This window comes from Helianthus annuus, chromosome 13 (genome assembly GCF_002127325.2).
Source record: "Helianthus annuus cultivar XRQ/B chromosome 13, HanXRQr2.0-SUNRISE, whole genome shotgun sequence".
Taxonomy (NCBI): domain Eukaryota; kingdom Viridiplantae; phylum Streptophyta; class Magnoliopsida; order Asterales; family Asteraceae; genus Helianthus; species Helianthus annuus.
Window position 1 is genome coordinate 58,867,101 of NC_035445.2, and position 72,089 is coordinate 58,939,189.

Below are 72,089 nucleotides of genomic sequence, written 5' to 3' on the forward strand. Positions count from 1 at the left end.
CATTCATCAAGCCTAACCTCCCGGTGACCATCTTGACTCGACCCGGTCCACACCATTTTGACCCGCACCGTTTTGACACGTACCTTTTCTGTAACACCCCCAAAATTTCACCTGCGGAAACCGCGCGAGGCGTCTTACGCATCAGAGTTCGAGCCACCAATCACATTGAACCAATGGTAAATATTTAAATAAGTCATGACATTATTTTACCAACATAAGTTGTCAACATAATATTAATTCTCAAAAGTTGTGGAGCGGAAGCATGTAATAAGTTGTTTTGCAATTGTTTCATAATAACGCTTAAAACCAATGTATCAAATGTAATTTAATCCAAGAGCCTCGATCCATGACCACTCCAGCACTCCCAGATAGCAAGCTTCCCAATTCCAAGATACCTAACGACCTGCGAGCATGTAACACGTGTATCAGACAAAGCTGGCGAGTTCACAGTTTTGGAAAACGTTTATTACCCGTTGTGTGTAAAACCGTTCAATAACCAATGCAAGTAATATTGTTAATATCTCATTTCCAAACACGGACGGCTCACGGACTGCCCTTCCCACGTACTCCTATCTAGTACTGGGCCAGACTGGGTCATTAGTTCACCTCCGTCCTCTACAGGCACGGGGTGAGGGTGCCAAACCTAAGTAGCGCTACTAACTAATACCCGATGAGGGACTTACAAAAGATGATAGGTGAGAATATTAACCAATATACCCGTTTTTACCCAAAGACTTATCCCCCCCATGGGATACCCACTGACTGTCCCCAACCACTGGGACGCATGCTCGAATGTAGTGAACTCACCTTGGTTTGCTCGGATTGTTGAGTTACTTTACCCATCCAAGTTGGTCAATCCAAACCCTACCGTGGTTACCAATCATAGTCAGTACCGTATGCACATTACTCACTTGTTTTCCATACATATATCACACATGGCGTACAAATAACACACACATCATCAAGCCGGTAGCGTACCAGATATATACATAACATGTAACAGTTTCCCGCATAGATACAGTCAATATCCTCTCCTAGCATGTATTCCTAGTCATACACAAATTCACATCACCAACTCATATTACACATACACTTTAATTGTTCATCCATTATTCACCAAGTGTGCAATTTAAACAAGTCGTTGGCCCATCCAAGATTGATTCACTTAAGTTTCTAGCATACAAATCAAACTCGGTTCGTGGCCCATCCTTAGTACCCAGCCCAGCTGTGTCTCAATACCTCCCTCCTAAAGTGCGGCCCACTCATGTATAACCCATTCCTTAAATCGTGGCTTTCAGTTACCCCAACCCCATTCATCACAATCACAGCAACTTCTATAATTCACACTCATGGTTATTAGTTCCTTATTCAATAATTCATAAAATACTTGTTATCATATATCATCATTATAATCAAGTGAAACACAGTTGCTCATATCCTTCTTTATTAACTCGTACTAGTCCTATTATGTGCATGAAAGGGTGTCACTATACCGTACCGATTCCGTGTTTCCTAACCATCAAAATCCCACCATTTAATAAGACATGATAACTATTATGAACACAAAACCCATCGCTCGGATGATCTCACAACAGCCTCGGTCCTCAATGGTTTCAATACAGATCAATCAACATAATATCCCTAAGAACAGTTCATGCCTACACATACGTTAATTATTCATCATCATTCTCATTTAAAGACTAACATATTAAAACATTCACAGAAGCATTCTCATTATAATCATCATCATTTACCACTTAGTGTAACGTGTAGATTAAATCATCAAACATATAAACATCAAATGCCGGAACAGATTCATTTTCATCATTATTCTCACTTACAACCTATGTAATATACAAGATAGCTCACATATTGTTCATCGTTAACCACACAACATTTAGCAAACTTGAACATGCCAAAAGCCATAAAGAACACAGATCCTCAAAGACTCATATACGTACACTAACCAAAAGGCTGTGGTGTCGGTTTGTCGCTGCTCTGACCCGAACCTCGAACCGACTACGAACAAGAACCAAGCAGAAAATCCCAACCTGCAATTGAACTACTCGTGCTACGAGCAATGGCGTCGGTATCGGTCGACCTTCATCTTTGCGGGTGTAACAATCGTCGTCGTCTTCATGTAACATCATCAACAGAAAAGATACACCCATCGGCCACTCCGACCAGAATACCGAGAGAGAGAGGAGCGAGAGTAATGCGTGTGTGGTTGGCGGGTTAACCGGCACCGGCAGCCGTTGGTTATATATGCAGAGTGGATCGAGATTTATCGCCGCCTGGAACGTATCTCCGTGATCGATCGTTCGAGAGGAGGAGGGGAGTGGTTGAGAGTGGGTGCTGGTACAAGGTGAAAGAGGGTGGTGTCGTCTGCCGTCTCAAAACAAGTGAGAGGGAGTCGGGTTATTTAGGGTTTTAGGCAAGATATAATACAAATTCAACATGCATATGCATGCGACAGGGGCTTGGGCCGGTTTGGGTTCAAGTTGACGAGAACTGGGCCAAAGGCTCTCAAGGCTTTAAGTGAATTAAAATATGTGTGTGGGCTCCTAAACGTAAAATCAACATTTAAATGAATCTAACCAAGTTAAATTATAATCAAGTAAAATTCACATTCGACAAGTTTATCATAGTAAGGAGTTAGATGAAAAGTTTAACTTAACGAGGGCGTGTAAGGAGAGAATTACGAGAAACTAGAATCACAAGATCAAACGGTACAAACCTTGAAAGTTTGGGTTGTCACATCATCCCCAACTTTAAAGAAATTTCGTCCCGAAATTTAGCACGTAGTCACTGAGGAAGCTAGTTAAGTTGCATGGTTTCCTGGTTTTCTTGGAGTGTCACATTTTCAGCCCAAACCAGTTTCGACCCGCACCGCTTCGCCCCGCACCAGTTTGACCCAAAATGGGGGTGGTGGGGGCCGGGGTGATAGATTCTAATTCATTTGACAACCAACACATTGAACATGGTATTGAGATTCCAATTCCTATTGAATTGTTTAAATTACAAATTCAATTACTCAAATTCTAATTCCAAAACATTCCACGAACCAAATGCACCCTTACTTCTTTAGCTTTTTTTTTTATGTAATTGAAAAGGTTTAAATTAATTTAATGATGAGAAAAGTAAAAATCCTTACTAGAGTTTATATCTACAGTATTGTATGGCCAAGCTATTCTACAAAATCTCTTAAAAGTAGGAATTGTACAAAGATACAACAGATCAAAAAATATAACACAATAGATCGCAAAGTATAACACAATGCCGATAAATATAGCAAAATGCCAAAAGACACAATTAATTACAAAAAAGACACAATATTGAAAATAATAAAAAAAAAAACACAATCCCAGATAAAAAGAACAAAACGATCCAAATGAAAATCCAAAAATTTTCAAGCTAAAAATCAAAAGTAAAAACCTAAAATTTAAAATCTTAGAGTTCAGTAACATAATTCCAATACTGCTAAAATAAGTTTAAACGGATTTCATTTGATATACTTCACACGACTTTTTATTTCTAGGAGAGTATGTATTTAAATATTTTCCAAATATTGTATACACATTTTTTGAAATCATTAGATTTCCCGATTAATAACCATAATTCACAATGACAAAATTTCAATAATATATAGATATATACATATACATATACAATACATATGTATGTAAGTATCTGCATGTACCTCTGTTTCTCTCTCATCTGGTGACAGAAGATGGAGTCTCTTCTCTTGTAATCTTAGTTCCACCAAACAAACAAACTCTACTCCCATGGTGGTTTTCCTAAAATGACACTTTTGCCACTCATCCTCTCTGTATCCATACATATTTATAATACTATAATATCACCCCCCAACCCCTCCTTTTTTACTCATCAATTCTCTCTCTCTCTCCCTCATTCCTCTCCCATCTCCATCCCAATCTCATACACATTACATGTTGTAAAGTAAACTTCCTTCTTTCATTCTTTTTATAACTTCAATTTGCATTCTGATTGATTTTTTTGCTCTATATATATTATGGCAACCTGAGGTTCTGCAATTCATTACTTCATTATTCGGTGTGATTCCCAGAAAGAAAGAATGCGAGTGAAGGAGATGTACCCGCTCTGCTGCATCTCCCTCGAGAGTTCGGCGATCGGGGACAACTCGCCGGAGCCGATGACGGCGTTGTCGAGGTCATGTTCGGTAGCTGACATGAGATCCGACGCCAATGCGGGTCAATGGCCGTCTTCCGGATCTGATTCCGGGTCCGGAACCAGCAGTTTCGCCGGCGTGCTTTACAAATGGACCAACTACGGTAAAGGGTGGAGATCCAGATGGTTTGTTTTACGAAACGGCGTCGTTTCTTACTCGAAGATTCTCCGGCCGGAGAACCTTACGTCACCCGATGACGTCAGGTTCATCGGTGATGTCTCATCCGGCAGACTCAAACGGCTTAACAGCTGCGGTAACCGCCGTAACAATAACAAACAGCAGAAAACGGTTGGAGTTGTTCATCTTAAGGTAAATGATGTTGTTGTATAATATCATTCCGGCATTTAATCAATTGATCCAAGTTGAACTCAATTGCTAAATGTGAAATTATTATGTAAATGAAACAAAATAATGAAAAGGGGTGGATCTTGGGGTCATGTCAAAAGGGCCTAATATCCAATCCAATGGGTTTTTAGGCTCTGTGTAGCCAGGCCTACCCCTTTTATATCTAAACTAAATAGTGTGACAGTAGCACCCCATTTTGTGCTTATTTGTGATCAAAATTTGGACTAATTTTTTGCTTTGTCCTTCTGTTTCATACCCTCATTTCATTTGGATCCTGTCTTTTGGTGTCTCTTTCATTTGACCCATTTCATACTTTGACTAAATTTATCCAAATGTGTAAAGTCTTCAACTATTATTTTACTTTCTTTTTTGGTAATTAATCTTGAATTTAATTTGGGTTTAATGGCTTAAAGTTGGTTTAATTATATGCTGGAATTGGTGGTTGAAAATGATTAAAGATCATAACTTTTTTGTTGAAAAGTTGAGTTGACTACACTAAAGAATCTGTTTTGACTTTTTTTTTGTTATGTTATTAGTTGATACATACTTGATTGAACCTATGTGGAGCATTGTTTTTGGCACCAATTATGTTTTAACTTTGGTTTATTGATGTAGATCTCGTCGTTTCGAGAGAGCAGATCGGATAGTAGACGGTTTTACATATTTACCGCTACGAAAACGCTTCACTTAAGGACTTGTTTGAAGGAAGAAAGAGTTGCTTGGATAGAAGCTTTGGCCGCTGCTAGAAACCTGTTTTCTTTAAGACGAATAAACGATAAGTCACCAATTATACACTCTGATATATCGTTGTCGACTGAAAGATTAAAGCAACGGTTAATCGATGAAGGCACCAGTGAGGTACTAATTAAGGATTGTGAGCAGATTATGCTCTCAGAGTTTTCCGAACTTCAAGGGCAAGTTAGAATTCTTTGTGAAGAACGGTCTAATTTACTCGACACGCTAAGACAGCTAGAGGTAAGTTTAACATTCTTCAAGTTTTGAGGTTAAAATGGTAATTTGGTTTGTATTAAGTTGGTAAATTTTAAGACACTTCAATATTATCAGGCTGCTAATATTGAAAATGAGGCATCTGGAGTACCTGAAGGCGAGTATCAATTGACACGACACGCTTTTTCAGATCTTCAACGTTCAAAATATAGCGGTAAAATGCGACTCACTTTTCGTGTTATTACTTACATTAATGCATTATAAAGTTACGAACACAAGTTGACGAATATTCAGAATGGAGTACGACGGAATCATCTGACGATGTGGAGAAACAAGAGCTTGAAGACGCTTCAGAAGACGAAGAAACATACTTTTTCGACACAAAAGATCACTTCACCGGGGTCATAACCCAATCTGATGTTATGGACGAAACACACGCCGAGAAATTACAATTCGAAAGAAGAAAAAAGCTACCTGATCCCATCGAAAAAGAAAAAGGGGTCAGTTTATGGTCAATGATCAAAGATAACGTCGGGAAGGATCTAACAAGAGTTTGCCTACCCGTTTACTTCAACGAGCCAATTTCATCTCTCCAAAAATGTTTCGAAGATCTCGAGTATTCGTATCTGTTAGATCGTGCATATCAGCATGGAAAAGAGGTATATCCTGTTAATAGCTTGTTGTAATGTATGGAATATTATTGCATGTTTACACTTTTGTAATGTGGTGTTGTCCTAGGGCAACAGTCTCCAAAGATTATTGAATGTTGCAGCATTTGCGGTTTCTGGGTACGCTTCATCTGAAGGACGGCATTGTAAACCGTTCAATCCGTTATTAGGGGAAACTTACGAAGCTGAATATCCTGAAAAAGGAGTTCGGTTCTTTTCTGAAAAGGTTTGTTATTCTAAGTTAATCTTGTAGATTGTACAAAAAGTGTTTGGATGTATTTTTGCTGCTTAAAGTTTTAATAATCAAATAACCAATTGTCTTAGCATTTTACAACATTTGATTATTCTAGAATTTAATAGGTAAAATGACAAAAATAAATATATAAATAAATAAAAAATAGAGTAAATTGCCATCGTCCCTGAGGTTTGGACATATTTGCTTGTGTCATCCAAAACGACTTTTTTGTGCATTGCAGTCCTTCACCTTTGTTTTTTTTTTTTACAGGTTAGTCACCATCCGACGCTGATAGCGTGCCATTGTGAAGGTAAAGGATGGAAATTTTGGGGCGATAGCAACATAAGAACAAAGTTTTGGGGGAGATCAATTCAACTTGACCCAGTTGGAGTTTTGACCCTTGAATTTGATGACGGTGAGGTTTTTCAATGGAGTAAGGTACAAATACATTAAATTTCTTACTTTAAATATTTTTTAAAATTTTTTCACTTAATATAATATATTTGTTTAATTATGTACTGTTATCAGGTCACCACCGGCATTTATAATCTCATTTTAGGAAAGGTATATTGTGATCATCATGGATTGATGCATATTCGTGGTAATCACGAGTTATCTTGCAAGCTCAGGTTTAAAGAACAGTCTATTCTTGAAAGAAATCCTCACCAGGTAATTCATTAAATATAATATTTTTTTTTTTTTTTGTGTTCTTGGCAGAAAATGTGATTAGTTGAATATTTGGATTCTTGTTTTGAATAGGTACATGGATTTGTTGAAGATACAAGTGGCAAAAAACACGCGACGTTATTCGGGAAATGGGATGATAGCATGTATTATATAAACGGGGAGGGAACTAGCAAGACGAAAGATATGGTTAATGCGAATTTGTTGTGGAAAAGGACTTTGCCGCCTGTTAATCTCACGCGATATAATTTAACCTCGTTTGCTATCACTTTAAACGAGCTAACACCCGGATTGAAGGTAGATGTAACACATTTGATGTGTTTCAAATTTTATTACATCAGTGTGTGTGCATGTGCGTGTGCGTTGATTATAGTTGTGACTGATTGTGGGTGTTTGGTAATGGTTAAGGAGAAACTTCCCCCAACTGATTCAAGACTTAGACCGGATCAAAGGCATCTGGAGAATGGCGAATATGACATGGCAAATGCTGAGAAGCTACGGCTCGAAACAAGACAGAGAATGGTATACATCTCATGTTACCTTTTAAAAATCTTAATATAAAATATCTGATCCAGTTATCAGGTCAAATGCTGACTTGGCAGCTAACATGTCGTATTGAATTTTTATTTACGCTCTATAATCTTCTTGTAGTCAAGAAAATTACAAGAAAATGGATGGAAGCCGCGGTGGTTTGAACAAGATGGCGAAAATGGAACGTATAAATATACAGGTGGATATTGGGAAAAAAGAGAAGAACAAAATTGGGAGGATTGCCCGAATATATTTGGCGAATTCAATGAAGACATTGTTAATAAATCTGCAGTCGGAACCTGAATTCGTCAAGGTAACAATCTTTTTGTGTGGTCAACAGTGCTTCGATTAATATTCCGAGCAATTTTGTTAATAATATTATTATTTTGATTTTGCAGAGGGGCCTGTACGACGAAACTTAGGCTAGTTGTTTGAGATTATTATTATTGTGATGATATCAAGATATTCAATCTTCGGGTTTGCAAATGGAGATGAGGAGCCCATGGCGCGCTGTCTTTGTAATTTCATATATAGTGTAGCTGACATATTAGCAAATTAATTTAGATGAGTCTACTTGTATTGATTTGGATGATAGAAATAAGTTTTCAAAAAAGAAAAAAGAGTGAAATGCCTAAAATTGTCTAAAAGAGCTTGTTTAGATTGTAGGTTTTATGAATTTGTTAGACAAGAATGTATTTAGGAAAATTGTCAAAACAGATAGTTGTATTGTTAAGTTTTGTCAATGCAATCAATGCCAACTTCAACTCTACCCATTTCCAGTAATTGTTGCACTTTTTTCTGCTTGCTTTCTTTCTTGAAGAAACTTCCTTTTGTTTTCTTCTTAACATGACACGACACGAATATAATTAGGTTTTGGGTTGTAGTTTTTGAGGCCATGTTTTTAGGTTTGGGTTGTAATTGAACGGGTGGATCCCTCAACTCGTTCAAAATTATATTGAAAAATATATGTTTTATAATTTCTAACCCATTTATTACAACTCGTTGAAAACTTCTTTAAAACCCATTTATAGCCCGTTTGACACATTTAGATAAATATGTTATTCAGGTGACGTTCAAGTTACATGATTTTATATGTGTCCAAGTTAGGTTTGATGTCGTCGACACGAATAAATATGTAATTCATATTTGGATTCATCAATTTAACATGCTAACCTAAAAATCGTCAACCCTATATGATTGACACTTTTTATTTTTTTTAACGGCAAAGATTCTATGATAATAGAAAAAAGGGCCAGCGGAGCTATAAAAAACCCAAGGTACAAATACAGAAAATAAAAATGAGAACGAAACAAACAATTAAATTATGACATCTCTAACATTAAAATCCTTCCATCTCTCCCAAACGAGACATGCTATCTTTGATCTTTCCTTGATCGACAGAAACAAATTCTCCTTTAGTTCTTCCACCGTGTTCCATACAGATAGATTGCAATCATTAAATTCAAGCGAATTCCTCGATTTCCATATTTGTTACATCGTTGTCATTATAATACCCTTAATTACATTCTTCCACGTTGTCGATCCTTTGAATGCTTCCACTCGCCGAAAAATGTCTTCATAGTTGTTAATCTCTTGCTGATCCATTAGTTTTAACCATACCATAATGTTCCACCATGTTTCATGAGCTAGTATGCAGTTAAATAATAAATGTTCTACCGATTTCTCTAAATCAATCTCTCTACGAGCCAACTCTAATTTAGCTGGGATACGATTCTTTGCAGCTCTCCAAAAAAAATAAATTAACTTTTGGCGGCACCCATTTATTCCAGAATGCCCATTCCACATCACCTTCTATCGCTTTTTTTCTGTGTATTTCACTCCTAAGACGAGACCGAAAGTAATTCGTTTTCTTTCAGTTTCCATCTCCATGAATCTTCCTTCTCACTTATGTTGTAGTCGTTTAACACTCCTACTGGACCCATTCTTGAGCATTCTGACACCTTTTATTGTTGGTTCAATCATAGTTTTTATTGCCGTTAAGTTGACTTGGTAGTCGGTTCAAACTTCAAATCATTATGTTGGAATAACCTAAATTACTATCGTATTATCAAATTGATATTTAAATTGATCATGATTTGGCCTCTAATTAATTAGTCTCCGTTTATATTACTTGTTTGGACTAATAATTACTCTCCCATGAGATTGTTATTATTTTTTGAACTCATAATTGATAAGTACGTCCAACTACCACAACGTGGTCACTAAATTCAAACATCAAATGTCATGATAGATATTGACTTTTAATCTTGACCAACTCAACTTGTGATTTGATCTTAAATCCCGTATTGATCTTTTTTCTTTTTAGCTCACAATCTTCCATGCTGTTCTTCTCAATGTTTTAAAACCAGTTTTTAAGTCATACCGGGTTGGGTTTTAAAATGGTTTAACTGGTTGAACCAGATTGTATCAGGCGGTTGAACCGGGTTACTAGTTAACCCTATAAATTCCATAAAATATAAATTCATCTAAAAAACAATTCAATCTCAACTAGAATTTATGTAACTGATCATAGTTTTCTCTAAAAACAACTATTTTTATTGTAAACTATTAAGCATTTTAAGAATATTTTTATTAGTTATAAACAATATTGCATTGTACGATGTGAGTAACAATTTCAACAACGATGAAATTTTGGAATAGATGACACTAGGTTAACTACCGGAAATATGGAATATCAATATTACCTTAATATCGTATTTTATTAAAATTAAGAAATCAAATCTTAAGATAATGCAAATCGGTTCAATGGTTTGAACCTGTAGAACCAGATTTACCGCCGGTACATAAGACATACCGTATTCGGGTTTTACCGACCTTTATCATACCGGACTCGTGTCCGATATCCGATTTAACCGATATAACCGGCCGGTTCATACCGGTATTTAAAACATTGGCTCTTCTATATCCTTCACTTTTGTAGTATATAGGTAACTTTTAACCAAAATTTTTAGATGTCTCGCTAAAGTCCGTAAAATGTTTTTTTTCTTCCTCTAAAGTCACTTATTTTTAGTTAGGTTTTTTTTTTCTAAACAATTTTTTTTTTCTTAATCTTAGATGTTTTAAAGGTTTTGTCTTAGCTAATGTATCACCACTCCATGGTTATTAGCTTTTTAGTTAGGCAATCTAAATCTTGTGAATTTTTTTTAAAGGTTAATATTATTTTTTAAATTAAGTGTGCCAATTGAAACATATATGAATCTTGTTTTTCATTTAATGACAATTTATTCTAATTTGACTTTAGATCGAATAATTATGAACCTTAATTATAATTAAATTTTTGCCATACTACCTCCTACAAGCCCACCAATTAGTATCAAAGATTCATATCTTTCACGTGTCTCAATTTTTAAAGATTTAAACACTTCTACTTTATTCTTTCACAAGATTGAAAAACCTAATGACATTTGAATGACTTTAGAGAAACAACAAAACTTTGAGTTACTTTAATTTTTTTAACGACCAACAGAATCAATTCTGAGCACTCTCGGGCACCTACTGGATCAAACAGAGTACTCCGAGAGTAACCCGAGTCCACCACCAATTACGGGGAAAACCCGATAATCCACCTGCCTGTAGACACGACAGTGAAATTACCGGTAAAACCCGTTTGGCTCAAGGAAATGCAAGTCTTCTACCACTTATCTAGAGATCATTGGCTTGAGTTACTTTAATGACTGACTTGGTTACTATATATCAAGTAAAGTTTTCCCTCACATCAAAAATAGTAATTGACATAATCACTAAGTTGAATGTATGCCAAGGTGGAATGTTCATGGATGCCAAGTTAGATCATAACATCTTTTCCTTTATAGAAAAAAATGTACGTCTTTCTTCTAAGAACCCATAAAAGATGGTCCACAATGTTACTTTAATCCATGTTTCATTAATTGCTGGATCTAAAAGCACTGATATATTGGATCTATTCAGACAGTTAATGGACTATGATAAGTATACCCACTCCTTGGGTCCGGTCCAACGGGCTAAGGCCATCACTGATTAAGCTCATTATGGTTTGGGCGAAGTTCATACTTCATCCTCACACTCTTCACAATATATAGGACACCATTTATATATTCATAATTTCATACGATGCACTTGTTTATATAAATATATTATATATGTTTATCGTTTAAAATCATCAAAACAACGATAGAAAAATTCGGTACACAATCTTTTCCATCTACATTCTCAGGTCCAAAACCTTAACTTTGCTTTAAACAAATAGGTTGTGCAGGACCATCGACCAATGGTATGAGCCCCTTGTATAACATAGCTAGAACCATATCATATAAGACTGGGGAACTTGTAGAGTATACAACTTCTTCGGGCCTGTTCCAACAGGCTCGGGCCTGCACTAGTCCAGTCCGCATCTATCAAGCCCCCTAATCAAGCTGATTATGATATATTTTAACAAAGGGGAATATTATTATGTAAGGGAGGTTATACACACCGTTACAACTATAAGATATTTATACTAGAGGAAGACAACACTTAAAGGCTGAGCCTAGCCAAGACTAGTTTCAGCAAGACTCGATTTTTATACCAAGTTGGATCGAGTCGGCTTAAAATTAAAATCAAGCTGAAATCTTAAACTCAAGCTCGGCTTAATTAAAAATCGAGTTGGCTCACTTGACTAAACAATACAACTTTTTCTTGTCAAAATGTTAAAAGTAAAACTTTACTTAGCCAAATGAGAGAGTATGTAAGTTACACAATTATTTAACTCTTGTAAGGGCTTAACTTGCCTTTATAGAATATGTGATCCCTCCACTTTTATTTCTTCATTATCAATGTGGGACAAAGGAATATAGAACAAATGAATTCTTTAAGATAGGAATGGACTGTTTCATAGTCATTTTTTTCATCCGACCTTTCTTTTTCATCCGATGTGGGATGAGCAAAAGAGAAAAAGTTTCAAGAGTTCCAACTTCAAGTAGAAGAATGGAAAGGTAATTTCACCCGCATTTTAAGACACCAAACTCCCTAAGTGTCTTTAAATTGTGGTAAAATTATTTTTTGGTCTGAAAGAGTTATATTTTAAGATATAGATATAGATATACATACAATACACTTATCTATATAAATATATTCATATGCTTATTATTCGAGACACAACTAACTTGAGTGTTGAAGTTGTCACACCCCCAAAATCCCACCTGCGGAGTACTACCGCTTGGAGGCGTGACTGACCAGGATCCAGCCACCAATCATACTGAACAAGCATATAAGTAGTTATAAAAGTTTAACCATCACGATTGGTGTTCCAAAACAAATAAGTTTAAGTTGCAAGCGGAAGCATAAGTTTAAAGTTATAACATAAGTTCCAAAAGTTTCAAGTTTAACATAGTCTTGTAGCAATCCCTGTCCCACAACGATCCTCCTCCATGCAAGCTCCCACTGAGTACCTATGGTCCTGCAAAGCATGTAGTAACGAGTCAACAACTAGTTGAGTGAGTTCACGGGTGGGCGTTCGTTTTAGTTGTTTCGAAAACAGTTTACATTATCTGGCATCCTGCCGTGGGGGTTACCCCATAGTTTTAAAAAAACGTGACCAGTTCGTTCCCAGTTACTCCGGCACTCCGGCCGTGGGGGCTACCCCATGTAGTTATCAGGCATTTCGGCCGTGGGGGCTACCCCATGTACATCATCTGGCTCTCCAGCCGTGGGGGCTACCCCATGTGTATACTAGACTCGTTACCGTATCGATTGCTGACTGTAGTCATGTTTATGTGCCCTGAAAACATCAATGTCTATCATCATTGACGTGCCCCAGATCCATTAGTTCACGCCCGTCCTCTGCGGCACGGTGTGAGGCTTGTCAGACCTAAATAGCGCTATCTAACTAATGACCCGCTCGCCATTGGCCCGGCGATTAGTCGATACAAAAAGGAGGGACTTCGTGATAGAGTTTTAGTCTAGTACGTTTATCCGTCCATCCGGACGAGGAATCACATTCCTGAACCACTGACGTCCTACCCAAAGGTAGACGAGGAACCCACGTTCCTGAATCCCGTTCCCAACCCAGGGAATCCCATGCTTTGTAAAGGGTGTGAACTCACCTCGGTTTGCTCGGCAGTTAATCACAGAAAGTCAATCAAGTCGCAAGTAGTCAATAACGTCCTAACACGGATATCACGTATAATCAGATTCGAACCAAGTAGTGTACAAATGTTCAACACGCATGGAAATCACGTATAATCAGTAACAGTTCTCAGTTAACAGTCAGACATAATCCAAAGTCCAAGTGTGAGGCCCAAACAGTTGGGCTTGTGATAACAGGCCCAAATAACACGTTAACAGTAGCACAGAAGTTCATATGTCCGGCCCACTAACTTAGGCCCAAAGTGTGGTCTCGAGTCGCAACCGGACTCGCAAGCATGGTCTCGAGTCATGCTGTGTGTTGATCATGGATGGTTGCGAGTCGCAACCGGTGTCGCAACCGTAGTCTCGGTTCATCATGCTGAGGTCTCGAGTCGCAACGGGACTCGTAACCTGTGGTTTCGGCTTGTCCTGTTATGGTTGCGAGTCGCAACCGTGTGGTCTCGAGTCATCACGCTGTGGTTGCGAGTCGCAACGGGTGATTGCGAGTCGGTAAGCTGTCATTTTCACGTTCACGTGTTGATGCAGGTGTAATCAGCCAAATAGTACAATATAATCAGGCCCAAATCCGGAAATGACCAATAGAATTTCACTAACATATTTCCTAATCAGGCTATTAGTCAAATGTGGATCAAAATCACAAGGGTTTTCAATCTTCAACTATCATTCAAAGTGTTCTTCAAATATTCAAACCCATCTTCATCAAGTTCATAACATTTTAACCACTTATTCAATCAACACTATGAACAAGCATCAAAACACTAAGCATAACACATAACCCGGTTTTCATACAAGTCCGATTTCATGACATATGTAACCCGATTTCATGTATCATCAAGATCTAGTAGTTTAACTCTATTTAACACAAGATGTCATGAGTTCTTTAGCAACACATTCCAACACTATAACTTGTTAACATACATAAAACTTCATCTCATTCATGCATCCATTTAAACACAAACATAACATAAACTAATCAATAATCATCAAGAAATACTAACAATAAACATCATCTCATGCATTTTATCATTTAACATGATTAACATAAATCCATAAACATTAAAAGCACTAACCGGTTAATGAAGTGTGTGTGTGTGTCGATCCGAAGTTCCAAGCCCGAGAGTTCTTGTGCTAACCGATTAGATCCGAGAGTCTTGGAGGTGTGTTTGTGTGCTAGAGTTCTAGTGGGAGAGAAGATAGAAGTGTGTGTGTGTTCTAATGTTCAACAAAGTGGTAACAAGTAACTAGGGGTGGTGTATTTATAGTCAAGTTCCAAGTGTGCACCCTTAGTGGGTTTCGAGTGGGGGTTCACGGCCCAATGGCCCAACCGGCCACAAGGTTCTCGGCCCAAAGGCCTATTCGGTCACTATTCACTCGAGACCTCTTGGTCTCGAGTCGGGTCCGTTGTTTCGTGTCGGGTTCTCGGTTCACATATAACACGTACACATATATATATAATACACACGCAACAAAGCACTTATCATATAAAAAGGTTCACGTTATCATTTTAACTAGTCACATAACGTACAAGCAAGTTACAACGAAAGGTTCTAAATTTCGAGTTGTCACATCATCCCCAAGTTGAAAGAAATTTCGTCCCGAAATTTGATAGCACTCACTGAGGAAGCTAGTTAGGTTGCAAGGTTTTCCCGGTTTTCCTGGGGTGTCACATCCACCCCCCGTTGATCTGGAATTTCGTCCCGAAATTCCGTAGCTTCAGCCTCAGTAGCGTTAGTACTGTTCTCAAACAGTTGGGGATACTTTTGTTTCATCCGATCTTCGCGCTCCCAGGTAAACTCTGGGCCGCGACGTGAGTTCCAACGAACTCGAACAAGAGGTATTCTAGTGCTCTTGAGGACCTTAACATCCCGGTCCGTGATCTCGACAGGTTCTTCGACGAATTTCAACTGTTCGTCGATCGTGAGTTCCTTCAGAGGAACTACGTGCGTCTCATCTGACAGACACTTCTTCAGATTTGACACATGGAAAACGTTGTGAACTGCACCGAGTTCTGCTGGTAATTTCAGTCTGTAGGCCACCTTGCCTATTTTCTCGATGATTTCAAAAGGTCCAACGTACCGTGGTTTGAGTTTCCCTCGTTTACCAAAACGAACCACACCCTTCCAGGGTGAAACTTTGAGTAATACCCGCTCCCCAACCTGGAGCTCAAGTGGTTTCCTGCCCTTATCGGCGTATGCCTTCTGACGGTCACGAGCGGCCGCCATGCGTTGTCGTATTTGAGCAATCCGCTCAGTAGTGTCTACCACATGTTCTGGACCAGTGATCTGACTATCCCCCACCTCTGCCCAACAGAGGGGTGACCGGCATTTACGTCCGTACAATGCCTCAAACGGAGCAGCTTTAATGCTGGTGTGGTAGCTGTTATTATACGAAAATTCCACGAGTGGCAGATGCCTTTCCCAGCTGTTGCCAAAGTCGATTACACAAGCGCGAAGCATGTCTTCTAGTGTTTGGATAGTACGCTCGGACTGCCCGTCCGTCTGTGGGTGATATGCTGTGCTCATATCTAAACGTGAGCCAAAAGACTTGTGCATTGCCTGCCACAGTTCCGAAGTAAAACGTGCATCTCGATCAGAGATAATAGAAGTGGGCACCCCGTGCCTCGAAACAACTTCCTTGAGGTATATCTCCGCTAGAGTGGAGAACTTATCCGTCTCCTTGATTGCCAAAAAGTGTGCGGATTTTGTGAGTCGATCCACGATCACCCAGATAGTATCGTTTCCGCGCTGGGATCTAGGTAGGCCAGTAACGAAATCCATGGAAATTTGCTCCCATTTCCATTGTGGTATCTCTGGTTGCTGAAGTAGGCCTGAGGGTTTCTGATATTCCGTCTTGACTCGCGCACAAGTCAAACACTTGCTGACATACGTTGCTATGTGGGCCTTCATGCTAGGCCACCAATACGTGGTTTTAATATCGTGGTACATTTTGTCCGAACCAGGGTGTACCGAGTAGCGAGATTTGTGCGCTTCATCCATCACAAGTTCTCGTAATTTGCCATAGAGTGGGACCCAAATGCGTCCTGTTACATAATAAGCACCGTCTTCCTTCTGTTCTAAGCGTTGCCTTGACCCGCGTAGAGCTTCTGCTCTAACGTTTTCTGGTTTCAGTGCTTCTATCTGAGCAGCTCGTATTTGCGAAGGTAGACTAGAATGTATCGTGAGTTGTAAAGCTCTTACACGCTTAGGCGTAGTGTCCTTTCGACTGAGGGCGTCTGCCACAACATTGGCCTTGCCCGGGTGATACCTGATAGAGCACTCGTAATCATTCAGCAGCTCGACCCATCGTCGCTGCCGCATATTCAGTTCCTTCTGTTTGAATATGTGTTCTAAACTTCTGTGGTCGGTGTAGATGGCGCACTTGGTTCCGTACAGGTAATGCCGCCATAGTTTAAGTGCAAAAACAACAGCTCCCAGCTCTAAATCATGTGTCGTGTAGTTCTTCTCGTGAACTTTAAGTTGTCGTGAGGCGTAAGCTATGACTTTATCTCGTTGCATCAATACACAACCAAGACCTTGAATTGATGCATCACAGTAAACCACAAAATCGTCTGTGCCCTCTGGCAGTGAAAGAATAGGTGCACTGCAAAGTCTATCCTTTAGATGCTGAAAAGCTAACTCTTGTGCATTTCCCCAATGATAAACAACGCCTTTCTGCGTTAGTAAGGTGAGAGGCTGCGCGATCTTAGAAAAATCCTTAATGAATCTCCTGTAATATCCTGCCAATCCCAAAAATTGGCGAATTTCCTTTGGTGTGCGAGGCGCAGGCCAGTTCTTAATAGATTCCACTTTGGATGGATCAACGTGAATCCCATCCTTGTTCACCACATGCCCTAGGAAATGGACTTCACGAAGCCAGAAGTCGCATTTCGAGAATTTTGCGTAAAGCTGTTCCTTCCGAAGGAGTTCCAAAATAAGTCGTAGATGTTGTTCGTGCTCTTCCTTGCTCTTAGAATAGATCAGGATGTCGTCGATGAAGACTATAACAAACTTGTCCAGATACGGTTTGCACACTCGATTCATCAAATCCATAAAAACTGCCGGTGCGTTCGTCAGCCCAAACGGCATGACCAAAAACTCATAGTGCCCATATCGAGTCCTAAAGGCCGTCTTAGAGACATCCTCTTCCCGAACTCTCAGCTGGTGATATCCCGATCTCAGATCGATCTTTGAATAGTAGCTCGACCCCTGCAACTGGTCGAACAAGTCGTCAATGCGCGGTAGAGGATAACGATTCTTCACAGTTACTTTGTTGAGTTCGCGATAGTCGATACACATCCTGAAGGTACCATCCTTCTTTTTCACAAATAACACTGGAGCTCCCCAAGGCGATGAGCTAGGACGAATAAAACCCTTATCCAAGAGTTCTTGTAGTTGCGTGGAGAGTTCTTCCAACTCTGATGGCGCTAAACGATAAGGTGCACGGGCTACAGGCGCGGCTCCAGGAGCTAAATCAATCTGAAACTCGACTTGGCGATGGGGCGGAAGACCAGGTAATTCCTCAGGGAATACCTCAGGATAGTCGCGTACAACGGGAAAATCTTCTAACTTCTTCTCCTTTTCTGTGGTATCAGTAACTAAAGCCAAAATCGCAGTGTGGCCCTTTCGTAAGCATTTCTGGGCTTTAAGAAGAGAGATGATGTTCTCAACAGCACTTCTCTTGTCGCCACGAATCATGAGAGGTTCACCACCTAAACCAGGAACACGAACGATCTTCTCGTTGCAAAGAATCTCTGCTCGGTGTTGGGATAGCCAATCCATCCCAATGACAACGTCGAAACTACCCAAGACAATAGGAATAAGATCGATAGAGAAAGTCTGGTTAGCGAGAATAAGCTGGCAACCCTTGACTACGTGTGAGGCTTCCAAACTCTTACCATTAGCTAGCTCTACGGTGTGCTTGTCGCTCAGGGGTGTAGGAATACGCTTAAGCATCTTACTAACTTCTAGTGACACATAGCTAGTATCGGCACCCGAATCAAATAAGACTGTAACATAAAAGTCGTCGAGAAGGAACTTACCCGTCACCACGTTGGGATCATTCCTCGCTTCACCTTGACCAATCACGAACACACGTCCCCTAGCACCATTGTTGTTGTTGTTCCCATTGTTACCATTCCCCTGATTGTTGTTGTTCTGGTTCAGTTGGGGACAATCCTTCTTGAAGTGGCCTTCAGCTCCGCACTGAAAGCACCCTTTGTTGTTACCCTGCTGCTGTCGCTGGTTCTGCTGAGGTTGCTGACGATTCTGGTTGACGGGGTATGCGCTTCTGCAATCCTTTGCAACATGACCAGGCTTGTTGCATCGATGACAGTTGCCCCTGGTGCATGGCCCACTGTGGTGTAGGCTGCAGCGATTGCACTTGGGGTGATTTCCTTTGTACCCACCATGACTTTGACCACCAGACGATTGCTGACTGGGGCTCTTGTGATCGTCCGTCTTTCTCTGCTGAGACTGAGTTTGCACTGAAGTTGAACCCCTGCTTGAAGTTCCATCCCATTTCCGTTTATCCCCACTAGAAGCACCAGAAGTAGTTGCAGCACCTATGCGCTTCGGTAACTTGTTCTGCTCCACCGCTTGGTCAGTGAGACGGTGAGCCAACTGTACAACCTGCTGGATAGTAGTCAAGTTCGCTGAAGTCACATGACTTTGGATCTCTGGCACCAAGCCCTTGAGATAGAGTTCAATTCGCTTGTAGGGAGGATCCACCATAGTAGGACACAACAAGGCAAGCTCATGCGATCTCTTAGTGTATGCCTCAATCTCCGACCCCGACATCTTGAGATTGTAGAACTCATCTTCCAGTTTGTGAATGTCGTCACGACTGCAGTATTCCTCCCTGATCATTTCCTTGAAAGTTTCCCATGGGGTGGCATTGGCAGCAACCAACCCTAACATCTGCACCTGAGCATTCCACCACGTGAGAGCCAAACCCTCGAGAGTACCAGTAGCATACTTCACCCTGCGCGCTTCAGGGCATTCGCACATTTCGAACACAGACTCCAGTTTCTCAAACCAGTGTAGGAGACCTACTGCTCCTTCAGTGCCGCTAAAAGTCGTGGGTCGACAGTCCATAAAGGTCTTAAAAGTGCACACCGGTGCCTGAGCATACTGACCTAAGGTAGGTGGAAGAAAAGACAGAGTTTAACACAAAGGTTGGTTCACGAGAGTAGGATCCAAACGATCCTAGAACAATTTCGGACTGCAGGATATACCTCCTGCGCGTGCAGCTGCGAGCGCTGCGTCAATTCGCTCGTTGATCAAAGCCGTCAACTGGGCTTGTGTCATGTTAACGCGTCCAGACATGGTTCTTCATAATAAAAGCAATACGTGTGAGAGAGGTTCGCGAAAGCACGATAGTAAGACAGAGTAAGCACGCACGTGTTCAAACAACAGTAGCTATACTAATCAAGCATACCATGAGCAATGTACTACGCAACTAACAAGTAGGCAATATACATACATCATATTACCTAGAACGTCGAGCCTTGCATGAGGAGCGAAGTGTCGTTGTGGACCGTTGAGCACTAAACCGGTTATAGTCTGGTTTTAACAAAATCGTTTCTCCTTTATTAAAACCAAGTTCACTATAACCAATGGCTCTGATACCAATCTGTCACACCCCCAAAATCCCACCTGCGGAGTACTACCGCTTGGAGGCGTGACTGACCAGGATCCAGCCACCAATCATACTGAACAAGCATATAAGTAGTTATAAAAGTTTAACCATCACGATTGGTGTTCCAAAACAAATAAGTTTAAGTTGCAAGCGGAAGCATAAGTTTAAAGTTATAACATAAGTTCCAAAAGTTTCAAGTTTAACATAGTCTTGTAGCAATCCCTGTCCCACAACGATCCTCCTCCATGCAAGCTCCCACTGAGTACCTATGGTCCTGCAAAGCATGTAGTAACGAGTCAACAACTAGTTGAGTGAGTTCACGGGTGGGCGTTCGTTTTAGTTGTTTCGAAAACAGTTTACATTATCTGGCATCCTGCCGTGGGGGTTACCCCATAGTTTTAAAAAAACGTGACCAGTTCGTTCCCAGTTACTCCGGCACTCCGGCCGTGGGGGCTACCCCATGTAGTTATCAGGCATTTCGGCCGTGGGGGCTACCCCATGTACATCATCTGGCTCTCCAGCTGTGGGGGCTACCCCATGTGTATACTAGACTCGTTACCGTATCGATTGCTGACTGTAGTCATGTTTATGTGCCCTGAAAACATCAATGTCTATCATCATTGACGTGCCCCAGATCCATTAGTTCACGCCCGTCCTCTGCGGCACGGTGTGAGGCTTGTCAGACCTAAATAGCGCTATCTAACTAATGACCCGCTCGCCATTGGCCCGGCGATTAGTCGATACAAAAAGGAGGGACTTCGTGATAGAGTTTTAGTCTAGTACGTTTATCCGTCCATCCGGACGAGGAATCACATTCCTGAACCACTGACGTCCTACCCAAAGGTAGACGAGGAACCCACGTTCCTGAATCCCGTTCCCAACCCAGGGAATCCCATGCTTTGTAAAGGGTGTGAACTCACCTCGGTTTGCTCGGCAGTTAATCACAGAAAGTCAATCAAGTCGCAAGTAGTCAATAACGTCCTAACACGGATATCACGTATAATCAGATTCGAACCAAGTAGTGTACAAATGTTCAACACGCATGGAAATCACGTATAATCAGTAACAGTTCTCAGTTAACAGTCAGACATAATCCAAAGTCCAAGTGTGAGGCCCAAACAGTTGGGCTTGTGATAACAGGCCCAAATAACACGTTAACAGTAGCACAGAAGTTCATATGTCCGGCCCACTAACTTAGGCCCAAAGTGTGGTCTCGAGTCGCAACCGGACTCGCAAGCATGGTCTCGAGTCATGCTGTGTGTTGATCATGGATGGTTGCGAGTCGCAACCGGTGTCGCAACCGTAGTCTCGGTTCATCATGCTGAGGTCTCGAGTCGCAACGGGACTCGTAACCTGTGGTTTCGGCTTGTCCTGTTATGGTTGCGAGTCGCAACCGTGTGGTCTCGAGTCATCACGCTGTGGTTGCGAGTCGCAACGGGTGATTGCGAGTCGGTAAGCTGTCATTTTCACGTTCACGTGTTGATGCAGGTGTAATCAGCCAAATAGTACAATATAATCAGGCCCAAATCCGGAAATGACCAATAGAATTTCACTAACATATTTCCTAATCAGGCTATTAGTCAAATGTGGATCAAAATCACAAGGGTTTTCAATCTTCAACTATCATTCAAAGTGTTCTTCAAATATTCAAACCCATCTTCATCAAGTTCATAACATTTTAACCACTTATTCAATCAACACTATGAACAAGCATCAAAACACTAAGCATAACACATAACCCGGTTTTCATACAAGTCCGATTTCATGACATATGTAACCCGATTTCATGTATCATCAAGATCTAGTAGTTTAACTCTATTTAACACAAGATGTCATGAGTTCTTTAGCAACACATTCCAACACTATAACTTGTTAACATACATAAAACTTCATCTCATTCATGCATCCATTTAAACACAAACATAACATAAACTAATCAATAATCATCAAGAAATACTAACAATAAACATCATCTCATGCATTTTATCATTTAACATGATTAACATAAATCCATAAACATTAAAAGCACTAACCGGTTAATGAAGTGTGTGTGTGTGTCGATCCGAAGTTCCAAGCCCGAGAGTTCTTGTGCTAACCGATTAGATCCGAGAGTCTTGGAGGTGTGTTTGTGTGCTAGAGTTCTAGTGGGAGAGAAGATAGAAGTGTGTGTGTGTTCTAATGTTCAACAAAGTGGTAACAAGTAACTAGGGGTGGTGTATTTATAGTCAAGTTCCAAGTGTGCACCCTTAGTGGGTTTCGAGTGGGGGTTCACGGCCCAATGGCCCAACCGGCCACAAGGTTCTCGGCCCAAAGGCCTATTCGGTCACTATTCACTCGAGACCTCTTGGTCTCGAGTCGGGTCCGTTGTTTCGTGTCGGGTTCTCGGTTCACATATAACACGTACACATATATATATAATACACACGCAACAAAGCACTTATCATATAAAAAGGTTCACGTTATCATTTTAACTAGTCACATAACGTACAAGCAAGTTACAACGAAAGGTTCTAAATTTCGAGTTGTCACAGAAGTGCCCATGGGGCTTATGCCCCTAGGCCTTCTACAAGGATTTTTTTATGATTGTAGCTTGATCTTGGCTTGGTAGTGATGAAGAGCAATGACACCACCATCGAGACAGACCCGAAACCAAAACTATGTTGGAGTCTACTACATGGCAAGTCGTCAGAAGTAGCTCTTTTAGAATTTGCTTCAACATGGTATGTATGAAGGGATTGACGAAGTAAAGGATATATATATATATATATACACACACACACACATTAGATAGTTACATCAAGGTTCTAGACTAAATTCCACGAGGCTATGGGAAGTAGATTGCATATCATAACGACCTATCATCCTCAAACTGACTAGTAATCAAAGAGCACTATTCAAATGTTGGAGGATATGCTTCAAGCATGCATTATAAATATTGGTGGAATTTGGGATAGAACCCACCGTTGGCAGAATTCACCTACAACAATAGCTATTTTGCAAGCATAGGTAAGCCACCATACCAGATAATGTATGGGCAGAGATGTAGAACAACATATTGTTGCGACGAGATTGGACATAAAGAGCTTTGGAGTCATGAGGTTGCCCAAGCCACTTTCAAGAAATTTAATCAGATTAAGGCATGTATGACAGCCGTTTAATGTGTCTTTATAGACAACATAGTTTATAATGTGTAAAACCCTGATTTTTGTAGTTGTTTAGTGTATTTTCACCATGAATTGGTTAAATGTTTGTCTAGCGGTGTTTTGCAGGTCCTTAGGCTAAAAAGACGGATTTCCAAGTTAAAAGACGAGCTTAGTTGAAAAAGATCAGATTTTGCTGGACCATGCGTAGTATGATCCGTACGATATGGATTAGGTATGTGAGATGCGCTGAAGAACACCGACTTTGGAAGTCGAAACTCTAGTGGCCCTAGTTGTTGATGTGGATGGATACGGGCAGTACCCGTTTAATGTGGGTATGGGTCATACCTAACCTAAAACTTGTGTGGGGCCTATAATAGAACAATGCGTTAGGAAACCCTAGTTTGTGATGTTGGACGACTGAAAGAGCGAGAAAAAAAAAGTTTGTTTAAAGGTTTCAATTAATGCTGAAGATCAAAGGAAGAGAGGACTTGACGATCTAGCGTACTGGAGATCACCCGAGTGATTCTTACTATGTTAGAATCTTAATATTTACTATTTTCCAAAATCATTATCATGTATTCGATGAAGTCTTGTTTTCTAGTTATGTGAATGGCTAGCTAGCTAACCACCTTTTAGTCGGTTAGGTAGGATGAATCTTAGTATTTTGTTGAGTTGATTGATTTGTTTATGTAAGCATGATTTTAGATAAGTGTTTACCATTGAACTTGTGATGTGTTTATACGTATGCCATGTATTGATCATTCAATGAGTTTATGTGGGCAATCTAGATCTTGTTATATAGGTCAGATATTATTCAAAAGGGTTAAAGTTAATAGATTTTATGTCGTAGGATTGATACTCGATAACTTACCTGAACTATACTATATTCTTATACGTACGCTTTCCTGTTACGTGTGCAATGAGTAGTTATTTGGTTTGTTACCTTAAAAATCGTTTGTGTTTGTTTCAATTTATTTGTTACTATTAAATACATCACTGTTCAAGATATGCAAATGTCTTATGTAAACAAAAGGCGCCGACCTATTGAATTAAATGTTAGGGGTATAGTTATGCTAAATCTATTTCCACGTAAACGGCGAAAGTTATGCCCTAGGTTCATTGGGCCATTTAGGACTTTGGGCAGGGTGGAGAAGTTGTGTATAGACTATATTTTCCAAAAGAGTTGTGTGGGATTCACCCCACGTTTCATGTTTCACATCTAAGGAAATGTTTAGCAAAGGAACAGGCACACATGCCATAAGTTGACATTGAATGGATGATAAATTGAACTACATTGAGGAACCTATGGTGATTCACGATAAAAAAGAAAAGGATGCATGTAACCAAGTGATCCTCAAGTAAAAGTTCAATCGAAATACGAGAAAGGATCAGAAGCTACATGGGAATCAGAAAGGTAGATGAAAGAGCTCTACTAACACATGTGCGACGTATAACACGTTTTGAGGACGAAACCTATTGTAAGGAGGGTAGACTTGTAGCATCTCGTTTTCAATAAAAGTGGTAAATTCAAAAGGGCAAAAAGCTAATTAAAACATAAAAAGAGGTCGTATTGGTTATGGTTTGTGTAAAGGCCCAAGGAGGGACATTTTGGTAATATCCACAAAAACCCTAATATGAAAAGAATGGAGTAGCCACCACAACCTCATTCTCATATTTCTATCTTTCTCTCTCTCTTTAAATATATTTATATATATAGTGAGAGAAAGAGAAAGAAAGGTTTGAGAGAGAGAAAGTTCATTTTGGGTTGTTTCCAAGCCAGATTTCCAAGAAGATCTATGGGATATGGTTTGTGTAAAGGCCCAAGGTGGGACATTTTGGTAATATCCACAACAACCCTAATATGAAAAGAATGGAGTAGCCACCACAACCTCATTCTCATATTTCTATCTTTCTCTCTCTCTTTAAATATATTTATATATATAGTGAGAGAAAGAGAAAGAAAGGTTTGAGAGAGAGAAAGTTCATTTTGGGTTGTTTCCAAGCCAGATTTCCAAGAAGATCTATGGGAAACATCAAAGGATCATTCACCATCCAATTCCAAGCAAGATAGGATTTTTTGGATCGATTTCAGTGGGGTTTTCCTAGTTTCAAGCTTGATTTCGTTCCAAACAAGTTAAAGGTAATGAAAACTAATCCAAATCTCATTTCTCATGAAATCTACGCATGGAAACATGATGTATGTCGATTTCGAAGTATATAATTGAATTTATAGAACTAGTGTCATGATTCGTTTTTAGGTCCGGAATTCATAACCGCCATCATAGTTGAGATCTATGGTTTCTTCATAGATTAGGTACTTTGGACCCCACAATCTGTGTGTCGCGTTGCACACGCGCTGTGTGATGTACCTTATATGATTTACATTTTCATAGAAGATGCGCAAAGTAGATCACGATTGACATGATGCGCGAGGTCATGCCCACATAGCTCAATCACACACATAGTATAGTGTAATGGCTTGGGTAAAACGCAAACTCTACCTGAGCGTAGAAAGGCTCCTTAAGTGGGAAAACTTGGAGCGCAAAGCCTGCTTTGTGCCCTATAGTTGGAATAATAGTTGACCTGTTTCATATGTGAACCTGGAACAGATACACGAAGGTTACTAAGGTTCGGAAAAACTTGTTAATTGATATAGAACAACATAGCATCACATGTGAGTTTCAAGATCCCTTATTTTTAGTATTTTGGGAGAGGTATGCTTACTCAGTATAAGTTTAAATGAAATACAAAATGTATTAACAATACGATAGTTTAGCGAATGAAATAGTTTGGTTAACAAATAATAACCGGTCCGATGTATTAAGAATGAAACAACAAAGTAATGAAAGGGCATTAATTTTGCAAATGGTATAAAGTATGTACGTAAATGGTAAAAATGTAAATATAAGGAAGGTCGGTAAACATTGTACGTGTTTACAATAGTAGAATGGGTCCTACACGACATTTGGAATGCAAATAAAATGACAGTCAATGGTCGACGGGTATGGATGGAATGGTTTTACGTGACGTGTGGAATGGCAAGGAACAAACGTAGGGAAGGTACTAGAACCTTGTACACGTTTACCCATTAACATAGTAAACATAGGGAAGGTTTATGAACCTTTTACGTGTTTGCACTATTGATGATCAATGAATGCATATCATAGATAACTAATGATAGACTACTGGTTTATGTAAAGATTGTAAAGATCTTACGATGTGTTGTGTTACATAAACATGCGTTGATCCTTTAAGTTGGTCCTATGTATAATACGTTATAATATATATGCTACGTTATACAATAATGGTTCTAAAAGTTATTTATTGTTTTAAACTAAAACTTACTCATGGTAGCTAACTTCTAGTACGCTCATCATGTTAGTGTAGGTTAGATGCGGTGGTTTGGATGGCATGGCTCTAAATGCTATCCGGATTCAAGACTTGCACATCCTTTTATAAAGTTTCTGGTGAACACCATGTTTATTTTTTTAGACAATGGGTACCATTTGTAATGATGCTTAGACTTGATTTTCTGTTACGATGTTTTGTATGAATTTATCTTGTTTAAGAAACATTTCTCGATGAGTAAATCCAATGTGTGAGACCCCCCCCCCATTTTGTGGCGTTTCAGTACCTCCTGCCCTTATCATGCTCCTTCAAATTTGTGATTAACAAAAATGGTCACGACATTAGCGACCAAAAGCAAAAGACCCAAAAATTAGTACCATGAACAAAACCAGTTGCAAAATTAGTGGCTATAAACAAATTGGTCTCAAAACTGGCCACTAACTTTAAATATTCTAAGAAAATAAATTAGTATTTATTTTTTTAAAAAAGTAAATGAAAAAGAAGGTGCAAAATTGAAACAAATATCGTGATAAGGAATAAAATAAAAAAAAAGATCGCAAAAGGATAATAATATCTTAAAAGGCTAAGAATATAAAAAGGTCGCATATATTACAATTTAGTCTAAAGAAAACAAAATGGTCACAAATTCTACAATTCAGTCATGAATATACTCCGGTCACAAATTATTTTTTAAAGGCTAAAATCATACCATATCTGTCCTTTGCAAGAATTAAACCTACAACTACTTGGTTGGGGAATACACCACTTTACTACAAGGCTATCCCTTTTACCACTTGATACCCAAATCATAGGTCTCAAATCTTAGGAGTCATAGCTGATTGAATTGCTCATCATATAGACAATAATTAATCAAACTAATAACAGTTATAATGAATTTATTTTAAATTAATACAAATCGTTCCACCTCTTGCAAGAGAATACTCAAGAGATTCCCTCATGCTTTGGAGGTTACTCGAAATCATGTCATTGTTTGGTATTGTAACCTTCAACAACCATTTCATCTTTTGTTTGGAACACAACCATAGAACCTTCACTATTTTTTTCACCATTGAACATCGGTTTTAATTGATATCAACCCGATCGGCAGCCATTGAAGTTCTTCTTTTCATTTGACACCGCCAAACCACCAGTGTCTCCAAGCATCAGAGAACCTTGTGCAACATCAAGGTATTTGAATTGTACACTTGTGTCTTCTATATATTGTTTTGGGAAATTGAATTTTAATAAGCCTACCTTTGAATATTACTACTGGCAATCCCATCTTTTGAGTATTTTTCTCTCACTGCACTTCCGTTAAAAAAAACTTAACGGAGTTAAGTTTTTTTTTAATTACAAACTGATGTTTTAGGGCTTTAGATCAGAACTGTAACGAACTATCATGTTTCATATTTTCATATTTTCTATTTCTAGAAAGCTTGTATTCGTATTCTATTTCAATCCTTGTAATTCGAGACGTTCTATCAATGGAAACTGTATTTTATTCATACTTGTTTATTTATACATGCACGATACATATTCAATCACGAATATGCCCCTTTTATACGAAACCGAGATATACATTATATTTACTTTATGTTCAAAATATTATTCAAACACATTCATACCAAACATATGCTTACACATGCCTTAAAAAGCCATAAAAACATGTTACATATTATAGATATTGCATAATATAACAATTTAAACTAATTAAGGACCAAAAATGGATTTCTTTTATTTATTTTTGGGATGCCTTATAGACATCGGCCCATAAGCATGTCTGACGGTAGAAACATTTTAAAACTCAAAATTTGATGTTTTAACTCATTTCCCTCCTCATTTCTTCCCAACCACCTTCATTTCAGCCAAAACCCTAATCCCCCATTATAAACCAAGCCTCCCACACCTTCTAAAATCTTTACACTCCTCTAAAACACTCCAAAATTCTCTCATCTCGTAAAGAAATCTCCAAGTTGGCAGATTATACCAAGTTCAAAACTTGTGAGTTTTGAACACTTTCCTTCATGTTTTCTTCTCATTTCTTACCTTCCTACTACATGAATAACCTATAGGAATGTTACCAGTTGTTTACCAAGGTAAGCAAAGTTGGAATATCACCATCTTTGAGGTCCAAAGTAGGATTGTCTTCTGAATTTTACAAGAACATTTATATTTGTTCTCTTTACTTTGCTTCTTGGAATACGATGTACTAAACCAAGTTCTCAACTAATTTTCATGTTGAGGGGCTTCAATTAATGTTTATTCTAGAAAGTATAAGGCTCATATACCTCTTTTCTTAATGTTACAAAGACCCCAAGTGGTCTCCATAGTGAGAGAAACCGAACCAAGTCCTCAACTTGCAATGTTGTGAGATTTGTGTTATGGTGCATGGTGTGAACGATGGAACTTTGGTTCTACAACTAGAGTTCCACCAACCTCACTTGAATACTTACTTTGCTTAGCTCACATTCTATACCATTTAAGCCACCAAACAACTTCTAAGTAAACAAAGTGAGCAAGACTATACCAAGTCTCCAAACACTATCTATGTTTGGAATGAACTCGTCTAGTTTAAATCACTTGGTTGTTTGGTGAACTAGAGGGTTTTTACTTTTATGTTTATATTCATGACCATCCAAATCATCATCGAGATGATTTTCGTATTGGTGAATTCCTTAGGTTAAAGGATATATCCTACCTTTTGCATGACAATCTATGACTTGGACTTTAAATAATTATATATAAATAAATATATGTACATGAAATAATCAAACCAAAACGAATTCATGATATCAACCAATCCATGGTTGAAGGTCATGTCTTGAGGTGGAAATCTATCTAAGTCTTGAACTTCTTATATTGGGATTCCAGTGAGTATCTTACTCATGAAAAGCACTAACTAGAATGGTGTCCAAATAAGAATTCAAGCGAGATAGACTTTATGTATTTTCATACTATTAGATTCCTGAACTCCTTCAAATCTAATTTATTTATTTATCCATTTTAGGATAACCTCGGTGCTCCATCCTTCCGACACATCTGTCGCAACCCCCGACCCCTACCCCGGGAGCGGGAGCCGCAAACCAGTCAAGTGGTATCGGTGTTTACTAATTTGGTAGCGGAAATGAGACTTCGGGATCGTAGTTAGGAAATAAATTTCAGAGTTTCGAAACATCAAACTTTTATTTTAAACAAATGGAATAAAACCCATATTTCATTCATAATATCTTTATAGGGATAAACCCTATTTGCTGAAAACATTAACTTTTTATTTAGATAATTTTATAGCCACTTTCTTTAAGCCTTCAGTGCTCCATAGCTGGCTTTTAATAGCTTTCACATCAAGTTACCTGAAACGCGTTTTTAAAAAGACTTTATCAGCAAGAAATACACTCACATTCCATTTTATAAAAACATATTGTTATAACTTCACAGTATTAAGAGTGATTACAATGTTTATATCTAACCAAAAACTCCAAGTACTTGTCACTCGACGGATCTGTGACTATGGTCATATCACACATTGGCTACCCGTGTCCAATTGTGAAGGTTATCAAGTAGTGTATACAAAACCCCATAATACCGGCAATATTTTGGAGAATACAAAGACTTAATCACAGTAAGTACAACTAAAAACATTTAGGGTTTTGTAAAATAAGTTGGTGAAAAGAAGAATGACTCACGTTCCAAACTTATGTTTTTCTATGGGCTTCCTGGTGATACTTCCTGATTATTTTCTTGATTTTCTATTAAAAACATACAATGCACGCGTGTTAGTAAAATAACCCAAATCACATTAGCCATACAACACGAGACAGAACCCAAACGGACTTAGTCAGGCAGAGCCCTGACATGCGTTACTGGGTCCTAGATCAGGGTAGCGAATTTGTGATTGGGGGTTAAAATACTTACAACGGGGCAGAGCTTCGTGTTTTAAGGGGTATTTTGGCTATAAATTTCAGATTATCGAGACTGAGAGAGAAAGAAACATGAACGAATTGCAACTGTTGCTGCACTGCTCTATTTATACATTTTTCGGGGGTCTCTCACGCCCTGCGACCTGCCCCTCCTACTCCTTTCACGCCCCGCGAAGGCACCCTAGCTACGGCTAGGGTTGCCTGATCACCACACTAGGTATGCCACGTGTTTGACACGTGGCGCAAGAAGTGTCCGGCAAACAATGGCTTCTCGCGCCCCGCGAGAAGGTTGAGGGGATCCTGTCGCGACCCTCGACCGGACATAAATTATGATTTTATTTTTTTTAATGAAATTAAGGTTATACGGGTTCGGTTTTGTGATTACGGAGCGGTTTAGAGTGTTTTCGAGGGTTGTTATAACATCCAAGCGTGGAAAGTAATCGCATACAATGAGTATAATTGACCCATTTACGCTTTAAAACACTTTGGGTTGCAATATGTATCATTATGAAACTCACAATCACACATACAATCAAACATTCAATCCATCAACATGCTACTTGCTATGCTATTTGTTATACATGCTAGGACACATTACATGCATGCTATCGGTTATTAACTTTCAAAATCCTTCCTTAACATGTATAGCGTTATAGGAGTAGCACACCACCCGTTGTGGATCATTGTTAAGTAATTGTTCTTTACGATCTTAATCATTGCGATGATAAGATTACGCTAGTGGACACTTTGGTTTGATTTATAGTCAATGCAAGCTAGTATGATTCATATAAGATAGTATACATTTGATATGTGGATTTGAGACTTTTCTATACTTATGCTACGTAGATAAACTTTTATGCTCACTGACCTTTTTCTGTTGACATATACCTCAATACATGTTGCAGGAAATTGATGACGATATGACAAGAAATCTATTTAGGGTGGACTAGAAACTCCCTCGAAACATTATTTATGAATTTTGTACTTTTTATGTTTCAAATTGTAGTGTGTTGTACATTCATTTTTAAGACAATGTAACCTTTAGTAATGGAATGAAATTTGGTATTTACATTATTGTTACAATTATAGTTTTATGTTGTCTTTGAACAATCTCATTCATCTCACTCAGATGTTTCCACCATCGGTTGGGGTGTGACAGATTGGTATCAGAGCCATAACTATAGGAAATTAGGAAAAATTGCCATGAATTGAATTAGTCTATAGTTAAGAAACTCACACGCTGTGCATCAGTGACCATTCTATTTCATGCTTAAAATACTTGATTCTTCCTCCTTGCCTCTTATCTATCCATTTTGTCTTAAAATACATGTCTTTCCTAGGGCGAACTTATACGACGATACAAAGACATGAAGACACTCTTATCACACAAACGAAACGACCTCGCCAAAATAGGCGTGAAACCCTTATTTGGTGACGACTTTCAATCTTCATTTTCATTTTTACGAAATTTACCATCAAGTTAGGAGTGACTTCCTTACCTTGAGGGAAATTCCACCTCTTTCATTCTTGTGGACCCTTACCAATAAGTAGGATTAACTTCCTTATCTCGACGTGTAAATACTAACCACGTTTAGGGAGTGTCACCACCAAGTTAGGAGTAATCCACATCTTGGTGACTAGTCCCACTCCTCGGTTTTCAATCCCACCAAAGTCTCAAACTTTCGATTGACTATGGACATGTAGTAACCGGAAGGGTGAATATCGTTAACAAAATTTTTGACGAGAATATTCTACCTATTAGGCCAAAGCATGGTTCCTGAAATCAAAAGTAGTCTTGAATACTTTGGGTTAGTCTTAGTTCCGTTCTGGAACATTCCAAGTTTTATAATTAAAATTCTTTTATGCTTATATCAATTTCTATGTGTTTTAAACTTTGAACCTCTCTTCTTTTCAAGTCGAATTTCCTGAATCGCACTACTATCGTAATATAATAATAATAATAATAATAATAATAATAATAATAATAATAATAATAATAATAATACTCGAGGAACTAACGAAATTTCAAACTCTTTCAATGCCGTTTAATTTTCTTTCATTATGAGTACATGTTATGTTTATGTGAAACTACTTGAAACCTACATGCTTATATGCTACACTATCATACCTTAATCGTGAAAAAATCCTTTTACCATTGATCAAGTCTCATCATTTGTTCTACCCGATCTTGTAGATGTCATCTAGCTGTTATCTCAAGAGAAGTCCCAAACAAAGCTCTAACAAAAAAGATGTTAGCCTTCATGGTCAAGCAAATGACCCAGGTTATACCCGATATGTGAGTAAAATCCAAGCCTCCTCTAGCCCCAATGTTTCGGTTGATTCCAAAGTCGACCCTTCCCGATCTACCTTTACTTATAAGCAATTAAACGCTTGTAGCCCCGCCTCCTTCATGAGCTATGATGGTGTTACCAAGATGCTTCAATGGTTTGACGACATTGAAGTTACCTTCATCCAAAGCGAGTGTCCAGACCATCTTCGGACCCGTAATGCCATCGGTGTCTTCAAATCGAGGGCACTTGATAGGTGGGCAAATGAGCGGAAGAATCGTTGCAACGACGCCGCCTACGCTTTACCTTGGGAAGAGGTGAAACAACTCTTGATTTCAGAATTTTGTCCGCCCCACAAGCTTCAAAAGCTCGAAGATGAGTTTTGGACCCTAAAACAAGTCAGTGGTAACAACTTGGCATACACCAACCGTGTCAAGAAGCTTAGTATCATATGCCCTCATCAAGCTCTTACCACCGACTGAGCCATAGCGAAGTACGTCAAGGGACTTCCGCCGGCCATTCGCGATGCCTTTTCTTCGACCTAACCTCAAACCCTAGAAAAAGCCTACCGTTTAGCTGCCAACTTCAACAATAACCACGCCGAGGATGGACGTTTTCTGTCAATGGCTCCACCAAGACCGTCAACCAAGCCACCACTGAAGCCATCGATAAACCCAAAGAATCCAAATCCCAACCCAAAAATAACCAAACCGGTAAGAAGTAAAAGCATCAAAACTGTAACTATATCGTGGTAACCCCACAAAACCAACCCCAGCCAAGTGCCAACAACCCAAACCCCGAACCAACCAAGAAGGCTTACACTGGGACATTTCGTAAGTGTAACATGTGTCATTACCATAGTCACATAATTCGCCCTAGAAGCCACGAATTTCGTATTGGTACGTTTCGTACCATACGGAATTCGTTTGTGTATTGTACGGTTCGAATTCGCGAATTGCGTACATCAATTCAGCGTATTGAATACATGAATTCATCGACTTTCATACATCAATTCAGCGTATTGCGATAATGAATTCAATGAATTCCGTTTTCCAAAGTGGCGAATTTGTAGGTAGTATACATATTAGGGTTCAGAAACGGCGCGTATGATAATACGTAGATTTGGCGGGATTATAAAACCAGCGGGAAACACAGAGAATACGTATGGTACGTTTCCATAATTCGCCCAGTTACCAAATCCCAGAAAACCCTAATCATGTTTATATATACGATGATTTGTTACTCAATTTCACACAACCACACCTTCAATTTCACTGCATTCATCCTCAATTCACACCTTCACAATCAAATGGCTTTTGGGAAAAAAAGTAATCACAGTGATGATCAAGAAACACATGTCAGCGAGACACAAGATTTCATTAACCTTGATGATGAGGTTCAGGAAACATCCGCAGCAGGTGGAAGTCAATCGAAAAAACCAACTGAAGAAACGACTTCTGATCCAACAAAGCCGCTCCTTAGTGAAGTAACCTACACGGGTGTCGGTACGTTTCTGCAGTAAACTTTCAATTTTCAAAACTCTTATGTTTTATTAAATAATAGTCAAAAGTCTGTTGTTGTTGATTAAATTATTTTATAGTTTTTGTTGCTTGAAACCAGTAGTTTATAACTTTATACTTTATAGTTTCAAAAGTCTTATGTTGTATTAAATAATAGTCAAAACTCCAGCATCATGAACCTGTTATTATATATGTTAAATGTCAAACTTTGACTTCCATAAGTCAAAAGCCAGTCCTTCCCAATCCATATTTCTCAGTAATTACTTTACACTTTTAACAATCTATTTGGGACATTCACAGTGCTTTTTAACATTGCAGCGTAGATATCGTAATCTGTAACTAAACTTAAACGACTTCTTACCGATTTGGAAGTTAAAAATTAGAATTTGGACTACCTTGAGAAAACTGAGCGGGCCGTGGGTTTTGATTCAAAAGTCTATTGCTGTTGATTGATTAAATTAGTTTATAGTTTCTGTTGCTGTCAAAAGTCTATTGCTGTTGATTGATTAAAGTCTATTGCTGTTGATTAATTATTAAATAATATGTCAAAACTCAAAAGTCTTCTGTTGTATTAAATTATAGTATGCTGTTGTTGACTCAAAAGTGATGTTGTTGTATTATGTGGTATTAATTCAATATAATTTACTTGCTACAGGGAAGAGCAAGAATCCTGGCGGTAGTAAAACATGGGTTTGCAATCACTGTAAGTGCACGTTTACGAGCACTTACACAAGAATTCATTACCACTTTTTTGGGGCTGATGGAAAAAAAGCCGACATTAAAAGATGTTCGGTCCTACTTAGAGACCAGGAGAAGTTAAAAAGGCTTTTGAACAAGGTAAAAGAAGCAGAATCTGGTGGAGTTTCAAAGTCGTTAAAAAATTCGGTTCTATCGAAAAACTCATCCTCGAAGAAACGGCTTGAAGAATCGTTTGCCATGTTAGAGAGAAACGAGGTAGATTTGAAGATTATTCGTGGTTTGTGTGCTAATGGGATCCCATTCAATGTTTTACGCAACCCGCAGTTTCTTGAGATGGTGAGTGCAATCAAGAAGGCACCAGATGGATACAAACCCCCGTCTAGTGAAAAAGCGAGAACCACATTACTTGACGCGTGTGTACGGGATGTTGAGAAGGAGCTAGCACCGGTCAAAGACACTTGGTACACACAGGGAGTGTCGATCGTCTCGGACGGGTGGACGAATGTCAAACATAACCCATTGATTAATGTTCTCGCGGTAAATTCTCGTGGTGCCATGTTTATGTACGCGGGAGACTTCTTAGGGGTAGAGAAAAAGGCTGGGGTGATTGCGAATTATCTTATTGACGCGATCGAGACTGTTGGATCAAGCAACGTGTTGCAAGTCGTAACAGACAATGCGGCTAATTGCAAAAAGGCCGGGGAAGAGATCGAGAAGGTATATAAGCATATTTTTTGGTCGCCTTGTTGTGTGCATACTTTAAATCTTATTTTTAAAGACTTGGGGAACGAGTTTTATTGGCTAAACGACACATATAAGAAAGGTAAGGCTATTGTTAAGTATTTTCTTAACCATACACATGCCTTATCAATATTTAGAGAAAATTCAAGGTTGGAATTGTTGAAGGTTGCAAAAACAAGATTTGCGTCACATTATATACTTTTGCGAAGGTTATTGGATTGTAGGGAGGCACTAGCCACTACTATCGTCCTCAATTCTTGGCGGGATTGGATGAAAAGTGGGGATGCAAACGCTAGAACAGAGGGGGCAAACATCACCGAAACGATTAAAGATGAAGAGTTTTGGGAATCCGTGGAGAATATTTTAGCCATTACAAAACCTATTTTTTTGCTAATCAAGTTTTGTGATGGTGAAGGTCTTAAAATGGGTGAAATCTACGAAAAGATGGACAACATGGTTGGAGAAATCAAAGATGTCATGAAGGATAACAAATATGCAGGTTATTTTGAGGAAATTAATCAGATTGTTTTGGCTAGATGGGATAAAATGTCAATCCCACTTCATTGTTTGGCGCATGCTCTGAATCCAAGGTTTTATGATAAACATTATCTACAAAAGTTGGCACCCGGTGACGTTAAAAGAAAAGCTCCTAACCTAGATGTGGAAGTTTCAGATGGTGTTATAGAAGCGTTTAAAAAAATCGGGGAAGACGAAGAGGAACGAAGTATGTTGCGGGCACAATTTGCAACGTTTCATATGAAAAAAGGTATTTTTTTCGAGGAGCGCGGCACAAGCTGATGCCGTGACAATGGATGCAGTTGATTGGTGGGGTACATATGGGTCGGAGACACCCGAATTGGCGGAGGTGGCAAAAAAAGTGCTCTCTCAACCGATTAGTAGTTCTTCGGCGGAGAGAAACTGGAGTACATACTCCTACATCCATAATGTCAAGAGAAATCGTTTAAATTGCAATAGAGCGGATAAACTAGTTTTTATTCACTCTAACATTAGGCTTCAGAGTCGTTTTCTAGAATCGTATAAATCTGGACCCCACAAAAAGTGGGATATGAACCCGGAAAGCACGTATATTGAAGGTTCAAGTGCTCAGTTGGAAGAAATGGTTTGGGAAGATCTTGTTGAAGAAGACGTTGATAACGGGAAAGGAAAAAGGCCACGTCTAGATTAGGATTTTAAAAACTTTATGTTTATGTTTTCTTTTTGCTAATATGAATAATATGTTTTGATCATTTGGATTTATAAAATTAGTAATTTTTGCTTTAATTTGTGTATACCGAACCGGACGTAATACTACACCGAATCGAATCGTACCGGATCTTACCGAAATGAACCTACCCCCTTCCGAACCGAATTCGCACCCACTAGCGAATTGCGAACCCGAACCGGAGCGAACCGCGAATTAGGTGACTATGGTCATTACCACAATCCAAACACCTCCACGTGCCGACATTGCACCACATGCAACCGGTATGCGCATTACAACATTGCGTGCCGAAGTGGTCCTAGGTCACAAGGTAACCAAACCCAACCCCAACCCCAACACCAAAACCAAAACTACCAATTGCCGGCGAACAACGTCGCACTTGCTACAACTGTGGTGATCCCAACCACCTTAATCCGCAATGTTGACAATGCAACGTCCAAGGGTAAGTGAAAGCACCTCGCAGACGTGCTTTCAACATCAATGCCAACCAAGCGCAAAATGATAATGATGTCGTGAATGGTACGTTCCTTGTAAACGGAATTTATGCTTCATTACTATTTTATACAGGTGTAGATAAAAGTTTTATATTCGTAGAATTTGAACCATTGCTTAAGTGTACACGCTTGAAGTTGTCAAAATCTTTTGCCGTCGAAGTCGCCCACAGGAAATCCATCACAGTTGATTCCATTCTCTATGATTATGTCTTTAATCTCAAGGAACACGAATTTCCAATTGAACCCAAACCCATGCAATTGGGTAGCTTTGACATCATAGTAGGCTTGGATTGGCTTACTAAGGTCCGTGCCGAAGTCATTTGTTTCTTAATGTTCATCGACACTCCCATTCCATTCAGTGACACTTGGAAAGTCAATGGCGAGAAACCCTCTAAAGGGCTCAAACTCATATCATGCATCCAAGTGAACAAATACTTACACAAGAAGTACTTTGCCTTTTTGTCCCATATTGTGGTAAAGAAAGGCGTAGGAAAAACTTAAAAGATGTTCCAATCTTCTGTGCATTTCCCGAAGTCTTTCTCGAAGACTTACAGTCTTCCCATCGCTCATTCCGTTGATTTCTTATCGACCTCATACCCGGCGCTAGACCCCTTGCAAAATCTCCCTACTAACTCGCACCTTCGGAAATGCTAGAGCTATATAGCCAACATCAAGAGTTGCTTGATAAAGGTTTCATATGCCCTAGCACATCCCCGTGGGGCACTCTAGTCCTTTTCATTAAAAGGAAAGACGGTTTGTTCCACATGTGCATCGATTATCATGAACTCAACAAACTCACCGTCAAGAACCGTTACCCTCTTCCTCGCATAGACGACCTTTTCGACCAACTCTAAGGAGGGACTTATGTCTCAATAATCGATATTCGTTCCGGTTATCACCAACTTCAAGTCCTCAAAGAGGACATCCCAAAACCGTGTTTCGCACTAGATACGGCCTAGGAGTTCATGGCCATGCCTTTCGGTTTGACCAACGCACCCGCCGTTTTCATAGACTTAAGTTAAGGTTTATTGATGTACCAAACCAAGTTCCCAACTAATCTTCATGTTGAGAGGCTAGAGTTAAGGTTCATTCCAGAAAGTATAAGGCTTATATACCTCTTTTCTTAATGTTACAAAGACCCCAAGTGGTCTCCATAGTGAGAGAAACCAAACCAAGTCCTCAACATGCAATGTTGTTAGATTTGTGTTATGGTGCATGGTGTGAACAATGGAACTTTGGTTCTACAACTAGAGTTCCACCAACCTCACTTGAATACTTAGTTAGTTTAGCTTACATTCTATACCATCTACGCCACAAAACAACTTCCAAGTATACAAAGTGAGCAAGACTACACCAACTCTCCAAACAGTATCCATGTTTGGAATGCACTCATCTAGTTTGAATCACTTGGTTGTTTCGTGAGCTAAAGGGTTTTTATTTTTATGTGTACATTCATGACCATCAAAATCATCATTGAGATGATTTGCGTATTGGTGAATAAGGTTAAAGGATATATCCTTGATGTACGTAAGTGTGTATATGTTTAGGTAGGTATTTTAAGCCCTTTTACACTTTTTAGCCAAGTTTTAAATTTATAAAACACGATATTTACTAACACTAAACACACATATGGGCAAGTGCACCCATCGTGGACGTAGTATAGTGTTGGTAAGATACCGTGGTCGTCCAAGGACACAAGAGCTTTTAGTACTGGTTTATCCTTAACGTCTAATCAAATCAAAATGTTAGAAAAGATTTTTAAACTAAGAAAATAAAACTAACTAAAATGCTGAAAAAGAAAATAAAAATAAAAACAGATAGACAAGATGAATCACTTGGATCCGACTCGTGTGTTAGTGTAACCTTTGATTATTTTCGCACTTTTGCACTTATTTAAGAGATTATCTTAGTTATTGTAGTAGGCCCCTCTTTTGAAGGCGACATTACCCTCAACCCAGTAGTTTGAGTCAGCAAGGATACAATCCTAAAGGGTCGGATTATTGAAAGATAATTAATTAAGTTATTAATGCATAATGTGGTAGGCCCCTCTTTTGAAGGCGACGTTACCCTCGGCTAAGTAGTCTGAGTCAGCAGAGATACAGTCCTAAGTAGCCGGGTTAAAGTACTAATAGTAGTTTAACTTATGAGGGGGTCAAAGAGTTTGGACCCCCTCCATCCAATACCTTGGGATATTGAAGGAGGTCCTACTAAATTTAACCCAGGTCCTTTGCAGGATCTATACACTGAACAATGGCAAGACTCTTACCAAACCGTTCCCTTAACCCCTGACCAGGTAGCCAACATACCTCCATATAGACCGTGGAGATATGAATGGTGAAAATCTTTTATTTTATATAGACAGTAAAATAATGCCAAGACACCACGGACAAACGATAAGGATGAATCATCTTCAACATAAGAAACTAGTAATTAAAGTCGTTAATACAAAACCAATTAAAAAGTGCAAAAGATTAAAAATAAAAAGTATTACACTAAACACTTGTCTTCACCAAGTGATGTAAGAGACTTAGGCAAACATGGCCTTTGATTGTCAAGAACTCTTACGATCAATCTTGGATCCCGAGACGACTCACACACTCTATGATGGACAATGGATAATGGTGGTGGATGATGGTGTTATCGTGGTGGTGGGTGGTGGGTGAAGTGTGAGAGAGGTGGTGTGCCAAGGGATGAGTTGAAATGGCTCCAAGCACTCCTATTTATAGGCTGAACAGAAGCCTGGGCACGGCCCCGTGCCTGTCTGACACTCTCCTTCTTCATTAATTGTAATTCGCAATTACAATAAATGCGCCTGCAGCACTCTGACCACGCCCCCGTGTCCGCTGGGCACGGCCCCGTGGTGGGCAGTAGAAGCTTCTATAGGTTTGTCTTTTCTGCTGCTTCTTGGGCACGGCCCCGTGCTCGCTGAGCACGGGGCGTGTTCAGTCTTCTGACTTCTTTGTTTTGCTTGGGAAGATGCTGTCGGGAGGGTCGGCATATCACTTTTGTTCCTTTTCTTGTAATTATGTTAGATTTTGCTGTCTTTTTGCTTCTTTTGTTATTTTGAGCTCATTTAACCCTGAAAATGTAAAAGGAAGACAAAAGCATACTTTTTCCAACATTAGTACTAAAAAAGGGTTAGTTTTAAGCCATTATTGATGTAATTTATATGTTGCATTTTGTGCACATCAAATACCCCCACACTTAAATCTTTGCTTGTCCTCAAGCAAAACTCTTTATAATGTGGCTTTATTCACTCCCAAATAGAATGGGTAGAAGAGAAGGTTTTTGGACTTGTCATAGAGTGTCAGGATTTTCCAAGATCGTTTAGGTTTTATTTTTATTTATTTAAAATCCTATTCGTCATGATTTATTAAAAACATTTCATAAGATAAATTATTTATTAAGGCATAACATACCTCTTTAAAATTCCATTTATATACAAGTTCACATACCTCACGGGGGAAATCACTCACACTCGGCCGAAGGTGTATTTTTAGTGAATCACTCGAGAGCGGCATGGAACTTACTCCTACCATAAGCTTGCCAAGCAATCAATCCTCCTCCTTTTTAACTTTATACCCTTGTAAATATCAAGAGGACTTTTTGGTTGATGGGTTAGGCTTGGGCTAAAGGTGGGTGGTTGGGTTAGTGGTTAGTAGAAAAGGGCGAAAGGCGTAAAAAGCGTCGGTTTTCGTAAAACATTTTGTTTTTGCGACTTTTTATTTTCGATGAAGTATTTATTCAAACAAGCTTTTGTTTGAGGAGCTTGGTTTGTTTATTTCCAACTTCATCATCATTATATATATATATATATATATATATATATATATATTAGGAAGTCACACGAAAACCGAGCTTTGTTACTAAAATAAAGGGTTAAAAATGAAAAAGGGGTTTTGGTGGGTAAAAGGGTTTTGGGTTAAGAAATGAAAAGGTTTAGGCTCAAAGGGGTTAACTAGGGGGAATTTTTGGGTAGGTGAAAAAAAAATGAAAATAATGGTGTTGAAAAGAAAAAAGGTTAGTCCTAATGCCTCCATCATTTACTTACTTGGGTTTAAGTTGGTAAGGATCGGGAATGAATTGTCGTGGCAAGTTCTAGAGTCATAAAAACCAAGCGGCTATTCACACAAGAAATGAAAAATGAGCATTTAGTGTAAAGATGTATATTTGTATGCTCAATAAAGGCTCAAAACTCACTTTTGTGGGAATGGGTTTTTATGTGATCAAGTATATATAATCAAATTTCAACTAAGCTTGTCATGCCGTTTCATAATTTTCTTATGTTGGTTCTTTTTATCACGACGCTATCGGTTGTAAACTTATAAAAATATAACCTTGTTAGACTTTGAATTCCCAACTTAAACTTAGACAAGTAAAAAAAAAAATTGAAAATTTTTGAAAAAAATTTGGGGTGATTAGCGGTTCCAATAGAGTTTTGTGTAAGGCTTGTTATTAGGACTTGCAAAATTCAAGGTTTTAGCATCCCCCCCCCCACACACACACTTAATTTACACATTGTCCTCAATGTGTCCCAAAAATAAGTTTTTAGGTTGATTGAATGTGTAAAATGGTGTTAAAAGCAAAATTTTATGTTACTGGCAGTCTGGACATGGCCCCGTGGTGACCGGGCATGGCCCCGTGTTCAGGTGCCAGTAACAAGAATTAAAGAAAAGAAACAGAAGCCTGGACACGGGGGCGTGTTCAGTGAACACGGCCCGTGTCTAGTTACCTGAACTGGGCAATTTTCTGCAGGATGTTCAGCACGGGGCCGTGTTGACTGGACACGGTCCGTGTTGAGCTTACTGTAATGAAGAAATTGTTGTTGCATGGCCCTGTTTTCGTGCATGGGGCTATGTTTCTCGTTTCCCTTGTTATCCTTGACCATCCCGAGTGTGTTTTATTTATTATAACACCATCCAAACCTTAAAACCATCATTTCATTAAATTTCATAGAGAGAACTACACAACGTTCCTAGAAAAGTAAAAAGAAATAAAAGCTAAAAATTTTAACTAGATAGGTCAGGTGGTACATAAAGTTATCATAAAGAGTTCTACTTCTTTGTTGAGAAAATTTCGGGAATAGTTTCCCGATATAGTAGGACTCTTGGCCGATGGTTTTCTTCCTAGATGTTGTCAAAGCCATTCTTCTATCTCCCTTGGGAGGAAGAAGGCGGCTTCATTTTCCTCAACATCTCGCGGAGGAGGGGGGACACCCACCGGGATTCCTTGCACTATCTCTTGCGGAGGCTCCGGGTGTATGGCGTACCATTCGGCGGGTATCACTTCGGGGACCACGTTCCATGCCCTTTGGGTTATTATAGGCACCAAAGGAGGAGAGGCGAGAAGGTTTAACCTCTGGTGCAAGAGGTTTACTTCTCGGAGACACCCTTCCAGTCCCACCGTTAGATGGTTGATACGGTCGACAATGCTTCTTCCACCCCCGTCATTTCATCAATAGCCTCTCTTAGGGCGTAAACATAGTTTACAAGAGAGTCTTCCGCCGTTGACGATCTCCTCCCCTGTCGGTTATTTCTTGAGGAAGACATTCCGCTTGTCCTGCTCGCCATTTCTGGGGAAATAGACCGAAAAGAGCTCAATTTTTACGAAACAGTACCTCGGACACGGCCCCGTGCTCGCTGAGCACGGCCCCGTGTCCAGCTGTCTGCAGGTTTTTAGATTAAGGAATCTTGGAGTTTTAAATTATTTTCATGGTTTTTAGTCAAATTTTAAGCATAGATAATTTAAAACCAAGGTTGCACAACTTATTTTAAGTGAGATTCCTTGGATAATAACCTTACAAACTTCACACTAAAGGTTGGAATCATGGAGTTTCCAATCTTTAATGGAGGTAGTGGTTGAAAATTGAAAGAGAAGGCAATGAACAAAAGTGGAAAAGACAAGATGGTTCTTGGGAACCTTCTTTTAGCACTTACCTAGGATAGTATGAGTGAAGATCCCAGGAATCTCTGTCTTTTGAAGTGGTCAAAATGAGCAGGAATCTGGCTGCATTTATAGAAAACGACAGCGCGTTGGACACGGCCCCGTGTCGGTTGGGCACGGCCCCGTGTGCAGTTAAAATCCTGACACATTTTGTCCGTATTCTGACAAAATCAGAAGGGAATCTTTTAGGTGGACACGGGGGCTTGCTGACCTGGACACGACCCCGTGTCTGGAAGCTATCTTATGGAGTTTTTCTACTTTCTAAGGAACTTATGTATATCGGGTGGTTCCTTACTGGTTGGAACAACCCCAAAGTGCCTAAGATACCTGAATTGCTCTAGACTAAGACGAGAACGCAAGAGGTTGTCGGTGAGGGTGATTCCTATGCTATATGTAGGTGGACAAGTCCAACCCTTTTCCGGGCTCTAGTTAAAGAAGGTATATGCCGAATCGCTCAGGTCTATGTATGCACCGAACGAAGTCGATGGAGAGTCCTTCACGGCACAATCGGCACAGGGGCGACTATCGTCCAAGTCTTTGCTAGAGTTGAAGGTAAGGTCGGAAACAACGAGGTTGTTTTCATGCGGCTCCAACAATTCTTCTTGGTCATCGTCTTGGGATGAATCAATGAAATCCTTCCTAAGCTCTTTTAACCAATTAAGAATTTTATTTTCTAATTGAATTAACTCGTTAAGGAGCATTTCTGCTAGAATATCTGGTTGGGCGCATTCGAGGGAGAGATAGTGATTATTTTTACTTTCGCCCCTCTTAAGGTTATAAGGTGACGATGGGTCTATATAGTGGGGCTTATAATTTAGAAAATAACATTCTAATTCTTTATGGTTGCCACCACATAATCGACACCACGTACCATAAGAGTGCCGAAAGTAAAAAGAATTACCATCACTCATGTTTGTGTCAGAAGTTACCAACCGTCGGGATCTAACGGTTCTGTTTTCAGTAACTGAATCTTGGGCACGGGGGCGTGTTGAGTGAGGACGGCCCCGTGTTCAGCTTACTGTCTGACTTAAAACAAGATTGCCAGTTCCAATGATTTGAGCACGGGGCATGTTCAGCGGGCACGGCCCGTGCTGAGTTCTACAGAAGCTGAAAAACTAAGAAAATCCTAAAAAAATAAAAAGAAATAAAAAAAATTGATTAGGCCGTTGATTCCTAACTTTCTTAAAATCCTTGTGTCCCCGGCAGCGGCGCCAAAAACTTGATGTGCGTAAGTGTGTATATGTTTTAGGTAGGTATTTTTAGCCCTTTTACACTTTTTAGCCAAGTTTTAAATTTATAAAACACGATATTTACTAACACTAAACACACATATGGGCAAGTGCACCCATCGTGGATGTAGTATAGTGTTGGTAAGATACCGAGGTCGTCCAAGGACACAAGAGCTTTAAGTACTGGTTTATCCTCAACGTCTAATCAAATCAAAATGTTAGAAAAGATTTTTAAACTAAGAAAATAAAACTAACTAAAATGCTGAAAAAGAAAATAAAAATAAAAACAGATAGACAAGATGAATCACTTGGATCCGACTCGTGTGTTAGTGTAACCTTTGATTATTTTCGCACTTTTGCACTTATTTAAGAGATTATATTAGTTATTGTAGTAGGCCCCTCTTTTGAAGGCGACGTTACCCTCAACCCAGTAGTTTGAGTCAGCAAGGATACAATCCTAAAGGGTCGGATTATTGAAAGATAATTAATTAAGTTATTAATGCATAATGTGGTAGGCCCCTCTTTTGAAGGCGACGTTACCCTCGGCTAAGTAGTCCGAGTCAGCAGGGATACAGTCCTAAGTAGCCGGGTTAAAGTTTTAATAGTAGTTTAACTTATGAAGGGGTCAAAGAGTTTGGACCCCCGCCATCCAATACCTTGGGGTATTGAAGGAGGTCCTACTAAATTTGACCCAGGTCCTTTGCAGGATCTATACACTGAACAATGGCAAGACTCTTACAAAACCGTTCCCTTAACCCCCGACCAGGTAGCCAACATACCTCCATATAGACCGTGGAGATATGAATGGTGAAAATCTTTTATTTTATATAGACAGTAAAATAATGCCAAGACACCACGGACAAACAATAAGGAAGAATCACCTTCAACATAAGAAACTAGTAATTAAAGTCATTAATACAAAACCAATTAAAAAGTGCAAAAGATTAAAAATAAAAAGTATTACACTAAACACTTGTCTTCACCAAGTGATGTAAGAGACTTAGGCAAACATGGCCTTTGATTGTCAAGAACTCTTACGATCAATCTTGGATCCCGAGACGACTCACACACTCTATGATGGACAATGGATGATGGTGGTGGATGATGGTGTTATGGTGGTGGTAGGTGGTGGGTGAAGTGTGAGAGAGGTGGTGTGCCAAGGGATGAGTTGAAATGGCTCCAAGCACTCCTATTTATAGGCTGAACAGAAGCCTGGGCACAGCCCCGTGTCCGCTGGGCACGGTTCCGTGCCTGTCTGACACTCTCTTTCTTCATTAATTGTAATTCACAATTACAATAAATGCGCCTGCAGCACTCTGACCACGCCCCCGTGTCCGCTGGGCACGGCCCCGTGGTGAGCAGTAGAAGCTTCTATAGGTTTGTCTTTTCTGCTGCTTCTTGGGCAGGGCCCCGTGCTCGCTAAGCACGGGGCGTGTTCAGTCTTCTGACTTCTTTGTTTTGCTTGGGAAGATGCTGTCGGGAGGTCGGCATATCACTTTTGTTCCTTTTCTTGTAATTATGTTAGATTTTGCTGTCTTTTTGCTTCTTTTGTTATTTTGAGCTCATTTAATCCTGAAAATGCAAAAGGAAGACAAAAGCATACTTTTTCAAACATTAGTACTAAAAAAGGGTTAGTTTTAATCCATTATTGATGTAATTTATATGTTGCATTTTGTGCACATCAATCCTACCTCTACATGACAATCTATAACTTAGACTTTAAATAATTATATATAAATATATATGTATATACAATATTCAATCTAAAACCATGCCATGATATCAACCAATCCATCGTTGAAGGTCATGTGTTGAGGTGGAAATCTATCTAAGTATTGAACTTCTTATATTGGGCTTCCAATGAGTATCTGTTAGTGCACCTACGTCTGCTGACTACGTCTTCCATCAAGTCTTGAAGCTGAGCAGATCAAACATGACACGGAATCCTAGAATAGCTTGTTTGTATATGGATCGCTTATTTGTACATAGTTCTAGGATCGCTTATGTGTCAAGTAGTAGTGTGGATCGCTTTTAGGTCATGATTGATGGATCGCTTATATGGCAAGTTCAGGATCGCTTATATGGCTGTCATATAAGCGACCCAGACATATCTATATATAGCTGAGCGATTCAACACATAGTTAACGGTGTAATCTTCCGGTTGAGCCACGAAGTGCTGCCGAAGTGCTGTCAAACCTTGTAATAGAGTTCAAGTTCAATATAACAGCAAGATTAAAGTGAATACAACTTCAATAGCACCGAATTATTAGTTTCCGCCTTTTAATTCGGATACGAACTTCTCTGAACGACTCAAACAGGTCAACGAACGATCCTACAAGTGGTATCAGAGCTCAGGAGGAGGAGTTCTTGCCATTTTAGCTGCTATTCTTCTGATTTTCTACATTTTCTTCACTTTTTCAAAATTTTTCACGGTAAAACAAGCTCAAAATCACACAGTGCACTCGAAATCATGAATTAACAAATCCTTGAAGTTTTTAGAACTAAAATCGACCTAGAAAGTTGTTTTTTAGGTGATTTGCTTTTTCAGAATCGCGCAAAAGGTGATGTCAGCATCTGGATCGCTCGAAATTTTGATTATGGACCGCTCATTCGTACAAGGTTGAACCGCTCGAACTGACCATTGTGAATCGCTCGAATGAACAAACTGTGAACCGCTTGAACTAAGATTTCTAGATCGCTCATCGGGATTATTTTGGACCGCTTATACAAACAATTTTTTTTGGTTCGCCCGAACGGACAGTATTTGGATCGCTCGAGTTGAAATTGTGTTTGGACCGCTTATTTGACAATCTTATTGGACCGTGTATAGAATAGTCCGTTTTTGTGAACAATTTATGAACAATGGATACGGAATTTTATAACGCTTTTGCTACCCCGGCTTCGATTACTCAAAGTGCTTTGATCGAAAATGAAACCGGAACGTCTCAGAAACCACCGAAACTCATGGATATTGATGATTACAATGTGTGGTCGGAACGATTCGGAAATTGGGTAGAAGCCTATCATCTTGATGCGTGGGAACACACTGAGGAACCATATGTTAAACCCACAAAGGACAATATTGAGAATGGTATTCCGCTAACGCTTAGAGAGATGAGTACTGCAGATAAAAAGAAATATCGAGATGAGAAATTGATGGTGAGTCTACTTCAGCAAGCGATAAAAGAAGATATTTTGATACTGCTTCAACATGATGGAACTGCATATTCGATTTGGACAGAATTGGAAGCAAAGTTTACGGGAAGTGATGATATGTTAAAGAACAAAATGTCTCTCATGCAGAAAGAATTTGACTTGTTTCGGGGATTGAAAAATGAAACCACCAATCAAATTATTGATAGATATTGTAACTTGGTGAGAAATATGACAAAGTTAGGTGTTAAGAAAGATACTGATGAATTAATTGAAAAACTTGCAGATGCGCTTCCATACAAAATCTGGGGAACATATTTGATGATGCTGAAGTCCAACAAAGTGGAATATAAAAAGATGAAACTAGGAGACTTCATAAAGCATTTGGAAGCTCAAGAGATGGAGCAGAGAAAGATCGCTAGGATGAAGAACTACGATGGAGAACAGGATATCAGTCTGTACTACAAACATGGTGCTACTGATTCAACAAAGTTTTCTCCTAAGATCGAAACTGCTTACAGCGTTAAAGATTCTCCTGAAAAGAAGACGTCTCAAGGATCAAGCAACAGCACAAGATTTTCATCTTTCGATCCTAACATCTCTGTAACAAAGAATGGCAGAAAACTTCAGTGTAACATTGTATTAAGCCTTGAAAATGATCAAGACTACACTGAAGAGATTGCTAAAAATCAAATGTCTTTGTTAGGGATGATTTTAGAGTCGTATAGTTGTTTTGTTGCAGGAAAGATCGGAAATCCAATGCTCACGAAAGAGGATTACGATCAAATTGATGCTGAAGAAATGGAATTGATGGATATAAAATGGTGTATGGCGAGTGTGATGAGACGCGCTGAGAAGTTTAAACAAATTACCGGCCGTGATGATTTTCGTGATGCAAACGTTTCAACTTTAGGTTTTGATAAATCTAAAGTTACATGTTTTCGTTGCAGGGAGAAGGGGCATTTCAAGAGGGAATGCAAAAACCGTGAAGCTACCGGTGCCCAGAATCCTTTCGGAAACAATGATTATCACAAGAAGGCCATTTATCATCAAATCACTCAACCAGCACAGCAGCATCAGGCACAAACGGCTCATGGAAGAGATGTGGCTGATAAAAGAGCATGTGTTGTTAGTCAGGGAAAATATGATAATTTTACCTGGGAAAAGTATCTTCCAAAAGATAGCAAAGTGTGTCTAGCTGAACAAGATGATGAAAAAATGGCTGAAGGTTTTACCTGGGATGATTTTTGTCCAGATCAAAATCTTATGGCCAAAGAGATGTCTAAAAACACTTCTCATGCTTTCTTTGCTAATGCTTATGATTTGAAATGTGCAGAAAGATGCAGAAAAGTCATGGAAGCTGCTGAAGAGAGACAAAGAAAGAACAGAGAGGAGGCAGAAAAGGAAGAGAGATTGAAGGAAGAAGCGAAAGCTGAGAAATTGAGAAGAGCTCAATTTTTAAATTCAAGCAGGACAGTGAAAGAAGTTCCTGAATTTGAGGTTAAAGTGGATGCTGAACCGGTCATGGTCCAAGAAAAATGCATGAACTGTGATTCGCTGATTAAGCAGAACAATGAGCTGTTACACAATATTCACAAGTTGAAAGAATCGTATGATACAATGAACAGAGAAATCAACAAGTATACAGATTCTGATGGTGAACAAGCTGAAGCTATGAATACTTTGAAGATAGCTTATCTGAGACAGCTTGATACGGCAAACTATAACATATAGAAATGTGCAGATCTCGAGCTTGAGTTGGCAACACAAAAGATAGAAACTGAGAAAGTTAAGAAATTATTAGACAGTTACTCTTGTTCTACTTTTGTTGTTGACAGGATTTATCCAGTTGTGAAAGATTTGAAGACTTTTGAAGAAGTGAAGATATTTGAAGAAGAAAAATCCGTGACAAAAGATGAAGAAAAGTTGAAGAATTATGGTAAGAAACAGAGTGTATCCTACAATAGATGTCCGCCCCCGGTCGAAAATGGATATTCACCTCGAAAACCAAATTCAGAAAGAGTCAATAAAGCGATCAATTTGAAATGGGAGTCTGGGTCGTTGGATAACTTACCAGAAAATATTGATGTCACATATACGTCATCAGACACTGATCATGAGTCAAAGTTGATAAAAAGTATGGTCGATCAGGTGTTAGACACAGATGACAATGAGGAATCAAAACCGAAGTCAAAACCCGAGTCAAAGTCTGGGTCCAGTGCGTCAAAGCAAACAGTCAAAAAGGACAAACCGGTTTATGATAAAGAGTTTTTACTTTCGAAATCTAATTTGAATGATGAATCAGTCAAAGTGGCATATACTTTGAAAGGTTCTGACAAATTATATTCAGATGAAAGTTTTCCAATAAGAAGTGTTTGACTTGAAATGATTCAAAAGGTTTTCAAAATGACAGAAATTAATATTTCTGAAATAAAAGATTTCAATCTTAATGGAAAACCTAAACAATACACTTCAAGAGATCAACAAAGAATCAACAAGAAAATGGGTTACAATTGTGGTTATAGTTTCCAAAAGAAACCAAACCATAATCGTAATTACAAAAAGAAAGGTCTTGGTTTTGTTCCACAGAAAAACTATAAAAATGAAAAAGTTTATAAACCAAAAACAATGTTTGTTGCAGGAAAAACTACAGAAGTTGAAAAAGAAAAATCATTCAGAAATCAGACTAATCAAGAATTCCTTGCTAAGAAGCAAGAGGACATGAAGAAGAAGGAAGACCCGAAGAAGGTTGAAAAGAGATCTTGTTTTCAGTGTAAAGCTGTGGGTCATGTTGCGAAAGATTGTCCAAAGACATTTCGACCAAAACAAGAAGTCTCAAGAAAAATGAAAGAAAAAGTTGTTGAGAAGACTGAACTGTCAACCCGGAAGTTCATAGGCTTTGAGAATTCGACGTATGAAAAAGGAGAATGCTCAAAGAGTGCTTCCAAAAGAATAGACAATGCCACAAATCAGAAATGGGTTGTAAAAGGTTCAGGTAAAAACTCTGGTGATGAATCTGATTCCATAAAATCAGAGGAGCCACATGTTGATAAAGAGATTGTAAGAAAAGTTTCGAAAGTGGACGATGTGAATTTTCCGCCACTAAGTGCTAAAAATTACAAATCTAAAATTGGAAAAGTTGAAATTTCAAATCAGTTTTATTCTGACAAGAAGAAAATTGATGTTGAAAAAACTTTCAACGGAAATGTAAAATGCATCTTTGGAAAAATGGTCAGTGGTAAGATCCAAAGCATTCAGGATTTTTATGCTTCCAAAGGATGGGTTTACAAGTCAGTTGAAAGGAAAGATGTAAACAATGAGGTTACACCCAAGGAAGGTCAGGCTTGGGTGGATATATTTTTTCAAGAATGAAAACCTGACTTTCCGGAGATCCCAAGATGGTATTGTAGATCATGAATCGGTATCTTTCTAAATTTGTGCGTGAAAAGTTGCAGGACTTGCCGGAACTCCCAGGTTTGTAAGCGAGGAGTAGGAATCGACACCTTGAGAATTCAACCAAAAGATGGTAATTGGTTGAAAAACAGGTTTGAAAGTTTTTTTTAGTTGTGAAATGGAGTTGATCTTACAAGTGGTTAAATCAAGGTCATTAAGTTGGACTTGATTTAATTATTGTTCAAGGAAATTGATAAACAATGTGATGATTTTGCCCCATTTTACAAAAGGTAAAAACAACTAAACATATTTTCCGGAAAAACAATTCTGATTAAAACAAACTTGAGTGTTTTGAAATCATTATGGGAAAATAGTTTGTTGTGAGGGGGAGTTCTGATTGTTTAAGCCAAACGGATGGAGAATTGAAGTGTTTCGATATCAGTTGCCATGTTCTGTATAGTTTTATTTTCAATTTTCTTTAAATGTATTTGAATTTTAGGGGGAGTAAGAATTTTTAGAAAATCCAAAAACATCAGAAAATTTGAAAAATCCCAAAAACATGATAAAATTGAAAAATGAGTTTTGTTGCGAAAAAGAGGAAATGATAGTACATCAGTGAACTATCACAGCATGCTAAAGAAATGTATAGTCAAAATGTGATAAACAATCTTACTGCGGATGTGTCAGTAGATTTTCGCACATTTAGTAAATTGAAACGAGATATAAACCTAAATCAAACTTACTTAATTCGTGGGTAACTATTCTTGGATATATGGGTAACCCCCGAAATCTTGTTTGAAAGGTCCCGTATTCTGAGATACTAGGTCTTTATGCTCAGTGATATCTGGGGTATTATTCCGGGACTTCTGCTGTATGGAAATACTGACCTAGTCCCCGAATAATACTTTCTGCTAAAAGCTTTGAAACATAAGCTCGCCCTCAGCAATCTGATTAAACAATAAAATTGATAATCTTTGCTGTTGTAAAAAAGATCCTCTAAAGGGGACCCACCAAAAGTCGAGCCGTCATCTCTCTGCTGAACGGAAGTTCTGACCTGAGCTCTCACGGTTTCGCATCTACCCCTTTACAGATATCATCTGTGGTATACTCACCTGTAAGACTGAATATTTGGGATCTGGATACGGGAGTATATTCAGGTGGAGTGATACACAATTAAGTCTAAGTCTTTAAAACATTAATATCGTATCTCGAATCAATTGAAATCTGTGTGAAAATTTGAGTGGACAAACATACTGACAATCTAGGTAAATTATTTAAAACAAAATATGTAATCAAGCTTAACGGTGTTTGTGATATGTTTCATAACTGATATGATCCTCTTGCACAAACTCACAAATATATTGTTTGTAAATATTTCAATTTCTGCATTTACTTTTATTCAAAAATCCAAAAAGATTTTCAGTGTGTTTTAGCATAAATTTTTGAAAAATCAAAAATATTTTCGACAACTGGTGTTAAGATGCTGATTTTCGAAATTCAAAGTGCTAAACTTGAAGAACTGGTTTGGGAAATGTTTGTGTGTAGATGGTGAAGCTGTTTTGATAAGAACCAGTTATAAACTCTTGAATGCAAAATCATTACTGTATTGATTCAATATAGTTTCTAAATTGTTGAAAAGTTTTAATCTTTGTAAAAACTTATGGTTGGGTAGAGATTGTGCAGGTGTTAAAGAGCCAGGGTACGATCTTGAACCTGATGGGAGCCTGTTAACGATCTTAGAACTAGTGAAAGATTGAATTCCAGACTACGATCCCAGCTATGTGAGAGGGGGAGTCTGAAGACACCGAGTCAATATTCAAGAGAAAAGAGTTTGATGATGATGAAGATAGAGAACGAGGATTCTTGGAATGCAGATATTTCAGAGGCAGATTGTCGACTGATGAAGATTGTAGATAGACATGTGCGAAGGCAGTCAGGAAAGATCTATGAAGACTCCATCAACATCCGAGGGGGAGTCTGTTAGTGCACCTACGTCTGCTGACTACGTCTTCCATCAAGTCTTGAAGCTGAGCAGATCAAACATGACACGGAATCCTAGAATAGCTTGTTTGTATATGGATCGCTTATTTGTACATAGTTCTAGGATCGCTTATGTGTCAAGTAGTAGTGTGGATCGCTTTTAGGTCATGATTGATGGATCGCTTATATGGCAAGTTCAGGATCGCTTATATGGCTGTCATATAAGCGACCCAGACATATCTATATATAGCTGAGCGATTCAACACATAGTTAACGGTGTAATCTTCCGGTTGAGCCACGAAGTGCTGCCGAAGTGCTGTCAAACCTTGTAATAGAGTTCAAGTTCAATATAACAGCAAGATTAAAGTGAATACAGCTTCAATAGCACCGAATTATTAGTTTCCGCCTCTTAATTCGGATACGAACTTCTCTGAACGACTCAAACAGGTCAACGAACGATCCTACAGTATCTTACTCATGAAAAACACCAACTAGAATGGTATCCAAATAAGTATTCAAGCAGGATAGACTTTTATGTTTTTCCATACTATTAGATTACCGAACTCCTTCCAACACTAACTCATCATACGCATACACCTTGTTTATTCATTTTACGACAACCTCGGTGCTCCATCCTTCCAACACATCCAAGCTCACTTTTTTTGGAAAGCAATCGCAAACCGTGAGTATACTTGACCTGTTTACGCTTTAAAACACTTTGGGTTCCAATGTGTATCATTATGAAACTCACAATCACACATATAATCATGCTTAAACAAACACTCAATCCATTAACATGCTACTTGTTATGCTATTTGTTATACATGCTAGGACACATTACATGCATGTTATCTATCATTAACTTTCAAAAGCCTCCCTTAACATGTATAGCTTTATAGGAGTAGCACACCACCCGCTGTAGGTCATTGTTTAGTAATCATTCTTTACGGTCTTAATCATTGCGATGATAAGATTATGCTAATGGACAATTTTGTTTAATTTATAGTTCATGCAAGCTAGTATGATTTATATAGCATAGCATACATTTGAGATGTGGATTTGAGACTTTTCTATACTTATGCTACATAGACAAACTTGTATGCTCACCGACCATTTTGTGTTGACATATACTTTAATACATGTTAGGGTGGACTAGAAACTCACTTGAAACTTTACTTATGAATTTTGTACTTGTTATGTTTCAAATTGCAATGTGTTGTACTTTCATTTTGAAGACAATGTAACCTTTAGTAATGGAATGAAATTTGTTATTTACATTATTGTCAAAATTATAGTGTTGTGTTGTGTTTTGAACAATCTCGTTCGTCCCATTCTGATGTTTCCACCATCGGTTGGGGTGTGACAAGAACGAGGATATGAGTATATTGATGTAAAACTTACCTCGAAACAGTGATCCTAACAACTTGATTTTTGTTAATTTGAAGCTTAAACACCCAAATTGAAGCATCGTATTCATCATTTAGAGCACTGTTTTGTGGAAAAATTTACATCAATCGACTCGTATCCTCGTTCTGGTCGAACGCCCTTAAACATCAGTTGTAATTCAGAAAAAAAACTTAACTCCGTAAGTTTTTTTTTTAATGGAGGTGCAGTGAGACCTAAAATGTGGGACTACCGGTGGTAATATTCAAAGGTGGGACTGCCAGTGACCAATCACCTCTAGGTGAGATTATTGAAATCCAATTTCCCTATTTATTTATTTTCGTGTGTGAAATGGGATTCTAATGATGTGCCTTTAAAATGAGGAAGATGATCGACGCTTATCTAGCTAATTTATTAGAATTGTTCAATCTAGTTGCTGGTACCCAGAATGTCATTCTAAACAAAAGTAGTTGATACATAACGTGTGTGTATATACACTTGGATGGAATTCCTCTACAAAGTGTGCTTTGTCTACAAAGTATAAGAAATGTTGTGGGTCATTAAATGAGTTATATTAATGGTTGAGATTAAATGTGTGGCATTATTGTAATATGTTTGCTATAATTATTGATTAATTTATTGGATTAAGAGTATAAAGGTAAATTCAACGTGTCTTAACTCAAGAAATCCATATGCAAATCACATGGAAATTCCACCGTAGTTTTAAACGTCAATCACTTTTATACATAATTTGTTTTAAAAAAAGTTACACGGTAATAACCAACGTTTTTTATATTTAATATGAGTAACATATTGCTATATATAAAAAAAGATTATGTTTCAACTAGTTGATCTATTTTACCAGGAATGATGTGTTTAATATGAGGGCCTGTTTTATAGTTTGGATTGTATGCCTTTAAAAGTGTAGATGATATGTTCTGAGGAATGACGTGTTTTGTAGTGAGGAATTGTGTGTTTTAATAGGGTGTATGGGTGAGCGTACGTCTTTTAAAGTTTGGATGATCTATTTTAAGAAATGATGTGTTTCATAGTTTGATTGGTGTGTTTTACCAAATCTGATAAAACACCATTTGATCATTGCAATATACGTATAACACAATATTTGCAAAATCTGAAATGATAAAACACTATACGAAGAAATAAATACTGATACACATAGTTAAAACACTTCGCAAACAAACACTGGTACATGCAATTAAAACACTAGGCGATAAACTAAACACTAGTACTGAATGTAAACAAACACAAAACACACCGTCATATAAAACACACTTTGTATTAGACATCTGAAGTTAATTTTTTTTAGCAAATTTTGAATTTTTTGGGATCGTATATGAAGCTACCCGCGATGAAGTTGATATAACAAATGGAAGATTGTCTTGGGTTTTTGGGATCGTATTATCAGCAGGGTTATATGAAAAATCTCACACAATTAAAACTAAATTATTAATTTCATAATTAACCTGTATTTACAATTATTATTCTACACTTCTTATCGTTTGTAGCCAAAACACACTTTGTAGCTAACTTTTACTCTTATACACCTATATCATATTATTATTATATCAGATTTTATTTTTAGTAAAATAAATTTAAAAGTCGATATACATATTTTGCTCAAATTAGTTCAGAAATATGTATGACATATTATGTAGAGTTAATGGATTCGTTATTTTTATGGAGTACATGAGTTTTTTTTTTAACAAATGATACTTAAATCACTATTATGGGAACTAGAGAAGGTTCTTGGACATAATATCCTTAACCAAAAAATAATGAGAAGTAAAGTAATGATATGCAAATAACAAAGTGTTGATATCCATCTAACAAATAATACTTATATATAACTCCAGAATGTGTTGTTGCATATTGTTATGGGTCATTTTCTAAGCATACATATCCTGACCAATATCCTGTCTTTGTTTGTTTATTTGTGACCAGGATACTGGAAGAGGATATTGCTAATATCTTGGGCGATATCCTGAGGTTTATTAATTAAACACGTGCAGGTTAATGGTTGAAAGCTACTAACGGTCATCAGGACTTCTTCTCCTTAAGACTCAGGCGAATTTGTTGTGAGAAAGCCGTTGAACCCGAAAGACTTGGTCCTCAACGTTCGAGTGGGAATATTCGCTGGATCCCGGGAGTTTAGGATAGTTAGTTACTTTATCTTTACTATAAATAGATGTGGCGGATCAGTTTAAGGCACACAATTTTTTCATTAACACTCTGGTACACTCTTGCTCTCTAGATTACGGCAGTCACCACACTTGTATCCAACTCACGATTGTAACACTTAGTTGATCCGCGCCACATCCTGCACTGTATCCTGATATTTGAAGTAATAGAAGAACAAGGCAGCTGCGATTGTCAGCTCCCGAGGTTTTATGCCGGCGATCTAGATTGATCAAGGGCTTTCCTCGTACATCTCGTGTCATTTACTTTACTTTTTTGCTCATTGTTTGATCACAGATACGACTCTATATCCTGAGCCGTATCCTGAAACTGTTTTTGCAAATAACTCACTTAACATATTTTTGTACACATTTTCTCAACACACTACCTCACTTAACTAATTTGATCACTAAATTGCTTCGGTAATTTTTGACCAAAACAATTTGGCGCCCACCGTGGGGCAAGTGGTGCTCTCTATACTAAAAATCTTTGTCAAATCGCTAATCAGTTTTCTATTTTCAAAACTTTTTGCTACATTGTCCATAATGGCCTCAAGATCAAACATGAGTTCCTCTACTGTGTCTGCTATGACTTCTGCTACTACTGGTCCAGTGCTTCCACCACCTCCTCCAAGGATGCAATCTTCTTCGCAACCCCAGGACATTGTCCCTACTCGGAATATTCAGGGATCTGCTCTGATTTTGGCTTCTAATGATGAAATTCTAACCTTATTTGGGAGTGTGCAGGAACAGACGAGGCAACAACAGGAAACAAACCAGATGCTGTTAAGGGAGATACAACTCCTGAAGTCCGGCTCGAGCAGACCTGCTGAGGATATCGTCACTCCATTACAGCCCAGAGCTTTGAACTTTAGTTCAGCTGTGTATACTGAGGATAATAGGGGGAATATTGTGCCCAGCCTTCCTCAGAATCATACTCCTGAAATACCCTCCTCGGTTAGGATGTCAACCGTGAGGAGCTCAGGATATGCTTCGGGATATGGGAGAACCCTCCGACTGGTAATGTATCTAATAATAATAATGCTATTGCCACTAACAGTGTTGGACCTTTGCAGGATACAGCTATAACGTCAGAATTATCCAGGGAACTTCAGAAGCTAAAGGATATGATATCCAGTGTACCTGGGGTGGTGCAGCCAATTCCTGAAGTATCCCAGGATAGCCACAGGATATCTAGGTTCGTACATCCTATATGTAATGCTGAAATCCCAAAAAGATTTCAGACTCTGAACATGAAGCTTTACGATGGAACCACGGATCCTGAAGAGCATATTGCCCAATATAGGGAAAGGATGGAGATCAACCCTATCCCTCCAGATATCAAGGAAGCTTGCCTGTGCAAGGGTTTCAGTTCTACTCTGACAGGATCGGCCTTAAAATGGCTGTTAAATGTTCCTCCACATTCGATTACATCATTTGCCCACTTAGTGAATTTATTTAATAGTCAATTTTCTTGCAGTCGGAGTTTTGAAAAACTAACCAGTGATCTTTACAGGATAACTCAGGGACCTCAGGAATCCTTGAGGGATTACGTGAACAAATTCAGTCGAGAATCCTTGGACATCCCACATCTTGATGTTGCAACAGCTGTGCAAGCTTTTAAGATGGGGTTGCAAAAGGATTCTCAGTTTTATCAGGATCTTGTAATGAATCCCTGCAGGAATCTCGACGAGGCTCGTAATAGGGCTCTAAGATATATTCGATTGGAGGATGACAAGAAAATGCAAGAAAGGATGAATGCATCCTTAACATACGAATCGACTAACAGGAAGTCAGAATCCTCATATAAGCCATATCGCTCAAAGCCGTATGGCAGAAATGATAACAAGAGAGTGAATGTTGTTGAAGATGAGGATCCTGAAGAATATCCTGAATTATCCGAATATTGTTTTTCTGTTAATATACCTGAACTAATGTATGCTATGCAGGGTTTAGGAGATAAAGCCAGGTGGCCTCGGAAGAATCAACAAAAGGCTGATTGGAAGGATAAATCCAAGTGGTGTGCCTTCCATGAAGATTTCGGACATGTTACGGAGGATTGCATCGCCTTGAGGAAGGAAATAAGCTATCTTCTGAGCAAAGGATATCTGAAGGACTTGCTGGGAAAAAAGAAAAATAAAGGACAGGATCCCGAGAAGGATCCTGAAAAAGCACCCTCACCTCCCGCGGATGCCAAGATAATCAACTTCCTTTCGGGAGGATCCGACATTTGTGGGACTTCGTATTCGGCGGCGAAGAGACATGCAAAAGAAGCTAAGGCTGAGAGGGGAGACAAACCTGTCAGGATGACTACCCTCACAACTGACAAAATGATCACGTTTGACGCTGATGACAGGGATACTGTCCAGGATCCTCACCATGATGCTCTGGTAATAACGTTATATGTGGCTAACCATTTTGTACGCAGGATACTGGTTGATAATGGTAGTTCCGTCAACATAATCCAACTGGAGACTCTGAAGAGAATGAATGTGTCTCCAATGGATATTACTTCGAAGTCTACTGTGCTCGTTGGTTTCAGTGGAGAAACTAGGAACACAGTGGGAGAGATAAAGTTGCCTGTATATGTTGAAGGAGTCAACAAGATACAACGTTTCTGTGTGATGGATTCTCTATCCTGCTATAACATCATCCTAGGAAGACTGTGGATTCACGATATGAAGGCCGTACCATCGACATATCACCAATGCATCAAGATCCCTACCCCTTGGGGAGTTGTCAAGATCGATAGTGATCAGGAAGAGGCGAAAGAATGTTACTCATCCTCAATGAAATACTCGACCAAACCAAGTGCAGCATAGCAATTAAAGATGCGGGCCCAGGATATCGTGGAGAATCCGGAGCAGGATGTAAAGAAAGTTATCCTGGACCAGGATAATCCTGATATCTCGGTGCTCGTAGGAACCAATATCCCTCAGGATATTGAAGAACAATTAACTAACTTTCTGAAATGCAGGATGTCAACGTTCGCATGGAAGCATGAGGATATGACAGGTATATCCAAATATATTATCACTCACAAGCTTGGAATTGACAGGTCATACAAGCCTGTACAACAAAAGAGAAGGAAATTCGCCCCTGAACGAAATGCAATTATCCAAGAGGAAGTTGAAAGATTATTGAAGTCCAGTATGATTAGGGAAGTCAAATTCCCTAGATGGCTAGCAAATGTGGTAGTGGTTCAAAAGAAGAATGGGAAGTGGAGAGTCTGTGTAGACTACACAGACCTGAACAAAGCTTGTCCAAAAGACCCATTCCCTCTGCCTCATATAGACTCGATGGTGGATGCCACTACCGGCCATGAAATGTTGACCTTCATGGATGCATCCTCAGGATTCCAGCAAATTCAAATGGAACCTTCGGACCAGGAGGATACTGCTTTCATGACACCAACAGGTATTTACTGTTATACTGCTATGCCTTTCGGTTTGAAAAATGCAGGTGCAACGTACCATAGATTGGTGAACATGATGTTTAAAGACAAACTGGGGGACACCATGGAGGTGTACATTGACGATATGGTGGTCAAATCCAAGAAAGCTGAGGATCATCTCCGGGATATTAAAGGAGCATTCGATATCCTGGACCAGTATAATATGAAACTTAATCCTGCAAAGTGCCATTTTGGAGTGGGGGCAGGAAAGTTTTTAGGATACATGGTGACAAAAAGAGGGATAGAGGCAAGTCCGGAGCAGATCAAAGCTATCTTGGATATAAAGTCACCCTCGAATATGAAGGATGTTCAATGGTTAACAGGATGAGTGGCAGCCTTAAATAGGTTTATCTCAAGATCCTCAGAAAAGTGTAAAGAATTCTATGATATCCTGAAAAAGAATAAGAAATTTGAATGGGGCGAGAAGCATGAAGCAGCCCTGCAGGATTTGAAGCAGTATCTCTCAACCGCGCCTCTATTGATGAAGCCTGAGGATGGTGAACCATTATCCCTGTATCTTGCAGTATCAGGGAATGCAGTAAGTGCAGTACTCGTAAAGGATCACGAAGGTCAGTAGTATCCTGTCTATTATGTTAGCAAAAGTTTATTAGATGCTGAAACTAGATATTCTCACCTAGAAAAGCGAATACTGGCTCTAGTAATGGCATCAACAAAGCTTAGACATTATTTTGAAACACATAGGATTCATGTTAAACCTAATTATCCTGTTAAGAATGTGCTTAGAAAACCGGAGATGTCAGGTAGAATGGCTAAGTGGTCGGTAAAGTTAAGTGCCTATGATTTAATATATGAACCTAGAAATGCAACAAAGTCTCAGGCCCTAGCAGACTTTGTGGCTGATTTCAGTAATGATATTCAAAATGAAGTAGATCTAGAAGTGCAACAACTAGGAGAAAACTTAGAATCCTGGATATTATATACTGATGGTGCATCTAATGTAAGGGGTGTAGGTTTAGGTATACTACTAAAATCGCCACCGGGGGACATAATACCCCAGACTGTTAGATGTGAATTCCCTGCTGTTTTGGTCAAAAATCACACAAGGATAATGCAACCAAACTTTATGTAAACGGGGAATGATGCTTGGTATGATGAACAAAGTGAAGGATCACTTAAATATAAAATGCACAAGTGACACAAGGATTTATACGAGGAAAAAGCCCTTGATCAATGAATGATCTCTGGCATAAAAAACCTCGGGTGATGGAAACTACCGATCACCAAACTTCAATATAACAAATAAAGGTTACAACTTCGGATGGTAACGAGCTATGTACAAGAATCACTATAGTATCGTGTGTCAAAGCGTGAGGGAAGTGTGTTGTGTCTTCCGCATGTGGAAGAGAGCTATTTATACAAGTGTGAGTGGCCCTATTTTAGGTAAATAGACTAACTATTAGCTCGTTACCCCTTTAGGAATAAAAGTAAATCTAGCCTAAATTATCGCCTTTAAATTATGCCGAGTTTCCATATCGTCCACAACGTTCATCTCTGATTAAGCATATGCCAAAGCTGTAAAGACGAGTCCCTTGTTTACGTTGCTAAGAGCGGATCCTGCCAGACATTCCTGCAAGATAACATTAAATCCAATGAAAACAACTGTTAGTATGAGGATCCCTGTGATGGTCCGTGATCCTGATCCTGGAACTCTTCTGAGGATCACTATCTGCCAAAGAAATAAGGATCACTGGTTAGGATCATATGTAAGGATCATAAGTCATAAAAATCCAGCCCTAACAATTGCCCCCAAAATATAAGGAGTAATATTGTAAATAAACGAGTTGTATTTTGTTTGATCTTATCCTCAACAAGTTAATCGAATAACTAGCCGTTAGAGACGGACTAGCCGTTGCGAACCTTACGTCACAGAAGTGACAGTCCTGCAAATCATCATTATAAATAGGTGTTAGAGATAGGATCAATTTGCATTTAAATTCAAGAGAGACTCCCTTTATATTCTCGTCCGAAGATCAATCAGGTATCTCTTTTCTTCTTTCTTCCTTCTCTTACTCTGTTTTTCTATCTCTTTCCATTATTCTTGCAAAGATGTTGCTCCGGAACTCTCCGCATAAGGATCCTGAGAAGAATAGTCCCTTGAAGGGTCAAGGGATCATCAAGGATTCTCCCGCCGAGAGGTGCTGTTTTACCGATCCTCAGGTCGACAAAATTCGTCATTGTTTTCCGGCGAACACCATCTTCAAGTCTTTTACTTCTACCGATTTGAGTGATTTTATCTCTGATACTTGGGTAGCCTTTCCTGTTACTCCGTTCTTGATAGGATATTCATATCCTTTCCCTCAATTCACCCAGTTCTTCTTTTCCCTTACCGGCATCTCCTACATCCAGGCCATGCCAATGATCTGGAGGGTTTTATGTACCCTTGAAAGGATCATTGAGCAGGAAGGGATTGACTTAGGAATGGCGGAGCTGGCTGAGATGTATGATCTTACCTCTTTCGGACCCCATCGTTATCTGTTTAAGTGAAAAGCTGGAGAGGATCATCCTGTCTTCAAGGTCACCAAGAACGACACAAACTGGAAGCGTCGGTTCTTCTTTGTTAGGAGAGATACCATCCCAGATGGGAAGGATCTGCCCAAAGAGTGGGCTACTCACGGTAGGATATAGGATCCTGGAAGGATCACCATAAGATTTGTTCCCTAGGATGAGGATCACTAATATTTTCTTGTTTATTGTGCAGCTATCTCCATCTCTCGTCTGAAGTTGACACCTGCTGCAAAAGAGAGACTTTTGGCCTTCAAGAAGCTTGATCCGGAGACAAGAACTTTCCAGGTTGCTACCCAAGATTCCCAAGAAGTATCCTCTGCCTCTGTCACAATGTCAAGTAAGTATCCTTATTTAGAAAGTAATTCTATGTAGGATTTTCAAGTTTAATTAGAAAACTTATCTTATTTTGGTTGTGTAGGTGCTGGAAAATCTTCTAAGTCTGCCTCAAAGTTTGGCATTGATGATCTTGCTAATGTCAAATCTGCAAGGAAGAAGACTCCTGCTGCCAGCCCAACTGCTTCAGCCCCTAAAGCACCTATCAGGGGTAAAGGAAAGAAGAGAAAGGCCTCTGAGGATCTACAAGGCCTGCCCCTGCTTCGCCAACAGTTTCTGGACTACTTCAACGAGGTAAGGATCACTGCCCCTGTTCGTTATCCTGACAATTTTGAGGATCACTTGTTTCTGACGTTATGCCTTGTTTTTCTTGTAGAAATTTGCTGAAATAGAAACTTATGTTGGCCACGTCGAGGATCAAGATCGCCAAATTGCTGACCTCCAACAGATGGGTGTGCTGAAGGATCTCAAGATTGCTGATCTTGAGAAGGAGCTTCGGGCTACCAAGGATGAAGCTGCCAAAATGGTGATCAACTTCGATTATGAGAAGCATGATATCACCCAGGATGCCAAGGTCTCTGCTGCGATAACCATGTACAAGATCCAGTTGCAGATGGCTGCGGAGGCTCAGGATCCTGCCTTCGACAAAAGCTCATGGGACGTGGAGGGCTGGAAGGCAAGGCTGGCAGAGTTGGAGGATGATGATGAAGCTGAGGAGATCCCAATGCTTGAAGGTGGTGATGCTGGCAAGGATCAGGGAGAAGCAAGTGGAGCTGGTGGTGATGGTGCAGCGAAGGTTTGAGCTGCAGAATTGGGCGATGAAGGAAACTTCTAGACATAGCCGGAGCCCAATTTTTTAATTTTGGTAGTGGTTTCTTTTGTGGTTGTGATGTTTTAAACGATGATGGTTTGTAACTTTGAACAATAGTTTTAGGATTAGGGATCCAGGATCCTTCAGACAATAGGTAGGATTGCAAATGGTGGAGGGATCCTCTGTTTGGGGGATGAAGCCATTGTGATCCTGCCGCCTTTATATCCCTGCATAACTTTTGAACCTATTATCATGGACACCCTTTACCTACCCCAGCGGACGGGCCACGTATTGCTGGTAGATGCTCGGGGTAGGTAATTTTGACAACCTTTGAAGGGTTACTCCTTTCGTTTATAAATAAAATCTTAAACTTTTGTCGCTTATCTTGTGTTATTATCCTTTTTGTTCCTTTAATTCCCCATTGTTTTGGTGTACATTTATTGATCAAATATCCTATAGTTGAAAAATCCCAAAAAGTAGTACATATTTTAAGGGTCACAGGTTTAGTTGTCAAATTTCAAGGGTTAGCATAAAGAAACAATAAATAGGATTAAAAACAGTTAAGGATCATACCTGAGAATCCAAGTTAGGATCCTAACCTTTAATCAGGATAACCGTGAATGAAATTTTAATGGATAATAAGGATTAAGGATCCTTAATTGTTTTAACTTCGAAAACCTGAAAAATAGAACATAACTTGGGACTAAGCCAATATAAAAGACAAGTTAGTAACTGGGGACAAGCCCAAAGGATAACTGGGGACAAGCCCATAGGATCACTGGGGACAAGCCCGAAGGATAACTGGGGACAAGCCCAAAGGATAACTGGGGACAAGCCCAAGGATCGTATGTAAACTGGAGTATGGCCCTTACTGGCGACTATCCAAACTTAGTGACATGAAAATGCCAAAACCTTAGCTAACGTGAAAACGTTAGAAACCTTAGGAACGGATGTATGGTACGTCTACCATTATACGTAGGATCCTAGGTATAGCCAGTACGATGAGGTTATCAGCCCCTGGAGTGGGTACTGGTCCCAAAGACATGAACTATACCAGGATCATCGTGCGCTACAGGCGAAAACTGGGGACAAGCCCAAGGATAACTGGGGTTGAACCCAAGGATCTGAGATGCTTTTGAAGACTATCAATAATATGCTGAGGATACCTGGACTATCAAAACTCAAATTCTCGTGAGAGGAGGATGAAGGATACATGATCCTTATCCTTTGGTAAAAATAAGAAAATGGAATGGTTTAGGATTAGGATATTACCAGAGTAAGGATCATTGACATTATCGGGATCCTTCGAGGATGCTTTCAATGTAAGGATCATATGTGCCAGGAGGATCCTGTTCACATGAAATATTTCTTTAAGTGAACAGCATTCCAGGCTCTAGGTAACAAATTTCCTTCCATGGTTAGCAATCTATATGCCCCTTTTCCTGCTTCAGCTTCAATCAAGTAAGGGCCTTCCCACTTTGGTGCTAACTTCCCGTCAGCAGGATTGATGGTATTTTGGAATGCTTTTCTCAATACCATATCCCCCACTTGGAATTTCCTTATTCTGACATTTTTGTTGTAAGCACCAGCCATTCTTTGTTGGTAGCTAGCCATCCTTATCCTAGCCAGATCCCTGATTTCTTCAATAGTATCCAAATCCTGAGCCAAGTTTGCAGCATTCTCTTCAGGATCACGGGTACTTGTTCTAGCAGTTGGAACCACCATTTCTGTTGGGATCACTGCTTCTGCCCCAAACACCAAAGAGAAGGGTGTTTGACCAGTAGCATTCTTGGGAGTTGTCCTGTCAGCCCATAGCACATAAGGCAATTCCTCTGCCCATTTCCCCTTCTTGGATCCAAGTTTCTTCTTCAGATTGTTGATGATGATCTTGTTGGATGATTCTGCTTGACCATTAGCTTGTGGATGGACTGGTGTTGATGTTATCATCTTAATTCCCCAACTGTCACAAAAGTTAGTAGTCCTGCTCCCAATAAATTGGGAACCATTATCACATACAATTTCAGAAGGAATGCCAAATCTGGTTATAATGTTTCTCTTAATAAAGGATATAACTTCCTTCTCTCTGACTTGGGCAAAAGCTTCAGCCTCTATCCACTTGGAGAAGTAGTCAGTCATGGCAAGCATAAATACTTTTCCACCAGGTGCTTTAAGGAGCTTGCCAACTATATCCATTCCCCATCTCATGAATGGCCAAGAGGATGGTATAGGATGAAGAAATTCAGCCGGCTGATGAAGGATATTGCTGTGTCTTTGACAAGGATCACACTTCTTAGCATACTCCACAGCATCCCTTTTCATAGTCGGCCAGTAGTATCCTGTCCTAAGGATCCTTGAGAACAATGCCCTGCCCCTAGTGTGGTTTCCACAATCTCCTTCATGGAAGTCTTTTAACACTTCTTGAATTTCAGGATCCTCAATACATCTTAAATATGGTCCAGCAAGAGATCGCTTATATAACACATTACTTAAGATTGTGAATTGAGATACCTTAATCCTGAAAGCCCTAGGATTTTCTCCCATAGGAATCTCCCCGTGTTGTAAGTATCTCATGATTGGTGAGATCCATGATCCTAAATAAGATTGAGTTTCCTCACTAGGGATCATTGCAGTATCCTCTTCTATTTCCATGGCCACCTGATTTTCAATAGCAGGAGCCAGGATATGGATGATGGGGATACTTATATCCTCTGGGATCTTCAAAGATGATCCTAGATTGGCCAATGCATCAGCTTCTGTATTTTCCTCCCTTGGTACCTGTATTAAACTGAAAGAAACAAAGGAGAGTGCCAATTCTTTGACTATCTCTAAATATTTGGTCAGTTTTTCACCTTTCACCGCATAGGATCCATTAAAGTGATTAGTGATCAATAATGAATCTACGTATACTTCAAGATACCTGACCCCCATATGCTTAGCAATTTGCAAACCAGCAATTAAGGCTTCATATTCAGCCTCATTGTTAGTTGCTTGGAACTCACAAGCTATGGAGTGGGGTATTATGTCCCCCTGTGGCGATTTTAGTAGTATACCGAGCCCTGTGCCTTTGACATTTGAGGATCCATCAGTGTGTAGTATCCAAGGATCCTTGGTCTCATCCAGCTGCTGGACCTCCTATTCTGCTTCCTTTTGTAGATCACTACTGAAATCAGCCACAAAGTCGGCTAGTGCTTGAGATTTAATGGCTGTTCTAGGCTCATATCTTATATCATGGGCACTAAGCTTTACGGCCCACTTAGCCATCCTTCCGGACATCTCTGGTTTCCTGAGGACATTCTTGATTGGAAAATTAGTTCTAACAACAATAGCATGGGTTTCAAAATAATGTCTTAGCTTAGTAGATGCCATAATTAATGCAAGAATAAGTTTTTCAAGGTGTGAGTACCTGGATTCAGCATCAAGTAAACTCTTACTTACATAATAGACAGGATATTGTGTACCTTCATGATCCTTAACAAGGACTGCACTTACAGCTGTTGAGGATACCGCCAGGTATAAGGATAACACATCTCCTTTTCTGGGTTTCATCAATGCTGGAGCTGAGGACATGTATTCTTTGAGGGCTTGTAAAGCATTCTCATGCTTTTCAGTCCACTCAAATTTCTTGTTCTTTCTTAGGATATCATAGAATTCTTTACACCTTTCTGAGGATTTGGATATAAATCTGTTTAGAGCTGCTATCCTGCCTGTTAGCCTTTGCACATCCTTAGCGTTGGCAGGGGATTTGATATTCACCAATGCTTTGATTTGTTCCGGGCTTGCTTCAATGCCCCTCTGAGTTACCATATATCCTAAGAATTTGCCTGCTTTAACACCGAAGTGACATTTTGAAGGATTAAGCTTCATGTTATAATTATCAAGGATATCAAACGCTTCCCCCAAGTCCCTTAGGTGATCCTCAGCCTTCTTGGATTTCACAACCATATCGTCTATGTATACTTTCATAGTTTGTCCAATTTGATCTTTGAACATCATATTCACCAGCCTTTGATATGTTGCACCTGCATTTCATAATCCAAAAGGCATAGCAATATAACAATATAAACCGGTTGGGGTCATAAAAGCCGTATCCTCTTGGTCAGATGGCTCCATCTGAATTTGTTGGAATCCAGATGATGCATCCATAAAGGTTAACAGTTCATGCCCCGCCGTTGCATCCACCATGGAGTCAATGTGGGGTAACGGGAAAGGATCCTTGGGACATGCCTTATTCAAATCCATGAAATCGACACATACCCTCCACTTTCCGTTTTTCTTTTGAACAACAACCACATTGGCTAGCCACTTTGGATACTTTACCTCTCTAATCATACCTGCTCGAAGTAGCCTTTCTACCTCTTCCTGGATAATGGCATTTCTTTCCGGTGCAAACTTCCTCCTTTTTTGATGGATTGGTTTGATTGACTTGTCAATGCCAAGTTTATGAGTTATAATATTCTTAGATATACCTGTCATATCCTCGTGTTTCCATGCAAAGGTAAACTTTTTTCTTTTGAGGAAGGATACTATGTCTTCTTTCATCTTGCCAAGGATCCCTGATCCGATATAGATTTTTGATTCAGGATCATTAGGATCCAAAAGGATTTCGTCCACATCCTGTTCTCTCGCCTCCAAGACATTCCTTGGAGGATACTGTAATTGCTATTGCTCCCTTGGCTTCGAGGCTGGTTTCATTGATGAGGTATAACAATCCTTAGCCTCCTGCTGATCACTGTCGATCTTGATTATTCCCCATGGGCTAGGGAGCTTCACACATTGATGATAAGTGGATGGGACTGCTTTCATATCATGTATCCAGGGCCTGCCAAGGATAACATTACAACAAGACAAACAGTCAATAACACAAAATTTTTGATAATTATGTAATCCTTCCACATAGATTGGAAGTTTGATGTCCCCCAAAGTTTTCTTAGTTTCGCCACTAAATCCCACAAGCACGGAGGATCTTGGAGTGATATCTGATTCAGGGATACCCATCTTCTTCAGAACATCAAGCTGGATAATGTTTACTGAGCTTCCTCCGTCGATAAGGATCATGCGGACAAAATGGTTAGAGATAAAGAGAGTGATGACTAGACTATCATGATGAGGATCCTGGATGTTAATTCTATCATCCTCATCGAAGGTTATAACTTTTCCTTCCGAGACGCTTGATGTTCGAATAGGTCTTTCTCCGTTATCCATTTTAGCTTCCTTTGCATGCCTTTTAGCTGCCGAGAAGGATGTACCACATATGTCTGATCCTCCAGAAATAAAGTTGATTACTTGGGCATCTGCCGGAGGAGCTGGAGCTTTCTCAGGGATCCTTTCAGGATCCTGAGTCCTTTGCTTTTTTCTTCCCAACAACTCTTTTAGATGCCCCTTGCTTAGCAGATATCCAATTTCCTTTCTTAATGCGATACATTCTTCAGTTAAATGCCCAAAATCCTCGTGGTATGCACACCACTTCGATTTGTCTTTAGTTCCAGTTGGTTTGTCGTTTTTTCTGGGCCATCTGGCTTTTTCTCCTAGATTCTGCATTGCAAGGATTAGTTCATGATTATCAACGGAAAAACAATATTCAGAAATCGGAGGATAATCCTCATCATCCTCTTCTTGGTCAACGGCATGCACGTTCTGGTTGTCACTCCTATTGTAGGATTTGAATCTGTTGCTTTTGAAAGAGGATCCTTGCTTTTCTTGCTTTGAGGATCCTGCTTGTCTCTCCTGGATCCTCTTGTCATCCTCTAGCCGGATGAACCTGAGTGCCCGAGTTCTTACTTCATCTAGGTTCCTGCATGGTGTCATAACAAGATCATCATAGAACAATGAATCCTTAAGCAATCCCATCTTGAAGGCCTCAACAGCTGTGGCCATATCCAAGTTAGGAATATCCAAGGATTCTTTACTAAACTTGGTTATGTAATCCCTTAATGATTCATTATGACCCTGAGTTACCCTATATAAATCACTAGTCAATCTTTCAAACTTTCTACTACAAGAGAATTGATTATTGAATAAATTAACTAAATTAGCAAATGAAGTAATAGAGTAAGGGGGAAGACTTAGCAGCCATTTAAGAGCTGATCCAGTAAGAGTGGATCCAAATCCTTTGCATAGGCATGCTTCCTTTAATTTTTCTGGAATTGGATTGATCTCCATCCTCTCCCTGTATTGTGCTATGTGTTCCTCAGGATCCGTTGTACCATCATACAGCTTCATAGTAGGGATATGGAACCTTTTGGGTATCTCAGCATCACAAATTGGTGGTGCAAAACGAGATACCTTATGGCTTCCATCTGCAATTTCCGGGATAGGTTTGACTACCCCTGGAACACTCAATATCATATCCTTTAATTTCTGTAGTTCTCTGGCCATAGCATGATTGATACCTGTATCCTGCATGAATCCATGGTTAGTGGTAAGAGAGTTATTAAAAGTGTTACCTCCCATCGGGTTCAAGTTAGGAACATTGGGTGTGAATCCATATTGCTGGGATTCTGGGATAATGGATGGACCAGTGGAAGCAATGGTCTGCATTGGAATAAAATCTCCTTGATGGACATCTAGGCTTCCTGTTTGCAAATTCTTCAAGGATCCTGGTATCTGAAGGGATCCCTGAATATGGGATGATCCTGGAACGAAGGAGGATCCTTGAACCTGGGATGATCCTGGAACGAAGAAGGATCCTTGAACCTGGGATGATCCTGGAATGAAGGAGGATCCTTGAACCTGGGATGATCCTGGAACGAAGGAGGATCCTGAGTTCATGAAGGATCCCATATGTTGAGTATAAGATCTTGCCGGTTGGAAATATGATCCCGATGCCTGAGTTACTACTGCTGAGCCGAAATGCATTCCTCTTGATCCACCCACATGTTGAATGTCTGGGACCTCTGATGGCTGAGAAGTAATCATTGGAGTATCAAAATTCAAAGATTTGGGCATCAGTGGGGAATGATCCTCTGCCGTTTTCTTTTGTCTTTTGAGATCTCCGATTTCTCTGAGGATCCTGTCATTAGTTTCATCCTGCTGCTGCATACGATCCCTCATCTGCAAAATCAAAGTAAATATATCACTAGTACTGGGAACAGAAGAAGTTAGAGCAGAAGATGATGGTTTAGAGGAGATAGAAGTTGGTCTCTTCTCAGCATTTTTCTGAGATCCGGTTGGTGGTGGAGGCAAAGGTGGAATGCCAGTAGATGAATTGACTGCCGACATCGTTGTGGAGGTATTCTTCAATGACGAAGCCATGCAACACTCCGGAATGGTCACCAACAGAAAAACTTTTTATGAATGAAGCACCAATTGCCCCACGGTGGGCGCCAAACTGTTTTGGTCAAAAATCACACAAGGATAATGCAACCAAACTTTATGTAAACGGGGAATGATGCTTGGTATGATGAACAAAGTGAAGGATCACTTAAATATAAAATGCACAAGTGACACAAGGATTTATACGAGGAAAAAGCCCTTGATCAATGAATGATCTCCGGCATAAAAAACCTCGGGTGATGGAAACTACCGATCACCAAACTTCAATATAACAAATAAAGGTTACAACTTCGGATGGTAACGAGCTATGTACAAGAATCACTATAGTATCGTGTGTCAAAGCGTGAGGGAAGTGTGTTGTGTCTTCCGCATGTGGAAGAGAGCTATTTATACAAGTGTGAGTGGCCCTATTTTAGGTAAATAGACTAACTATTAGCTCGTTACCCCTTTAGGAATAAAAGTAAATCTAGCCTAAATTATCGCCCTTAAATTATGCCGAGTTTCCATATCGTCCACAACGTTCATCTCTGATTAAGCATATGCCAAAGTTGTAAAGACGAGTCCCTTGTTTACGTTGCTAAGAGCGGATCCTGCCAGACATTCCTGCAAGATAACATTAAATCCAATGAAAACAACTGTTAGTATGAGGATCCCCGTGATGGTCC

The 72,089-nt window shown here is 39.3% G+C and overlaps 2 protein-coding genes across 2 annotated transcripts; both read left to right on the forward strand.

Annotated features, from left to right (window-relative positions):
- Positions 1–3,708: 3,708 nt before the first annotated feature.
- On the forward strand, positions 3,709–8,383 carry LOC110897909 (oxysterol-binding protein-related protein 2A). Its single transcript, XM_022144641.2, has 12 exons — positions 3,709–3,960; positions 4,088–4,519; positions 5,171–5,530; positions 5,621–5,717; positions 5,798–6,162; positions 6,242–6,397; positions 6,677–6,844; positions 6,935–7,075; positions 7,166–7,387; positions 7,499–7,612; positions 7,742–7,934; positions 8,020–8,383. The coding sequence occupies exons 2-11, from the start codon at positions 4,097–4,099 to the stop codon at positions 7,922–7,924; spliced, it is 2,229 nt and encodes a 742-aa protein (XP_022000333.1). The 5' UTR covers positions 3,709–3,960; positions 4,088–4,096; the 3' UTR covers positions 7,925–7,934; positions 8,020–8,383.
- A 26,002-nt stretch (positions 8,384–34,385) lies between these two features.
- LOC110900866 lies at positions 34,386–36,834 on the forward strand. Its single transcript, XM_022147726.2, has 2 exons — positions 34,386–34,581; positions 35,252–36,834. The coding sequence occupies exons 1-2, from the start codon at positions 34,386–34,388 to the stop codon at positions 36,832–36,834; spliced, it is 1,779 nt and encodes a 592-aa protein (XP_022003418.2).
- The last annotated feature ends 35,255 nt before the right edge of the window (positions 36,835–72,089 follow it).

Excerpts from the sequence above, each read along its gene's own strand:
- LOC110897909 (XM_022144641.2), top strand. The coding sequence starts at position 4,097 with ATGCGAGTGAAGGAGATGTACCCGCTCTGCTGCATCTCCCTCGAGAGT. Across the intron at positions 6,163-6,241 it reads CATATCAGCATGGAAAAGAG|GGCAACAGTCTCCAAAGATT; the intron begins GTATATCCTGTT and ends GTGTTGTCCTAG. Across the intron at positions 7,613-7,741 it reads TCGAAACAAGACAGAGAATG|TCAAGAAAATTACAAGAAAA; the intron begins GTATACATCTCA and ends ATCTTCTTGTAG.
- LOC110900866 (XM_022147726.2), top strand. The coding sequence starts at position 34,386 with ATGGCTTTTGGGAAAAAAAGTAATCACAGTGATGATCAAGAAACACAT. Across the intron at positions 34,582-35,251 it reads AGTAACCTACACGGGTGTCG|GGAAGAGCAAGAATCCTGGC; the intron begins GTACGTTTCTGC and ends TACTTGCTACAG.